The sequence below is a fragment of the Rhamphochromis sp. 'chilingali' genome (genome assembly GCF_963969265.1).
Source record: "Rhamphochromis sp. 'chilingali' genome assembly, chromosome: 3".
Taxonomy (NCBI): domain Eukaryota; kingdom Metazoa; phylum Chordata; class Actinopteri; order Cichliformes; family Cichlidae; genus Rhamphochromis; species Rhamphochromis sp. 'chilingali'.
The window spans coordinates 25,195,353-25,267,441 of record NC_137931.1 but is presented as its reverse complement, the minus strand read 5'-3'; the positions used below and the strand labels follow the sequence as shown (position 1 = coordinate 25,267,441).

Here is a 72,089-nt window from a genome sequence, read left to right as displayed (position 1 = left end):
CTGGAGATCGACAAGTTTACTGGTAGTATAACCTCTTATTTGTAAAATAAAAAAAACTGAAGTAAATTTGCTTTACAAAATGTGGAAAACAGAAATATAAGTTGATAAACTAAATTCCAACATATCATGCATTTATACTGAACAAAAATATAAACGCAACACTTTTGTTTTTGCTCCCATTCCCCATGGGATGGACGTAGAGACCTAAAATTCATTCCAGATACACAATATAACCATCCCTCCCAAACAGTGGTCACAAATCAGTCCAAATGTGTGGTAGTGGGCACATCTGCTATATTGAGATAATCCATCCCACCTCACAGGTGTGCCACATCAGGATGCTGATCTGACATCATGAGTAGTGCACAGGTGTACCTCAGACTGCCCACAACAAAAGGCCACCCTGGAATGTGCAGTTTTTTGCACTATTGGGGGTCTGGGGACCCAGAACCGGTCAGTATCTGGTGTGACCACCATTTGCCTCATGCAGTGCAACACATCGTCGCATGGAGTCTATCAGATTGTCAATTGTGGCCTGTGGAATGTTGGTCCACTCCACTTCAATGGCTGTGCGAGGTTGTTGGATATTCGTGGGAACTGGTACACGCTGTCGTATACGCCGGTCAAGCACATCCCGAACATGCTCAATGGGTGACATGTCCGGTGAGTATGCTGGCCATGCAAGAACTGGGACATTCTCAGCTGCCATCTGCCCTGAACAATGTGAACCATGATTCATCCGTGAAGCGCACACCTCTCCAACGTGCCAGACGCCATCGAATGTGAGCATTTGCCCACACAAGTCTGTTACGGCGACGAGCTGGAGTCAGGTCAAGACCCCGATGAGGACGACGGGCATGCAGTTGAGCGTCCCTGAGACTGTTTCTGACAGTTTGTGCAGAAATTGTTTGGTTGTGCAAACCAATTGTTCCAGCAGCTGTCTGGGTGGCTGGTCTCAGACGATCTTGGAGGTGAACCTGCTGGATGTGGAGGTCCTGGGCTGGTGTGGTTACACGAGGTCTGCGGTTGTGAGGCCGGTTGGATGTGCTGCCATATTCTCTGAAACGCCTGTGGAGACGGCTTATGGTTGAGAAATGAACATTCAATGCACGGGCGACAGATCTGGTTGACATTCCTGCTGTCAGCATGCCAATTGCACGCTCCCTCATTGCTTGTGGCATCTGTGGCATTTTGCTGTGAGACAAAACTGCACATTCCAGGGTGGCCTTTTGTTGTGGGCAGTCTGAGGTACACCTGTGCACTACTCATGATGTCAGATCAGCATCCTGATGTGGCACACCTGTGAGGTGGGATGGATTATCTCAATATAGCAGATGTGCCCACTACCACACATTTGGACTGATTTGTGACCACTGTTTGGGAGGGATGGTTATATTGTGTATCTGGAATGAATTTTAGGTCTCTACGTCCATCCCATGGGGAATGGGAGCAAAAACAAAAGTGTTGCGTTTATATTTTTGTTCAGTGTATGTATATATTTATTATATTTTTCTATTGTATTTATTCTATTGTATATTTAACTAGATACATTTGAAATGATTGGAAGTAATTTCCTCACCATTTAGATTCTCCATGTGCCATTTCCCTTTAGTATTTTCTGGGATAATCTCAAACTTAAAAGGAGGTCCATTAGGATATGCATCCTCATTGTTAGCATTCACAATAACAGAATTCTCAGTGGTGCACATAGTCTTGATGTCACTGGTCACGATAGGGCAGTGGTCATTAAAATTTTCCAACTGGATGGCTATGGTACCAGTAGCTGTTTTAGCAGGTGTTTCTGTGATGTAAAAACAGAAATAATAATATATAATTCATCACTTTTTTTTTCTTTTTTTTGGTTTTTCCTTTCTTCAGAGGGAGGCTAATGGCATTCATTCTGTACCTTTTGTAATGCAGAGTACTTTGGCAAAATATGTCCCATTGACCAGGTATGGAGACTCCCTGTCAGGTATCCTGTTGAGTTTGATCTCAGCTGTCTCTGGGTCAATAGTCAACCAGTTATCTGGGTCTGAGCCTTTGGCATACCTACATCAGAGATAGGCCACAAACCAGTTATTATTGTACTTAGGAAGAGAAGATAACATGTAATTCTTGTTTCATGTGTATGCACTGACCTGACATTCTCAGCCAGTTCTCCAGTATCTTGATCTATTGCAGGATTGCTAGCAACAACATCTGTAATGTTGAAGGAGGTGTCTTTCTTGGAGATGGCTATAGCTTTGACTTTGGGATCAAAATGTGGCCCCTCAGGCTGGTTCTTTACATTGATTTTGATGGGATAGATTTTATATTCTCCCCCCCATTGCCAAAATGATCCTCCAGAAAAAGGTGGGGCCTTGTTCCTTACAGTTAACCCCAATACAAAGTTCTTCACATTCTCATAATCCACAGGCTGTGAAATGGCAGACATAAAGAATAAAACTGAAATAGTGGATCGTGTAAATAAAAGTATGTCATGTATTATGAGTGTATATGTCCTCATGTAAGGGGCATCCTGCCAGCATTTAATAAATGCATCTCACAATAGACTGCATAACATAAATTTCTTTGAAATTTTGTCTGCTGTACCTTATCAAGCATTAAGATGCCCTTGTTGGTGTTGGGGTCTGTTTTAATGCTGAAATACCCGCCTTCATTGCCTCTGACAATATTAAAGACAGCTTTCCAGTTGTCTGTGGCCTTCAGATCTAGGTCCTCTGCTTGGATCCTCATCACCTCCACACCTTGTATGTTCCCCTCAATGCTTCCTTCATACTGCAGTGGAACACTTAAAAGTTATTTCAACATTTTTTATGACACTTAATGTGTTATTTCCTGAAATCATCTAAAAAGGCCTTTGGAAGCATATTCTAACACATTGAACACAAAGTATTCAATTCAATTCAATTTTATTTATATAGCGCCAAATCACAACATAAGTCGCCTCAAGGCGCTTCATAGATACAGAGAAAAACCCAACAATCATATGACCCCCTATGAGCAAGCACTTTGGCAACAGTGGGAAGGAAAAACTCCCTTTTAACAGGAAGAAGCTTCCAGCAGAACCAGGCTCAGGGAGGGGCGGCCATCTGCTGCGACCGGTTGGGGTGAGAGAAGGAAGACAGGATAAAAGACATGCTGTGGAAGAGAGACAGAGGTTAATAACAGATATGATTCAATGCAGAGAGGTCTGTTAATACATAGTGAGTGAGAAAGGTGACTAGAAAGGAAAAACTCAGTGCATCATGGGAATCCCCCGGCAGCCTATGTCTATTGCAGCATAACTAAGGGAGGATTCAGGGTCACCTGGTCCAGCCCTAACTATATGCTTTAGCAAAAAGGAAAGTTTCAAGCCTAATCTTAAAAGTAGAGATAGTGTCTGTCTCCCGAATCCAAACTGGAAGCTGGTTCCACAGAAGAGGGGCCTGAAAACTGAAGGCTCTCCCTCCCATTCTACTTTTAAATACTCTAGGAACAACAAGTAGGCCTGCAGAGCGAGAGCGAAGTGCTCTAATAGGGTGATATGGTACTACAAGGTCATTAAGATAAGATGGGGCCTGATTATTTAAGACCTTGTATGTGAGGAGCAGGATTTTGAATTCAATTCTGGATTTAACAGGAAGCCAATGAAGGGAAGCCAAAACAGGAGAAAGATGCTCTCTCTTTCTAGTCCCTGTCAGGACTCTTGCTGCAGCATCTTGGATTAGCTGAAGGCTTTTCAGGGAGTTTTTCGGACATCCTGATAATAATGAATTACAGTAGTCCAGCCTGGAAATAATAAATGCATGAACTAGTTTTTCAGCGTCACTCTGAGACAGGATATTTTTAACTTTAGAGATGTTGTGCCAATGGAAGAAAGCAGTCTTACATATTTGTTTAATATGTGCGTTGAAGGACATGTCCTGGTCAAAAATGACTCCAAGGTTCCTCACAGCATTACTGGAGGCCAAGGTAATGCCAGCCAGAGTAAGAATCTGGTTAGATACCATATTTCTAAGCTTTTCAGGGCAGAGTACAATAACCTCAGTTTTATCTGAATTAAGAAGCAGAAAGTTAGCGGCCATCCAGGTCTTTATGTCTTTAAGACATTCCTGCAGTTTAACTCATTGGTGTATATCATGTTAATATAGAGGACTGTGAGGAAGAGAAGTACCTGCTCTTTTTCAAGAGTGGGAAGGTTGTTGTTCACATCACGGATGTTTATAGTAACATTGCCTGTTCCAGTGTTTCCTTCTGGTAAACCTTTTAGGTCTTGGCCTCTTACAGTCAGAATGTACTGACCACATTTCTGAAATCAGAAGATTGTATGCTGTATATTACAAGACCATAAGAGCAACTGAAGAAATGTGTGGGCTGTCCAAAGTTAGACTCTCAGACAAATTTGTAAAAGGGACACATTGGGGTGAATTCACTGTTATGGTTGTGGTTTGCTGATCAAAAGGTTAAGCATTAACGTTACAGTCCCATATACTGCTGCAGTTAAGCTCATTGTCTATCATCAACAGAGTTGCATATTATTGCTGACCCTGCACATTAACTTGAGTGGCTTGTGATACTTAATTTAGTTTTAGTTAGCTAGTTACTTTTGCTCTAACACCTTGTTGAATGAAAGAGATGCATTACATTTTTTTAATCTAATCATACCTCTCTCTCCAGAAGAGGCTTTTTAACAAAGATGGAACCATCATCTCTGTTAATGTAAAACATATCGTCAGGTGGATTCTGATTAATGATGGTGTAGGAAATCACAGAACGTAAAGACCATGGTTCATCAGCATCAGTTGCTGTTACTTTCATCACAAAACTACCTGAAAAACAGCATGAAATGAAACAGTCATAAAACCTAAAACAAGCAAAAAGAATGGCATTAAATGGCATTGTTTGTTTTCTTGTGATGTAAAACAATGACTTACTTTCCACTAGAGCTTTAACTTGTAAAAGTTTAAGTCATCTGTAACACTATTTACTCAATATACTGGCAAAACTTTTAGAGGCTTTTATAGATTCTTACAAATATAAACTTAACTATATAAGAATTCAGACACATTTGTTAACTACAGACTGCATTTAACCTTACATGATAACTCAATGTTTTTTATGCTATCACCTTTAGCAGGTCATTGTAAAAATTTGATCACCCTGCAAATACAAAGCCACAATGCTTTGTAACGTTGGGTTGTGTTGTGTGGTTGAGAAGAGGCGGCAAAACACCTAGCAGGCTAGGCGGAAGGATACACACCCACACTGGTATCAGTAATCCACGGTGGTTCTTTAATACGCATTCTTCAGCAACCGTATAAAAGCCCGGCTGAACGGCTGCGGCTCAACAACAAAATGCCCAGCGTTCATACAACCCAAGCGTTGCAAACAAAACAAAAAAAAGGGTCTCAAAAAGAAAACATAAGTCCGTCCCTCGTTAAGCACGAGCGTGAAGGCACGTGTCCTCATAATCACAGAGAGAGAAAACGAGAGAGCAGTGGCACACACTGATGACACCATCAACCCTCGACTTGGGTGTCTTAAAGGGACACCACACCATAACGGCTGTTACATATTCCCCCCCGGTTAAACAAAGGCTGTCCCCAGCCGAACACAGCAAAGGTACAGTTCAAACTTAACCAGCCTCCATACATGGTCAGCAGGATAAGACGTCAAAACCAAAATAGGGGAATGTACAGTCCAAAATTGACAAACTGGCATACATGACAGTGTCCCACATGGTGAATGCCCATTCAAATAAATGTCAAAGAAAGAAAATAAGCTTAGGACAGCCAGGACAATGACAGAATGAAATTCCCTCTTATTGTTACATTGCGTTTCCACCGTTTTCCCAAAAATTACAACAGTAAGCATGAACATATCACCACAACATGAAAACAGTGCCAACATGAATCGTAGAAAACTCAAACAACGGTCCTGTGACAACAGCAGACCACATGAAACACATCAGAAAGCAAACAAGGTCACTTTATGTTAAATCTGTCAGTATGAAAAGGGTTGGTCCACCTATTGACCGACCAGTCAGCGGTGACCCTAGGAACTCGTCTTGGTCTGAGGTCATAAGAACCTCTAACAGCACACCCATCGGCAGCAGGAGGTGAACTGTTAACCTCTGTCTCCAGAGCAACGTCAGCAGTCTCTTGGAAAGAGTTCTGGTCCACGACAAGCGGGGCAGCGTCAGCACAGTCAAAGCCAGTCTCAGCAGGGGCGTTGCTAAAGACCGTGGGAGTTGCGTCAACCGCGTCACAGTCAATGCGGCCCGGGACTGAAAGAGCAGGAGGCAAACTGCTGTCCGGGACACTGAGATCCAAAGCTGCTGTAGCATTTAGCTTCGCACGCTGGCTAGACAAAGCCGAGTCCCAGGTATGGAATGGTTGCATGTTCGCAACATGAAAAACTCCCACTCTCTCCCCAGTGTCCACTGTGGTGAGAGAGTAATTCACATCCGACATCCTCTTGGAGATGCGGTAGGGACCCGTGTAAAGCGGGGCCAACTTAGCAGAAAAGTTGGACGATGCGTCTGATTTTGGGTGTGACTTTACCCTGACGAGGTCCCCAACTTCATAAGAAACCGTGCGACGTCTCAGATCATAGTAGCGCTTTTGCCTTTCATGACTCTCTCCGAGCACCACGCGAGCATGTTCATGAGCATCCCGAAGCGAAGCTCTCAGGTTATCTGAGTGGGGCGTTTCCGGGTCGCTCAGTCCCTCCCAGGAGGGTTGAGTGACAAGGTCCAAGGGCGTGTCCAACTCTCGCCCATACAGCATCATGGACGGGCTCAAGCCTGTGCTCTCATGAGGCGCAGTGCGCAGTGCAAAACAGATCTGGGGAAGATACTTGTCCCAAGAGGTGTGTTTATCCCCAACATAGGCTCGAATGGCCGTTTTCAAAGTGCGATTTACACGCTCAGTTGCATTCGTTTGAGGATGGTATGCAGTTGTTAGTCTGTGTTCAGTCCCAAGAGTCAACAAAACATGCTCAAAGAGGTCACTGACGAAAGGCGTTCCCCTATCAGAAATAAGGTGGGAGGGAGAACCATGTCGGGCAAAAATGTCAGTAATGAACTTGTTCGCAGCAACTTGAGCAGTGGCTTCTCTCACAGCACTCACCTCGACCCATTTTGAGAAATAGTCCACAAAAACAAGGATATAAGCATTCCCCCTTTGTGTGCGGGGCAGTGGGCCAACATAGTCCACCCCTGCGTACTCCAATGGTCTTTGTGGCTGGATAGGGACCATAAGGCCTCCTGTTTTTCTTTGACTCGGCTTAGTGGTTTGACACGAACAACATGAGACCACATACTTTTTCACGTCAGAGTTCATGTGTGGCCAGAAGAATCTGAGACGCAAGCGTGCCAGCGTTTTTGCAATGCCCAGGTGTCCAGCTGTGGGATGATCGTGGTAATATTTGAGCAGATAACCACGGAGGGCAGTAGGAGCAAACAGTTTAAGCTGCTTGAGTGGGTGGAGACCACACTTTGTCTTTGGGTCGAGGAAATAGAGGAGACTGTCATGGACAACGTACTGTTCCAGATCTTGATTATTCTCCCCCGTTTGTTGGTCAGTTTCCAGTTGATTGAGCAACGGGCCTGTGACTGGGTCCTCAAGCTGCAGCTGACGAACATGCGGGCGGTCCGAAACAATCACAGAAGGTAGAGCACGAAGGTCCATGCTCCCAATCACGGCATAGGGAGGGAGAAGATCAATGGGGGCATCCACATCTGGTAGAGGATTACGGGAAAGGGCATCGGGCACCTTATTACGTTCTCCAGGTTTGTGGATGATGCTGAAGTCAAAGTCTTGAAGGCGCAGAGACCACCGAGCAAGCCTGCCAGAGGGATTCGGTCGAGACATCAACCACTTGAGGCTGCTGTGGTCGGTGTAAATGGTTACGTGCAAGCCTTCGACATAGGGTCGGAAATGTTCCAAGGCCCAGATCACGGCCAGACACTCCTTCTCTGGAGTTGAGTAGGGCTTTTCCGATTTGTGCATAGCCCGGCTAGCAAATGCTACAGCAACGTCTTTGTCATCCTCATCTTTTTGCATTAATGCTGCCCCAAGACCAGCATCGCATGCATCAGTGTGAATGAAGAATGGACGCGAAAAATCTGGGAACCTGAGGACCGGCGCTGAGGTTATTGAATGTTTCAGAAAGTCCACAGCTGCCTGGCACTTGTCATCCCAGTGAAACTGCACGTCCTTTTTAGTGAGGGCGAAGAGTGGCTCTGCATGGTGGGCATAGTCCTGCACAAAGCGGCGATAGTAGCCAGTCAGGCCAAGGAACTGTCGCACCTGCTTTGTTGTGGTCGGCACTCTGAAGTCAGTCACAGCTCTCACCTTGTCAGGGTCAGGATGAATGCCAGCCGGCGTAACCCGATAACCAAGGAAGGTGAGTTCTGAAAGGCAGAATTGGCATTTGCTCAGCTTTAAAGAGAGGCCAGCAGACTGAAGCCTACCAAGGACCTCTTTTAAGTCAAGCAGGTGTTGCTCAAAGGTCGGTGATGCGACAACAATGTCATCTAGATACACCGCGCAGGACTTATAAATCAGGCCAGCTAGAACATTGTTCATAAGCCGCTGAAAAGTCGCAGGGGCGTTACACAGGCCGAAAGGAAGGACTCTGAACTGAAACAGGCCACAGTGCGTGATAAAAGCAGTCTTTGGTTTAGCTTCTTCAGCAATGGGGACCTGCCAGTAACCTCGAGCAAGGTCTAGTGTTGTGAGAAATTTCCCTCTCGACAGAAAGTCAAGTGATTCATCCACCCGCGGGAGTGGGTAAGAATCCTTCACGGTCAGCTGATTCAGACCACGGAAGTCAACACAGAACCGTGGTTCGTGGGGGGGTTTGTTCACAATGACCACGGGGGCTGCCCATGGTCCTGATGCAGGTTCGATGATGTTATCCTGTAGCATTTTTTTCACTTGCTCTTCTATGATTTGCTTTTTAGCTGGTGAGGTGCGGTATGGTGGCAAGTTAACAGGCTTTGCATCCCCAGTTACGATGACATGTTCTGCCAGAGAAGTGCGACCAAGGTGGCCATCAAACAGGTCACCAAAACTATTTAACAACTCCAACAGTTCTTCCCGTTCCTCAGAATCCAAGTTAGCTTCTCCAGCCTTATCATGGAGCTGCGGGGTGTTCTGCAGGGTCATAGTTCCACACTCAAGATCAGCTTCCACAAAGCCATTTTCACAGAGTTCATCAAGACATGGGGGATTATCATCCATAATTACAGTTCTTGTTGGGACATGTATTGTCAGTGAAGTGCGAGTCATGAAGTCCATCCCAAGAACAAAGGGGGATGACAGGTCCTGCACTATCAGAAACCGCTGATAGACTCGCTTGCCCATAAATCCAATGGTCAGCCAGGTTATTCCTAATGGACTGCAGTTGGTGCCATTGGCCAGTCTTATTGGAGGAGAATCCCCCGAATTCTCTAATGACTGGTTTCGGTGTCTCTCAGATAATAGGTCTGCATTTACTGCTGAAAGAGATGCCCCTGTATCTAGTGTGGCATCCAGAGCCGCCCCATTAAAGTTCACTTTAACTCTGAGAGGGGTGTTCCACGATGCTTGCGAAGTTCCATCTTCAACGTGATTGAGCACTGGTGGCACACTTTGATTTGACAAAGACGATGAGGGCTGAGTTATTGGTTGGGGGGAGGGTTGCCCCTGTGAAACACTCTCCCCCCCCTGAAGTTTCCCGGCCTCCTGCCCGTTGCTCTCGTCTCCCTGACCCCGCCAGTTTCATCTGGATCCGCAGGCTGAGTTACTGGATGTTGGTCAGGAGACAGCGTTTGGGGAAGCTCCGGAGCCATCCTGGGAGAGTGTCGAGCTCCCTGAAAATCAGTGGAACAGTTAGGGCACGTACGAGAGGTAACACCAGGCATGGCACATTTGAAACAGCGGGGTCCTCCCTCAGTTCTGTTTTTCGGCTGAGCTCGGGAGGGCCGTGAAAGGTTAGTGCCAAGAACAGAATGCAGCTCGTGGGCACGCAGCACTAGATCAATTACTGACTTTACAGGCGTTCCGTACAGTGCTACTCTGTACTTCTCCACTGCGTGGTTACAGATGAGCTCAATTTGCTCCAGTTCAGATGGTGGGTTCCTCAGTCTCCTAAATTCACTGAGCATGTGGGCAACAAACGTTGGCAGAGGTTCTTCGGGGTGCTGGAAACAGTCCAGGATGCCTCTCAAAATCTGCTCCTGGTTGTCAGCAGGCAAGAAGACGGTTCTGAAAAGTTCACAAAACTTAGCCCATGTAGATACGTGAGGAATGAGCACATTAGACCACTTTCTTGGTTCCTTAGCTAGGAAGTGTGGCAGCTCTCTGAGGATTTGGGCGTCTGTTAGGTCTAAGGAGGTTTTATAAGCAGCAACAGACTGCAGCCATTCTTCTGGGTGAAGGCTGCCATCATTAGCGAACACCTTGGGCTCCAATTTGGCTTGGTGCAATGCCGCAGCAAGGACTCTGGTTGTATTAATTAGCTCCAGTGAATCTGAGTGGGATTGGGACAAGGCTCTGGCGGGCTGCGTGGGGCCAGGTGTTGAGATAGATTGTTGCGTTTCCCTGATTGGCAGGCCTGGCACATATGGGGTAGAGGAGGCCTGAGGAAAAGGGTGAGTAATCTGGGCAGCTGGCACTTTTGGGACTGGTCGTTTTTGTTGAGTCCACTGCTCCAGAATATTCCTCTGGAGGTCCAAAGAGTCATGAAGACACTGCTGAAGCATATCAACCTCTGCTTGCAGACTTTGCACTTTATGCCCAAGGTCAGCAGTACTATGTCTGGCAGTAAGTCGGTTGGGGTGTAACATAAAGTCTATATCATCACACATGTCATTCAAGTCAGGATGAGTAGCCATAATACACACTTATCAAAGACCCAAATCTATACAAGGTAGCAGTTAAGCAGAAATCAACTTCAGTTCTGGTCACACAAAAGTATATGAAACATGTGAATTCTGAAGTTTAGCTACACATGTCTTATCTGACTTTGAAACGTGGAGGTGGAAGGAGCAAACACCCTGGATCAAAAGCATTTAGGTGTAAAATAGATCCAAACTTACGAGTAACTGAGTATGAGCAACACCTTTTCAAGTCAGATGCACTTAAAACAGCATTTCAATAAGGACAGTTAAGCCAGTGAGAATCAATAGCAAATCAGTTTGAAATATAGACAGCGTTCTTTTTTTTTTTTAAATACACTCACTACATCAGTTCGGCGATTTTCCAGAGGACACCAGACTTGTCCAGTCCTGACGCGGTATAGAGGTTTGTCCCGTGGAAAAGTTCCCACTTGCAGAGACCGTACGAACGAAGCAAAGTCTGCAGCGTGAGCTCAGCTGGCGAGGAAGAAAAAAAAAATCCGGTGCGCTTTACTCCGCTTACATGTACGTCAGAAACTATGAAGAAACGGCATCCATCTCGCGTCCAAGTAGCGTGAATCCACGTTAATCCAAAAATGTCGCAGTAAAGGCGTTCGGCAGATGACGATAATACATCCCGAAAACAGCGCTGCGGCGGCTTCACTCGTTGCCGTAGAAACACACTTCCGTGATCCGGCGAATCGGACGTCCGCGTCGAGGCCAGCCTGGTCTGTCTCCGCGAAGTATGGCAGGCTACTACTAGCTCTACTTTGCCGCTATGTACCTTTCAGTGTATCAATCATCCGCTGCTCGAAGATACTGCATACTGAGGTCCAAGAGAAGATGTTCGGGCGCCATTTTGTAACGTTGGGTTGTGTTGTGTGGTTGAGAAGAGGCGGCAAAACACCTAGCAGGCTAGGCGGAAGGATACACACCCACACTGGTATCAGTAATCCACGGTGGTTCTTTAATACGCATTCTTCAGCAACCGTATAAAAGCCCGGCTGAACGGCTGCGGCTCAACAACAAAATGCCCAGCGTTCATACAACCCAAGCGCTGCAAACAAAACAAAAAAAAGGGTCTCGAAAAGAAAACATAAGTCCGTCCCTCGTTAAGCACGAGCGTGAAGGCACGTGTCCTCATAATCACAGATGTCGTGTCCAAATTCATGGGCTACATTCTCCCGAGGACCCGGCCTTCGCGGTCTACGTGGGCCGGGTCCTCAGAAGATCGGGTAGGCCGGAAGTAAACGGCCGTGAAATTGGACGGTCTAGCCTTCTGATTAGCGTCACCGCTGTCTCGGTGGAGTTTAATAAACTCAGCCGTCTGCTCCTTGCTGTCTAAAATATAACAGGACACTGGAGTAAACTCTCGGCCATCTCACACTTCTGTTTAATCAGTTTTCTGTTTGACGTTTAGTCAGCTGTGTAAAAACCAAGGAGGAACCCACCCGGGGGATTAATAAAGTTTTATTTTATCTAATCTAATAACTTTAATCTCAGCCAAACCGATTTACTCACGAACAAACAAAACACTGAAAAAAAGCCCAACAATAACATTTTTAGGTTGTCTAAGTGACTTATATATTACGTTTGTCACGGCCGGGCGGGTTACACACAGTAATTCGGCGTGCCCGTGTGGCGTGTTGGCTAGACCCAAGCGCGGCGAAGGCTAGCGGTGGGTTTGGAGCAGGCACGCAGTTATTCTAGTAACGATCAGTGCACGAAGCGTGGCTTCGGAACGGTCGTTACCGACAGAGAGCGAGCGGAGCCGGGAAGAGAAAAAGGATTGAAGGGATAATCACTCACGGTTGCTGAATCAGGCGGAGACTGATGTCGGCAGAGTTTCGGAGCTCCTGACACGAAGAGAATGATGTCTGGCGTCTCTCTTTTAACCCCGGCCCCGTGATCAGCTGATCACAGCTGATCACCGGCTGACAACGTTTAACCCGAGCAGCGAAAGTCCGCGGTGATCTGAAAATGATGTGCCGGGAGTTGTGCCATTCTCGGCCGCATCAGTAACCCTCGAGCTCCCGGCTAGCTATCGAGCTGGTGGGTAGCAGACGTCTCCGAAAACGTCGAAGCACTTTAGCAAAGATGCGATATCTTGATAAACCGAGCAGATATTTGATGTTTACACAGCTACTTTCTCGCCTGAAAATATGTTAAAAGTTTATTTTGTGACCCAGAAAGATTAATAAGAGTAATTTTAAAACTTAGTAGCGGCCGCCATTAGCCGGAAACTGGAGCTTGGCTGGGCCGCGCTATGAATTCTGGGATATGGTGGGCCACGAAGGACACACCCGACCCATCCTTCAAATTCGGAAAAAGGAGCACGCATTTGTCGGCTGCATTCGGAGGGGTCTACGAATTTGGACAGCCTTCGGCGCGTCGCTGTGACGTAATCGGTCTACAAATGCGGCCTCAGGAGAATGCAGCCCATGAATTTGGACACGACAAGAGAGAGAAAACGAGAGAGCAGTGGCACACACTGATGACACCATCAACCCTCGACTTGGGTGTCTTAAAGGGACACCACACCATAACGGCTGTTACAGCTTTCTTTAATTCATTAAGAAATCATGTAGTATTACATCTCCATACATTTATTTGGGATTTATATCACTGACCTTCGGGACTGAGCTCATCAACTTCACCAGGCTTTATTTGCCCAAACACTGGAGCATTGTCATTCTCATCTGCAATCCGGTAACGGTACCAATCCCTTTCTTCTGCAATTGTGCCATTAGCGAACTTAATTACAAGCGTTAGCTGAAACGTGGAAGAAAACAACTTAAACTATCTTGTCTTTCTCATCTATCCTATCATAACCTAAAACAAAAAAGTGTCTGTAGTAGGGGTTTCTACCACCAGCGAAACTGCAGTTTATATCCAGTGTTGGGTGTAATGCGCTACTAAGTAACGCGTTACTGTAATTAAATTACTTTTCCACTGAAAAAGTAGAGTAACTAATTACTGTTCATTTTAAGGTATTTTAATTACAGTTACTTACAATGTACTTGCGTTACATTGTAAAATAATTAAACTCGCTGAATATCATTATTTAATTTCAATAATTTATCTTCTAAACGTAGAAGTAAACTCTGCCGCTTTAACATTGCTGTAGTGCAGCTGCACGTCATTTCGCGCCAGTTTGCTGCATAGTCGTATTCTAAAGTGGAAGATGTCGGACTCGGCTGAAGCGTGTGGCTGTTTTATGAAATGGACATATTCCCGTCTCTTCACTTTTCTGAAACAAGCAGACAAGAACATTACAGTAATATGTAAGCTATGTCCTGGGGAGAAAAAACTATCGGCCGCTGTTAATAGCATGAGTAATCTACTGAAGCGCCTGACATGAGAGCATAGACGAACACTTCTGAGTGATCCTTGTTCATCATCCATGGATAACACCGCGGCAACTCCTGCTAAGCAGGCAAAACTTGATTTTACTTCAGCAGCACAGAAAGCGTCTGAAGGTGAGCTTAAAAAAATGATTGCAGGCTACATTGTGGAAGAGATGCTACCGCTGCGTACTGTAGAGTCACCGTCTTTAAAAAAATTATTTATTATTTAAAGAGTTTAGTTTCTATTGTTTGTCCACTCAAGGTTTATAGGGATTTTAAGAAGCATTTAGTTAAATTACTTATTTAATAATTAAGTTACTTCTCTGACACAGTAATTAGATAAGTATTTTAAATACAATATTGACTAAGTAATTAGTAATTAATTACTTTTTTAAAGTAACTTACCCAACACTGTTTATATCCATGTCTTTTCAGACTCATAGAACAAATGTAGTGTATGTAGACTTTGAAGGAGCTGCTTTGGTGAGCATCAAATATTAGTGAAACCAACTATGAGACTAAATGTGAGATATGGTCATATATGAGACACATGAGACAAGTTATGGAGTGGATCAATGGTCAGTTAAAAAATTGCAGAATATTGTGATGGCATAGTGAACTTTACCTTTTAACATTTCAATATAACTTGACCCTATCCTGTTTTTTTTTTTTATCGTGTCATCAGAATAAAAACAATGTATTGAATGTAATACATATTTAGGATTTCACACATTTAACACATGAAGGAAAAAGTGTTAAATCTTATGAATGCAATAACAAGGTACAATAGAAGAGAATCACTAACATAATAATAGGGGATGAATTCCCTGTCGAGAACTTGGGTCAAACGGATGTCTCCAGTATGAGGGTCGCTCACAAACACATTGAAGGGGTACTTGTCTGCCCCAACACCTGTCAGGGAGTATGTAACATTTTCATATTCTGAGTAAACCTGAAACACACAGAATAGCACATAGATAAATGCTTCAGGGTTGGTAGACCACCATCTATTTGTCCATCTAATGGCTATTAAACATTATTTGTTTTTGAAAATCAAAAAGTTAGTACAGTCAATCAGTTCATGGCAGCTAACTAGAAAAAAAAAGAAAAGAAAAAATGGCACACCACATTTTCCAATTATTATTGCAGTTTCACAAATCTCACCTATGGCCAGCTGAGCTCTGAAACCTGACACAAAGAAGGCACTTGTTGATACAAGGAACTGAAATGACCGTCCCCTATAGGGTATCTAGACTCTCTCTTAGATATAGAGCGAGGAGCTCGGTCATTTAGGAAGGGCGCAGAGAAGAAGAAGAACTTCAAAATGACTTTTTTCATATATAGTACAATATGGTAATTACTTACTACAATGAGCTGCTTAGTTAGTCAAAAAATTAAAGTTGGGAAACAGTAACTTACTTTGTCAATGTAGTCTAAATTAGTGTAATCTCTATTTTCCATCAGGATCTGAGGGAAAATGCACATTCTTCGCTTTTTAAGTGACCTGTCTTCAGAGTTGGCCATCAGCACAGCGACAGCCTGCAGCTGTAACAAAACAGATGTTTGTATGAAGAATTTCTTAACGGAATCTCAGCTACATACAGTTAACTGGTTTATTAATTATCTCTCATCATGGGAGAAATCTTTTTTTTTCTTTTCAGTTTTCTTATTCATTATTAGATGAATTCCTTTTAAATATGATGCCAGCAGCATTTTTCAAAAACGTCGTGACAGGAACATAATCACAATTCACTACCTTTAACGATCAGCAAGTGTTTTAATCAAAGACATTTGGTCAGGACAAGCAAGGCAAGCAGTGACTGCTTTATTTAAGTGTCACCTAAAATTTAATAACAGGTTAACAGTCATGTATGCTGACTGTAAGCAGAGCATGAAAAACTGGTTTTATTGATGATAGCTCAAAAGTCGGTTGCAGGTCTGCACATCAAAGATCAACATGAATGTTTGCATACAGCCTGTCCCCACTTCCTCTTTTGTAAGGAATTCATTCCTCACCTGCTTTTCTCCACATAATTTGAGACAGTCGGCCAATGTAATGGACATTCAAAGAAATAGAGCTGAATGTTGACGTCATGATGACTTCAAAGGGCAAGTTAGTGAAAAGCACTAAACACACAAAGTTAGTGTATTTTTAGTTAAATAATTTAGCTTCATGCTTGAATTTAAAACACTGCTTGAAAATTTGACTACAGCAGACCTTGAACAAACAGGTTCAGACATGCTGACCGCATTGTTCATTTATTCATTACCTGTAGTAGACATCCAGAAATATTAATATCTTCTATTCTATCCTAATCTATTAATTCTTTTTGTAATTAATACTATTTCAATTAAAACCTGACATAGTCCCACAATGTTAAAATACTGGCCTGAATTATTGTTTCAACCAGCTCGTGAACAATTTTATTTTTTCTCTAAAAGTTGCAGCGAGTGAGCTGTTGCAGCTTCAGTTACTGCAGTCTTTAAAGTACTAGTACACATTCTCACAGAAACAGAAAAACAGCTTTTGTTCTGAGGTGTTAGTTAGTCTTAACTACACTGTTAACTACACCACTCAGTTCAGTGGCCTGTGAAAACCAACATACAGCTGTTATATGTGGATTAGAAAAAAGTAGTTTAAATAATATTATTGTTATGGAGTGCAGATCGAGCAGGGTTTGACCCCTGAGAGTCAGGAGCAGAGCAGGCCATCGAAACATAGCAAGTGAAAACTCGACCTAACTCGGTTTACTCAATGACGGAATTTTACAACGGCTCCACAAAATTAAAGTGTTAACAAAGAGTCATTTGTTAACTAAATATTAATAAGTTAAAAGGAGGTTACAGCAACTATGTTAAAGAAGCTATGTATACAGCTATGAGTGCTAAAAAAAAAAAAAAAAAGAACCTCCACAAACGTGTTAAAACTCCACGCCAGTGTGCAGCAGCTCAGAAGAACATAAGAGGACTCACTACAAACAGCAGCAGCACAAACATCGGTGCAGAAACCCGAATCATGGCTGGAGGAAACAATCCGGATCAAAGAAACTGTAGCGTGACTTCTTGCATGGATGACTGAGCTGCTTGAAATGAGGATTAGTGCTAAACGAGGAGGAGACACACACACACACACACCCTTACAGGAGGGCACACTTAGTGAGATCCAGTAGCGTTTTTTTAAAGGGGCGACATGGGCGGTTGCCCAGGGCGGCATCGTGGTGGGGGCTGCATCATGGGCATCGGCAACAAAAAGTTGCTCGTACTCATGTGAGACATTTAAAATGACATTTAAAATGTCTCGCTTTTAATAAATAATTATATGAATCTTACAACCAGTTTTTATCTGATGTAAAATGTATAGACATCATACATATACCAACAAGACTGTACATCACTGTCACAACAGCGTTTGTTTTCATTCAAAGACTTTATGTTTTTTCCTGGGGGGCCGGTCTCTAGTCAAAATGGCCGGGCTGATTTTTTGTTTCTTTAAGCAAGTTCTGCATGACTGAGCCAAGTGTCCTCTTTTTTTGGAAATCAAAATATGGTCACCCTACTACAGGGAGTGCAGAATTATTAGGCAAGTTGTATTTTTGAGGAATAATTTTATTATTGAACAACAACCATGTTCTCAATGAACCCAAAAAACTCATTAATATCAAAGCTGAATGTTTTTGGAAGTAGTTTTTAGTTTGTTTTTAGTTTTAGCTATTTTAGGGGGATATCTGTGTGTGCAGGTGACTATTACTGTGCATAATTATTAGGCAACTGAACAAAAAACAAATATATACCCATTTCAATTATTTATTTTTACCAGTGAAACCAATATAACATCTCCACATTCACAAATATACATCTCTGACATTCAAAAGCAAAACAAAAACAAATCAGCGACCAATATAGCCACCTTTCTTTGCAAGGACACTCAAAAGCCTGCCATCCATGGATTCTGTCAGTGTTTTGATCTGTTCACCATCAACATTGCGTGCAGCAGCAACCACAGCCTCCCAGACACTGTTCAGAGAGGTGTACTGTTTTCCCTCCTTGTAAATCTCACATTTGATGATGGACCACAGGTTCTCAATGGGGTTCAGATCAGGTGAACAAGGTGGCCATGTCATTAGTTTTTCTTCTTTTATACCCTTTCTTGCCAGCCACGCTGTGGAGTACTTGGACGCGTGTGATGGAGCATTGTCCTGCATGAAAATCATGTTTTTCTTGAAGGATGCAGACTTCTTCCTGTACCACTGCTTGAAGAAGGTGTCTTCCAGAAACTGGCAGTAGGACTGGGAGTTGAGCTTGACTCCATCCTCAACCCGAAAATGCCCCACAAGCTCATCTTTGATGATACCAGCCCAAACCAGTACTCCATCTCCACCTTGCTGGCGTCTGAGTCGGACTGGAGCTCTCTGCCCTTTACCAATCCAGCCACGGGCCCATCCATCTGGCCCATCAAGACTCACTCTCATTTCATCAGTCCATAAACCTTAGAAAAACCAGTCTTGAGATATTTCTTGGCCCAGTCTTGACGTTTCAGCTTGTGTGTCTTGTTCAGTGGTGGTCGTCTTTCAGCCTTTCTTACCTTGGCCATGTCACTGAGTATTGCACACCTTGTGCTTTTGGGCACTCCAGTGATGTTGCAGCTCTGAAATATGGCCAAACTGGTGGCAAGTGGCATCTTGGCAGCTGCACGCTTGACTTTTCTCAGTTCATGGGCAGTTATTTTGCGCCTTGGTTTTTCCACACGCTTCTTGCGACCCTGTTGACTATTTTGAATGAAACGCTTGATTGGTCGATGATCACGCTTCAGAAGCTTTGCAATTTTGAGACTGCTATATCCCTCTGCAAGATATCTCACTATTTTTGACTTTTCTGAGCCTGTCAAGTCCTTCTTTTGACCCATTTTGCCAAAGGAAAGGAAGTTGCCTAATAATTATGCACACCTGATATAGGGTGTTGATGTCATTAGACCACACCCCTTCTCATTACAGAGATGCCCATCACCTAATATGCTTAATTGGTAGTAGGCTTTCGAGCCTATACAGCTTGGAGTAAGACAACATGCATGAAGAGGATGATGTGGACAAAATACTCATTTGCCTAATAATTCTGCACTCCCTGTATACGCGAAAAGTGAGCGCGAGAGCCCTCGGTGCGCCTGCTCACTGCTGAAGTCAAAGTAAACCTTATTGTCATCTCCGCTACATACAGTCCAGTATATAGACAGATGAAACGACGAGGCTCCAATTACAACAGTGCAAGTAAACAAACAATAAAAATAAGAAGAGTAAGAAAATAAATATATACTTTATGACTAGGGGTAAAGGGATCAATAACAATTTAAAATTTATAATTTTAAATTGGCTGCTTCCAAATAGAGCACATTTCATTCATTCATTTCATTCATTAATATTGTAAATCCAAGCCCATTATTAATTCATGATTTGAATCCTGGGTTATGTGAAATCCCAGAAATACACCTTAGACAAAGTGAATCTGTGAACTTTAGGTTATGTTGTGGTGATCCTCCGGTTGGGGGATGAGTGTTCATACTGTAGTGCAAAAAAACAAATGGAAGATGGACAAGAAAAGTTCAAAGCCATCAGGTGCTCAGTTTAGAAAAAAGAGAAAAGAAGAGGAGGAGAAAAGAGCAAAAGATACAGGTAAGCAGATGTCTCATAATGGAGGGTCATCCTGAAACAATCAGAATCAGAATACTTTATTAATCCCTAAGGAAATTATGTGGGTCACAGTTGCTCCAAGAAGAAATTGTAAAAATAACAGTAACAGACTAAACTCCAAACAATACAGTATGTTACAGATTTGACACATTTAAGAAATAGCACTAATGTATACAGATCACTCAGTTATGAATATCAAGGATTAACGGAGGTGATTATAAAGAAATATTGAGAAAATGGACAAGAATATTACAGAGTAGAAAAGAGCGTGTATAAAAAGGGTGTAACTATTACAGTGTGTTAGATGGAGTTGTACAGGGAGATGGCCACAGGCAGGAATGATTTCCTGTGTCGTTCAGTGGTGCTTTTTGGCAATCTCACTCTCGCCATCCCCACACCATTACTGGCCTTGTGGATCAGTTTATTTAGTCTGTTGGCATCTATGACCCTCAACCTGCTGCCCCAGCATGCAACAGCATAGAAGATAGCAGTGGACACAACAGATACAACAAGATAACATTCATTAATAGGGATAGTGAAAACTTCAGTTTATGTTTGTTAGAACGTTTGTTAAACAGTAGACACTGATGTAGCTTATTGAATCTTTTGGACTGTGTTCAGCACAATATTAATTAATCATTGTCAGTTGTTGATTTGTGCAGTTCTCATTGTGATGGCTGTTTGTTAGCCGTTTGCATACTATGAATACTCTCTCTCTTCATATATACATATGTGTGTGTGTGTGTGTGTGTGTGTGTGTGTGTGTGTGTGTGTGTGTGTGTGTGTGTGTGTGTGTGTGTGTTTGTTTCTCTTGTTAAATTCAGTATGGTTCAGTTCTTACAATAAAATATGTCAATGTACAATCCTTAATATGTTTTATGTGTGGGTGGGGGTGGGCTAGGACCGCTACAGGCTTGAAAATCTGTACATTTTGATCACATCGTCATCTGGCATTCCAAATAAACTGACAGGAGCGGAGAAATACCACGAATATCTCACTCTGATATCTTAAATATCTGCATTCTGCAATGCAGCAATAATGGCTACCATATGAAGCAAAAAAATAAAAAATAAAATAAGACCTGCCCCCCACCCCCCCTACCAACATTGAATAGCGCAATTGAGAGCAAATTGTGTGTCGCAAGTATTGGAGAAGCAGTTTGCGGCGCGAAGCATTAGCAAAGCAAACCTGACCCGAAGAGGCGAGACTGAGATGGTTTGTGCATGTGCAGATTTTAGAGGCTGGAAATGTGTGTTTAAGAGAAAAACATGGATTATAATCATAGTTAAAAACTCAAAAGGATAGAAAGACAACTTGTAGGTTGTGGGGACTTTTATGTTAAATAAGTTTAAAGAAATATTGAACATCTCAGTATTTTTTATATTACGTCTTTAATTACATTTTTTCAATTCAATTTCCATTAATTTTATTTATATAGAGCCAAATCACAACAGCAGTTGCCTCAAGGCGCTTTATATTGTAAGAGAAAGACCATATAATAATACAAAGAAGAACCCCAACAATCATATTCCCACTTTGTGGGAAGTGGGAAGGAAAAGCTCCCTTTTAGCAGAAAGAAACCTCCAGCAGATAATGGCACTTATCTGCCAACCGGTTTTTCATCACTGATACAGTGGTTATTTATATGTACTATTCCATGCCACTAACTGGCTCATAGTGCTCAGGAGCAATGCAAACCGCTGTAGAGGCAAGTGCTGCAGAATAAATCCTACTAATAAACAGCTCATGATGTCGCCAGTGGGTAAAGTGAGTTTCAATTATAATAGCTATGCTCATGAAGCCTAAACCATGTTTGTGACAGTATGTTAATCAGGTTTATGGACACTTTCAGTCTGTCTTTGGTTCAGTAATGGGCTTTGTTGTGTTGGTTCTTGAATGAAGACTCCTGCTCAAGCGAGCAACATATTTTTAACAACGCTCTTCGTGTTTTCCATGCCAAACCATTTTCTATTTTGTGGGCAAGTACTGCCACCTAGTGACGCATGCATATACAATCAATATAGATTACGCCACAGGCTTTATATGAATGGTTAATTTACAGTACATTGTATTTTATGATTCAAGTGATATGTTTGTAGAACTGGAAGAAATGCTGATTCACCACAGCCAAAGTGAATAAATGTTCTGATATTGTTGTAATAGTGGTTGTGTAGTTAAAGTATAACTGAAGAAGAGCTTACTGATCTGGGTGAGTCTGAGTAATTTTCCACAGCATCGGCTCTCCTCCCCTGGGTGGAGTCCTCCTCACTCCTCCCTGCTCCTCACCTGTGGCAAATACTCCAGCAGTATTTATGACCAGCGCTCAAAATGAACCTTCACCAGATTGTCTGCTTACAATAGTCAGTTCCCTGCCTCACATTTTTGTCTTGTGTTCCTCAGTGTGTTTTGCTTAACCCTCTCTTCCTTTTCTCTAGTCGGCACCTGGATAGATCTTCCAATTCTCGTTGTAGTCACACCTCAGGATTCTGGTCTGCTGCTGCTGCTGGTAAAACTCTGCCTGCCTCGTTGCGCACCCACACTCTGTACTCACCCAGATCTAGTTCACTTCCTTCTCCAGTTAATCTCCACCTGTGCCATGTAAAACCTCTTAGCTTTGAAATCTTGGATTCATTCACTACACCGCAGACCACTCTGATTATTATCTCCTTTGTTTCAGTGTTGCTGTCCGCTATAGCTTTCATCGCCCCATTCCTGACCCTGCTATTCCTGTGACCTGACTCAGCTTGTGTTCTGGCCTTTCTCATGTTACCTTGTCATTGCTCGCTGTTGCATTTACTTTTAGCTTAGCTTTCTTTGTCAAAGACTCTAATAAAATAAATTTCTGTTAAAAGGCACTCAGCCTCTGCTTTTTGTTCTGCGCGCAAGTCCGATCCTTTTTCACGGGCCATTGAGCCCTGACATAATTGGATAATAAGACTTTACAAAAAAAAGCATATTCATGATGATATTCATTGGTTTGATCACATTTTATTTATTTATTTATTTTTGCGCAGTAAATAGGAGTTTTATTTCATGGATTTGTTTTTCACCTTTTTCTTTAGTTACATCAGCTTTACCTACATGCACAGCTTTACTTAATGATTATCAACAAATACCAACAATCAGTCTTGATTTTTGCCTTGACATTAAAGCAGAGTGTGTTTGTTTGATAATCTGGATGAAACTCAGGCTGCACTAACAATAGTTTAGGAGTTAAAAGATTTGCTTTTATGAGATATTGACTATTGAGTAGTAGGCCAATTGCTGTCGTAGTCTAAGAATAAATCCATGAATAGTCATGGAAGTTAATATAAGAAAACAAAACCAGTGATGACCAGTATTGCAGGGGAATGCAATAGATGAAAGTAGAAGAAATTAACTGTGCTGAACATCATGTTGTGTATATATGAGAACTGTGAATACCAAGTTAATAAACTGAATAATGAGTCACATTGTGTGGCCGTTGTACTGAGGGCATCTGCTGGTTCTGATATACTGTTGTATAGCCTTGTTTTGTGTCTTCTTAAGTGTAGTTTATATTCCATTTGACCGTTTGTGTGAAGGGGACAACATGTTGGAAACTCACTAAACTTGATGCTGAGGGTGTCAGGGTGATACATGAAAGAAAACAGATCCCTTCAAAGTAAAATGGAAATAACCAAAGAAGACAGTTACAGAAAACTTAACATGATATGCAAGACAAGGAAACACAAAAGGACCAAGATCCAAACACACAAACAAGACACATGGAAGCACAAACAGAAACATGGTGAAGACAGTCACTACTACTACTCTTTTCAAACATAAACTTTAAACTAGAAACAATGAACCATGAACAACAGGAAACTAAATATTATCAGAATAATAAGAGAAATCAAAACAGGAATAAAAAATACAGAAATAAAGCACAATAAACATTAAAACATTGGAAGAGGAAAAACCTCAACAGAAACACAAACTTGAATATAATAGGTAAAAATTAAAAACAGGAATCAAGGGCTAAAACTGAAAAAGAGGAGTCAGCTCATTGTTGTTCTAAAGGATTTTCTTGCCTCCACTAACATCGTCAGCAGAAAATCCCCAGACTCATAGTCATATCGAAACAAGTCTTCTAAAGTCTTCTAAAAAAATCACAAACAGAGTCATGTTTTTAAAGATACCTTTAAAAACTGAAAAACTCAAACTGGATTTCAATTTTATATTAAACTGTAAAAAATTCAGCATCACAAGGTTAGCTTCAGATTACTGACCTGAGTTTAACAGTGTATAAGAAAATTGTCAGGCAGACTTATTCCAGCGTCAATTCCTCTTGTTGAGCCTCAGCTCGATTTTTAACCTTGACAGTATTCGTTGTGGGCAAATCTCTTGCAGCACGTCTACAGTGACAGGATATCAGCAGCAGAGGACCAACTGCAAAGAAAAAGGTTTTAGTCAAACTTAAGCCTTCAAAAATTTGGAGACGACTGCACTGATGCTTCAAACAAGACTTTGATTAACACTGACTCCATTAAGATTTTTAGAGTTAGAGTGAAATGACACCAGTGTTTATATTTTAGCTATTACTGAAAAATAATTATTTTATTATTATTTTTTATATTCTGGTCTCAGAATGGTTCTTTATAAATTTGAAAGGAATGCCAGGATTGCTTTTAATTACTTAAAAGCAAGCATGGACTCTCACGTTTACATTTAAATGTATAATCCAATCAGTGGATCTGAAATTTCAAAAACTCACTTAAAATTTTTGCTTCATCAAAATTATCCACTAAAGTTATCTTACTTACATAGCAGCACCAGCAATGGGCCCTGTACTAGTGTCCCAATCCCTCCAGATCCTAATCGTGCTCCTTTGATTGGCTGATTGTTTCCACATATGACTCCATCCTCACAGCTGCAAATTTGAACTGTCATTTTTTGTGGTTCTGGACAGAAATGTCCCTGCTGATCTTTTACCACTAATTCCACCATGTAGATACCAGGCCCCACGGACTCCTGAGCCCGCAAAATAGCTGCAGTGTCTGTCAGAAATCAAACAGAAATGTGGAACATGTACAGAATTATTAATGTGCACCACTCTTAAAGTACAGCTCAAAACATACAAGTAAAATGCTGATAAAAAAAACAAAACAAAAATGCAAATGGATTTTATCCTCGTGTATGTATAGTGCACAATACAAGTTCTCCCCCTCAGTGTTTGTCCCAGTACCTGTTAACCTTTCCTGCATGTTTCTAGCAAGTTTGTGATTTTGTTTAATTACTCAAGTGACTTTGGACTTTTCATCAGCCAGAATGAAGATCTGTTTTCAGTTTACTTTGCCTATTTTCATGTGTCTGCAACTGAGTGCAAATTTGAAATTTCTCTGATTTATGACAGATTCTGAACTTGCTCAAGTTTGACTAGCTTGCTGCTAGTTTAAAAACATGACCTATTACTCGGTAATAAAATGAATTCTGAAAGATGAAAACAAAGTTGACACAACTAGCTCAAGGTTCATTTTCTATGCTTTTTTTTTCGTATTTATTTATTAAATTGTATTTTTTAACTAGATATATTTTAAATGATTGGAAGTCATCTCCTCACCATTGAGATGCTCCACTTTCCATTGTCCTTTGGTGCCTTCTGGGATGATCTCAAATTTAAAAGGAGGTCCATTAGGATATGCATCCTCATCATTGGCATTCAGAATAACAGTATTCTCTCTGGTGCATATAATATAGGTATTACTGGTCAGGATGGGGCAGTGGTCATTCAAATCTTCAACCTGGATGGCTATGGTACCAGTGCTGTTTTACTAGGCATGTCTGTGATGTGAAAACAGAGATGTTAATATATTAGTCACCAGTTTAACTTCATTTCCACTGATCTTTCCTTTCTTCAGAGACAAGTTCCAGGACTTTCTATCATGACTATGTGCAGGCAGGCAAGAAGAAGGGACCCAAAATGCAGAACTCACGGAGGCAAACTTAACTCAAAATACTCAGCTTTATTGCTGGAAAGATACGGAACAAAAAACTAACTAAACTGGGAATACGGAACAAACTTAACAGGCAGGCAGGCTGGCAAGCAGAACACACAGTGAAAGTGAGGGTACGACGCAATAACGAGCAGGGGAAGACGCAGACACTAAATACCAGAGATGAACAGAGCTAAGAGGAAACAGCTGGGCGACACAGCTGACGCAGATTACACTGACGTGACAGGGAGAGGACAAAGCTGAACGCACTGACATAAGGTACAGACCTACAAAGTAAAACAGGAAGTACATGACAGACACAGAGATCCAGACGAGACACAGAACTTAACAGACGCAGACTCATGAGCAGACATAATAACATAATGGACAGACAGAGGGAACACAGAAAAGTGGGACCAGGGCAGACAGAACAGAAACCTAGCAGATGGCAAATCTTAATGGAAAACACAATTAGAATAAACAAGATCATAATAAAGAAACACAAAACACTGAGTCACCAGACTCAGGACCACGACACTTTCATTCTGTACCTTCTGTAATGCAGAGTACTTTGGCAAAATATGTCCCATTGATCAGGTATGGAGACTCCCTATCAGGTCTCTTGTTGAGTTTGATCTCAGCTGTCTTTGAGTCAATAGTCAGCCAGTTTTCAGGGTCTGAGACTTTGGCATACCTACATCAGAAAGAGCCCACAAGCCAGTTATCATTTTACATAGGAAGAGAAGATGACAATATAGTTCATGTTTCTTATCTAAGCACTGACCTGACATTCTCAGCTACTTTTCCAGTGTCTTCATCTATTGCAGGATAGCTACTAATAACCTCGGCATTGTTGTAGAAGGTTCCTCCCTCTGAGATGGGAATAGCTTTGACCTTGGGATCAAAACGTGGCCCCTCAAGCTGATTCTTTACACTGATTTTGATGGGATAGATTTTAATTTTTACTCTAGAACCAGGTCCTGCATCTCTTGACCCCCTGGCACCACTTGCTCCACTTCTAAAACTTCCATCAAACGGTGGGTTCTAGTTTTTTACAGCTAACTCTAGTTCACCGTTTTGCAGATTCTCACAATTCACAGCCTGTGACACGGCAGACAAGAAGAACATAAGTGAAATGCATATGAGGGACTAGAGGTTACGATCCCTGATAATGCATTATCAGGGAAAATCTTATTATGTTTGATATCTGTCCATAGTTAAATTATTAAAGTGGTTTATTAATTATTAAGTGGTTTGTAAACCGTGTGGAGCCACTCGCATCGGTAATACAAACAAACTTTTACGCTTTATGTTTTAGTCACTGAATCAGCTTCAGATTTAGTCTACTATATTCATGTGATATGTAGTTGACCAAAACTAAAATTATTTAGATGCCTAAATAGTAAAAAAAAAAAAAAGTTTTAGTCAAGACTAAAACTAAATCAAAATTTGCTGTCAAATTTAACATCTTCAGGATTCATGTTGTGTTACATGTGTAAGGAAAAAACGTGGATGTAAACTTGTCCACCTTTACTACCACCACTCTTTGTATCTTCACTCTTGCAACCTTCCCCTCTCATTCACACTCGCATTGTTATGTTTCTAAAAAACATGCTCATGAACATGTCGCATCACTTTTTCTTTAGCAAAAAAGCTGAACTGACACTGAAAAAACTTTGTGCCACTGGACTGCACTTGAAGTTGGTTAGTACCCTTAGCACTTTTATAAATTAAAGCTGCATAAATGTGAAATATACAAGTCTTCTAATAAGATGGTGTTCTTTACAATGATGTCAAGTATTTTAGTAACAATTTTGGTCTCTGAAAGCATAATCATCCAAGAATAATTGCCAGCTTTCAAACTAACCATCAAACTAATTTATTGCCAAAGCTGACAGCAAAAATTAGCAGTGAACCAGCGCCTAAGTCTTTATCAGGATTTCCTCAAACTCTGTTACTTCCTGATTAAAACCAATGATTATCTGAGCATGTCACAGCTTTCACAAACACTATACATCAGAAGCTGTCATTTCTGAAAGCCACATTTTCTAAATATCTTAGAAAACAATCAGAGCATTGTTACACTCACAGGCAAAGCAAAAGCACCAAATTGGGGTCCTATGATTGTTGGTGTTTATAAATAAAAGAGCATAAATCAAAGCTGAGACATAATTCATGTTTCTCTTTCACCATTTTTGGTGCAGGAAGCAGAGACACAACAAAACCTTAAGTTTTGTTGTTGCTGATGCACTAACAGTACATGATCAATTGTATTGGCTTGGCTTCTTTTGGTGCGTTCCTAAGGGCCATTGTTCCTTTCAACCTTTCTACTGGTTTCATTTTTTTTAAATACTGAGTTCTTACTACTTTCTTTTTATTTAGGTTCAAGCTGCTGCTTAGTTTATTGAGTTTGTATTTCTAGTTAGTTCCCTTACTCATTCGCATTATTCCTGCCCTGGACAACAGTTTGTTTTTCTGTTTTCATGTGTTTTGGTTTCTGTATTGAGTTTTTTTTTTTTTTTATTCCTTTAGTCTTAAAGGAGACTAATTTTTTAAGTGGTTTTTAATAAATATCACAGTATGTTTCACAATGACAAATTATAGAAGCTTAATCTTAACTTTAAGAGAGCCATAAAACATAAGAAGCTTGGTTTGCTTGTGCGACTGGCAGAGATGGGCAGTAACGCGGTAATCTGATTACTTTTTTCAAGTAACGAGTAAAGTAAGGGATTACTATTGCAAAAACGGTAATTAGATTACCGTTACTTTCCCGTAGGAACACTGCGTTACTGCGTTACTAAAACCGTGATTTTTTTCAAGAATGTCTCACGACAGTGACGTAAGCGAGTGCGCCGTTAGCAGTGTTGGGTAAGTTACTTTAAAATAGTAACTTAGTTACATTACTAGTTACTTCTCTCAAAAGTAACTCAGTTACTTCAAGTTACTCGTTACTTTCAAAGTAACTAGTTACTAGGGAAAGTAACTTTGGTTTTACTCAGAATTCTCTTGTTAATGTGTTGCTTCCATAACTTTGCCAGTCTTCTAGCTTGCTTACTTGCCACAAGTGCACTGTGCCACCTACCAATAGAAAGGAAAAGATAATGTGCATATTTCCACGAAAGAAATCCCACGCCTGGACCGTCATTGACTGCTGCCATGATTCTAGCCTACGTCACAGCGGCACGTGCGCCTTTTACATCCAACACAAAAACTGCAGTCGTGGTGCTTTCGATTGTACTCAGAACTCGAAATTCTGCCTTCTGAATAGGAAGATGTAGGTAACACCAGACTGCAGATGAGCTGCATACAGGGCTGGACTGGGACAAATAAATCGTCCCGGGCATTTTGACTAGAGACCGCCCACCATTATAGCAAAAATCATAAAGCCTTTGAATGAAAACAAACACTGTTGTGACAGTGATGTACACTGTCTTGATGGTATATATGCATCAATCTATCAATTGTTTGTTGTAAGATTCAGATAATTATTTTTTAAAAGCTAGACATTTTAAATGAGAATAAGAAAGAAAAGTATTTCTTTGTGCCCCCCATTCCCTGTTAATGCCCTACATGCCCCCCTGGCAACACTTTGCTAGATCCGCACCTGCACAGTTACCAGCTGTCAGCTACATAAAAAAGGATCCTGGTTTTATTTGTCTCTCAGAAACAGTTCATAACTTCCCTTCAACTCATTCATGTCACCTAAAAGGTAAACCTGTTTCTCCATCACAGCTCTGATGATCCAGTAAGGACATCTCCTGGTTTCATCTTCATGTTTCCCTCTCACCAGATAACCAAACGATATCATGACCAGCAGCTTTTTTTTACAGCTGTGGCTCCAGCAAACATCAGCTGATACTAGAAATTAATATTAAGTAAATTCTAACAACAGCTGATCAAGCTTAAACGTGCTGCTGTTGTTTAGCGCGACATCCGCTGGTTTCCTCTTTCGGCGCAAAGTGGGCGATAAACAAACAAGAGAGACGATCAGCTGATCATTGATCAGTTTCATGATTGAAGTAGAAACGGGAGAGGGAGGGGGGAGAATGAAAGAAGAGGCAGCTGTGCAGCAAAGACACAGAATAACTCCAGCTTGGTGTCTTTTTCATTGTAGCTGAATTACGGGACAAACTGTTCCTTTTCACCTCAATAAGAAACGCGTAATATTTTCTCTGAATACCAGACGGGACGGTTGGCAACTCTAATAACTTATGAACAAAATAAAGTTCAACATCATTAACTTCATAGCACCACCCAGCTGTATAGAAACCCCGTCATGCTAGCTAGCACGCAGTACGGAAAAAGTCAGAATAACGAAAATAAACTCCACCTAAACTTGGTTCATATCTGACCCAGAGAGACTGCAGGTCATAACTTCTTACCTGAAGTTCAGTTCACACTTGGACCGGCGGCCGCCTCGGGTCTCTTTTCCTTCTGCGTCCCCTTTCCTTCATCCACCTGCTGGCCTCCACCACTTGCTAATGTTACTGAATCTGTCGAAACTCCGCGATAGCCACCACACGAAGTAACGAGTAACGACCCTATCTAAATCCCAGTAACGAGTAACGCGTTCCTGGTTTTGGCATAATAACTAGTTACCGTGCTCGTTACCACAATAATAACGTAGTTACTGTAACGCGTTACTTAATAACGCGTTAGTCCCAACACTGGCCGTTAGTGACAACAGCTGTGTTGCAGATCAACAATGGATAACATATCGATTGTGGGAGAGAGTATGAGCATGCAGCGATTAAAGCGTGGAAGTACTGACCTTACTTTGAGTTTGATTCCATAAAAAGTGACAAAAACATTAGCGTCCATCGTGCATGGGAAGAAAACTTCTTTTTACAGCAAAAAAAACCTAAACTTCCAAGCAAGCACCGAGTGTGCTATGACGTAATGGGAAACTCACAGAGAAACTCGCGGATTCTTCAACTGACCGCGGCATACCTGCACCAGGGTAAACCTCCGCCTACCGCAGTCCTGCTTTACAGGTGAAAATAGAGCAACAGGACCGCTGAGTCTTTGACTTTATTTATTTTCTGCTGTGTTTTACTTGCATCTATTTGAAAGAGTGAGTGTAAACACAAAAAATATTTTATTTTATGTGCTGGAATGTGTAGAAAATAGGTTTAAATGTTAAACTAATTTATTCAAGTCAAGAGAATGTTGCATATAATTAAATTTTTGCTTGATGCATGAAGTTAAAAGATTAAAACTAATAAAACAAGTTTTAAAAAGAGACTTTTCCATTTGATTATAATTTGTATGATGGATTATGTAGAAAAAGTAGAATTGGGCTGAAAGCTCTATCGCTTTATCACCTATTCAGGTTGTAAATCGTGTTTTTAAAAAGTAACTAAGTAACTAAGTAATTAATTACTTTTGAAAAAGTAATCAGTAAAGTAACGGGATTACTTTTTTGGGGAAGTAATCAGTAATTAGTTACTGATTACTTTTTTCAAGTAACTTGACCAACACTGGCGACTGGAGACAAACAGGATGCAGTGGATTAAGCAAACTCAACATTTGGGTTCGAGGTAATACTGGGAAATACTGGGTAATACTTGCCTGAAGAGGATCCACCATGTTCAGTGAGGACTTTTGACCTCAACAGTCTTCCACTCCAGCTTATTAATTAACCAAACCCAGCCAACGTTTTAATTCGTTTGAAAGCCTGGCTCTTAGTAAATTAGAAAAGTCAACAAGCAGTTTTAGTTGTTATCTTTTGTCCTCTTGTCTCTTACTCAGTTTCTACTGTCTGATTTCTCAGACTTTTTATCTGCTCAGTTCTGGTAAAATAATTATTGTGATTTTAACATACATACAGATATAGAAAATGACAGCCTCAAAAATGCATTTAATCGATTATTTGACTCAGTAAATGTGAGGCTTCTCTCATTGTTTTTTATCACTCTCTGGATCTCTTCCTGACACATGACATAAAAACATTTTTCCCTGAAAATTGTCTTGGGTTTTACTTTTTCCATCTGAGGAGTTTCAGTCAAATTTAATTTTAGTGAAATTCACATTCCAATTGGCTTTTCTTGGTGTTGTTGCAATAGGATACTTGAAGTGAAGGGAAAAGACTTTGAAGTCTGTTTTACAGCTTTTTCTAGAATTTCTGATCTCACAGAGGTGTTTTGTTTTCTTCTAATATAGTATTCACCATCCTAGGCATAATTACAGCTAAATAAAGACAGTCACGAGAATAAATACTAATCGAGGCCACCTGTTTTCTTCCAAAAGGAGTATTAAAGTTTCGTTTATGTTTGAAGTGATTCTGGTGCTGCTAAAACTGCTAAACCACATGTTATTAAATAGCCCCATTTATCTTCTTTCTTCAGTCTGGGAGAAATTTAGCTGAAAAAGCCGATCAAGCCCATTAAAAAATAAATAAGTAATAAGTAAATAACAAAGTTCAGTTTGTAAAGACATAAAATTCTTTGTTGACTCACCACAAACAAAAGAAGCACAAAACCCATCATAGAAACCTCAGTCATGTCTGGAGAAAAGTCCTGGTCCAGATCAAATGAAGGTTATTGAGTCCCTGTAGCGTGTCTGCTAAATGAGGAGACACACACACACACAATCCACAGGTAATGTCTTTCTTCTAGTGAAATCAAACTAGTAGTGGGTCCTTTTCAGAGCAGCCAGCGTGACATGCTTGTTATCTGATCATTGCTGGTTTGAATCAGGAAATAAAAAAGTTTGATGAAGAGTGAGGCGTAAGTGCAGTACACTGTCGATTTTGATAGCAAATCAGTGTAGATCTGTGGTTTTATCGTTATCTTTTACTGCATGAAACATGTTCCCAATGCTAACGCTATATAATAATGAATAAATAAACAAGTTTAAAATTTGTTTTGAATTTTGTCTCACCCTTTTTTTACTACCAGATATCAGCCTTAAAAAAAACACCTCACTCCGAGTTCAACCCTGTCCTCACTCCTCATAACTCCTTGTCATGATATTACCTCTTTAAATGACGCAGATCGACTATCCGTACACTTTATCGTAACTCGCCAGCCACGTTGTTATGTACACCTGCTCAGATGCTTTTTACCATTTAACCTCTTTTGCAAACTTCACATTTTCATCCATTTTCTTTTCATCGAGTTTCAAAAGTATTTCAGTGCTGCTTAATAAATAATAATAAATGAAAAACAGTGCTTGTAAACAACAAATGTTCCCACTGAAACAAAAACAAAAGGAGGGAAACTGAGACTGTTTTGTCGCTTTATATAAAATTCTTTATTATCACAAAAATCCAAACTTAAAAAAAAAAATCAACATAAGCAAGAGATTAAATGAGATTATTGGATCAGAATGTAAAAGTAATGCATCTCTAAGAAACCTTTATATTAAAAGTGCAAATGTGCTCCAGGATGAGCAATAAATAATCTTATTTACACACACACACACACACACACACACAGGCTCAGGAGAGGAAAACAAAAACATTCACTGGGACGTCCAGCTGCTGACTCCAAAGCATGGGACAGAAAGTAAAACACAAGAACGTAAAGGAATACTCCAGGTAAACTCTTCAGTGCGGAAAGAGTTAGATTGACAGGAAATAAAGTGGAATCAAAGGGTTGGAAAACCTTTAAAACTTTTACAGAAACATTTGATAACTAGCAAAAAAAACACAAAATATGATAAAGAGATTAGTCAGTCAGTTGTGTTTTTTTCTTCTGTTTTTTAGGAAAAGAGAAAAAAAATACATCACTCAGAAGCTGCCTTCTGCTCCATCTATGAAGCATTACTCTCAGGTCCGTTTGAAGGTTTTTAGTGGTTTTAATTCATTTTAAAGTTGACCTTTTTCTATTACTTGAACCTCCAAACTTTTATTCTTCGACTCTGTTAGAGCAGCTTTGCATGATTCACAGTTCAAAATAATCCTTATTTATCAGATACTAGGGGTTGCTTTTCTCCCCTCCCAAACAGTTTTCACCACAGGTAGGTGGAGTTTCTTTGCTCACAGATGACCATATTAAGGATATCCACTCCGTATGACATCACACAGAGCCAAGAACAGAAAAATCTGAAAAAAGGTCCACTTTAAGAGTCTTTGAGGAGCCACCAAGTGGTCCCATACTCCATTAGAGGAGGTCTAACCCCAGTCATACAGACATTTAGACTAATTAGTGACACCCTGGCAACCACTGATCACTAGAGAACCATGAGTATTCCTTGACCAGTTGTCAAAAGGTTGATGGATATGAAAGCGATCACAAAGACGTATACAGTGTTGCACCAAAAATCTCTTTGCAATTGTTTGGCTGCAAGCAGCTTGCCACAGTCACCCATAGGTTAGCATTTTCCATGCAAACTACAGGCGACCACGGCAATATGCTAGCAACCTAAGACATCAGGATGAAGTTTTTAGTGCAGCACCTTCTTTGCAATTGATTTCTCCAAGTGGCTAGCAGGAACCTCCAGCAACCACTCACTCATTTTTCCCTAGCAACCAGAGATTACCAGGGGATCAACAATCAATCTTCAGACCTGTGTGACTGAGGCTGGACAAACATTCAGATGTGTTTTTTTCCTAACATGGATCATATCAAAATTTCTACTTTTTCTTTCCACTGCTGTTTGGAGTCAGCGCGGTGTCAGGGTTTTCAGGTGTGACAGGATAATTTACAGAAAAATAAAAACCTTTCCTAGCCATATTATAGTCTCTGACAGTTGAGTAATCCTTTAACAAATGCAAAGTTTTTGTGTGTTTTCTTGGCTGAACAATGTGCTTCCTTGAGGTTTCGAAGGATGTTTGATGTTGTATTACCCTCTGTGTGCCCAGGATTAATGAGCAGCCACAATCTTTTGCTTAGAACCTTCCAGAATAGAAGACTTCAGTCAAAATGAGTTTGTGGTAAGTTTGTACTGTTTATAAGAAGGAAGGATTCAGTTTCTCTGTTTGTGTCTGTTCTGATTAGTGTATTTGCTGATGATGCTGTGCATCACTGAGGGAATCTGCAGCTAATTAGCTTGTTCACACTCTGCTCTTCTTCTGATTACTGAGGCCATCTGAGAGTTTTTTTCATGGAATTATAGCACAGTGCAGGCTCCAGAGCGAGGTCCTCTGGAGCCAGACTGCTGCGGAGCTCGACCTTGGTGAGTCACAGCACTGATGGCAGCAGCCGGAGATGGAGGTTCTCCCTGGATAGCTTGGTCTCCGCTGGCAAGGCCCTGCACTGAGGTTTGATCTCTGTCATTTGTCTGCTTGGGCCTGGAGGACGAAAGTCGTCTAAAGAGCGAGAGCTGCGAGGGCAAAGATGAGATAATTAACTCTAATTACCTTTCTGTTTATCACATGTAAAGTAGGTTAAGGATTATGCAAAGACTAAAATTAAAAGAATTTGAATGTCTATATTATGATTGAAACTAAACTACGTTTTAGTGAAAAGACTAAAAATAAAACTAAATCAAAATTTGCTGTCAAAGTTAACACTGGTCAACATACTGAGGTTTTTAAAAATGGGATTCAGAACTCTAACCCGGCGTTTTCATACTACTTTCATCTGCACATCTGTTCAGCTGATAGTTTAAACATTTCACATTTGATTTTTTGTCTTTTCTTTCCTTGTGTGTTTACTTTCTTCTATAATTTTTAAAACTATACAGTGAGACACAGGTACAATTTACACTAATGTATGCTCTAAGGCTGATTAGACCTTAAGGTAATGCCATAAAACTTTTCAAGGACTAGAAAGATATATATGTTTTATGTTCCCAACCACTAAAAAATGATATTTGTGCAGTGTCTTCTAGGTTTCAATGGCAGGAGACAGTTTAATGACTGTCTCCTCACAACAACATGGTTTTGGACTGAACCTATGTGGAACCTTTGCTTTCCTGCCCTGTGTGGATTTTTTCTGGCTTTCTCACACAGTCCTTAGTGCTTTGAAAAGGTGTGTTTTTTACACAAAGGTTATACAGTGGGGCAAAAAAGTATTTAGTCAGCCACCGATTGTGCAAGTTCCCCCACTTAAAATGATGACAGAGGTCAGTAATTTGCACCAGAGGTACACTTCAACTGTGAGAGACAGAATGTGAAAAAAAAATCCATGAATCCACATGGTAGGATTTGTAAAGAATTTATTCGTAAATCAGGGTGGAAAATAAGTATTTGGTCACCTCAAACAAGGAAAATCTCTGGCTCTCACAGACCTGTAACGTCTTCTGTAAGAAGCTTTTCTGTCCCCCACTCGTTACCTGTATGAATGGCACGTGTTTGAACTCATCATCTGTATAAAAGACACCTGTCCACAGCCTCAAACAGTCAGACTCCAAACTCCGCCATGGCCAAGACCAAAGAGCTTTCGAAGGACACCAGGAAAAGTATTGTAGACCTGCACCAGACTGGGAAGAGTGAATCTACAATAGGCAAGCAGCTTGGTGTGAAAAAATCAACTGTGGGAGCAATCATCAGAAAATGGAAGACATACAAGACCACTGATAATCTCCCTCGATCTGGGGCTCCACGCAAGATCTCATCCCGTGGGGTCAAAATGATCATGAGAACGGTGAGCAAAGATCCCAGAACCACACGGGGGGACCTGGTGAATGACCTGCAGAGAGCTGGGACCAAAGTAACAAAGGTCACCATCAGTAACACACTACAACGGCAGGGAATCAAATCCCGCAGTGCCAGACGTGTTCCGCTGCTGAAGCCAGTGCATGTCCAGGCCCGTCTGAAGTTTGCCAGAGAGCACATGGATGATACAGCAGAGGATTGGGAGAATGTCATGTGGTCAGATGAAACCAAAGTAGAACTTTTTGGTATAAACTCAACTCGTCGTGTTTGGAGGAAGAAGAATACTGAGTTGCATCCCAAGAACACCATACCTACTGTGAAGCATGGGGGTGGAAACATCATGCTATGGGGCTGTTTTTCTGCCAAGGGGACAGGACGACTGATCCGTGTTAAGGACAGAATGAATGGGGCCATGTATCGTGAGATTTTGAGCCAAAACCTCCTTCCATCAGTGAGAACTTTGAAGATGAAACGAGGCTGGGTCTTCCAACATGACAATGATCCAAAACACACCGCCCGGGCAACAAAGGAGTGGCTCCGTAAGAAGCATTTGAAAGTCCTGGAGTGGCCTAGCCAGTCTCCAGACCTCAACCCCATAGAAAATCTGTGGCGGGAGTTGAAAGTCTGTGTTGTTCGGCGACAGCCCCAAAACATCACTGCTCTCGAGAAGATCTGCATGGAGGAATGAGCCAAAATACCAGCTACTGTGTGTGCAAACCTGGTAAAGACCTATAGTAAACGTTTGACCTCTGTTATTGCCAACAAAGGTTATGTTACAAAGTATTGAGTTGTATTTTTGTTACTGACCAAATACTTATTTTCCACCCTGGTTTACGAATAAATTCTTTACAAATCCTACCATGTGGATTCATGGATTTTTTTTTTCACATTCTGTCTCTCACAGTTGAAGTGTACCTCTGGTGCAAATTACTGACCTCTGTCATCATTTTAGGTGGGGGAACTTGCACAATCGGTGGCCGACTAAATACTTTTTTGCCCCACTATAACTGTCGCTTGAAATTCAAACAATGAATGTTAAAAACACATAAAAAAACAGCACCATAGAGGTAATCCCATAGTGAGGAGTGTTGTGCCCATACAGGCAAAATAAAGTTTATTTTCTGAGAGTGTTTTGAAGGCACAGTACAAAGAATATATCCAATGTTCACAGTTATTGTACCTTTTTGTTGGAGCCCGGCTGGTTTTTGGAGTTTCCATCTACCTCCCCATTGGCTGATGTGGTATATTCATGTGTCTTTTCTTCTTTGATATTGGGCTGCTCACTGATTTCAGCTGCTGGTAATACCAGACATTATTGTTATCTGTCTTGTCTTTTTAATTTCTTTTTAACCGTCTTTACTTAGATTTTTCATCAAACATGCAGCTGACTAAGGATAAAATCAGTCACCTCTTTGCTGTCCATCAGGCACATGCTCTTCTTTCACCTCTTTGGGCTTCAGGGAAGATCAGATTTCACATGTTAATCCATCTTAATCACAAATAACCAACAAAAACCAAAGATGCCCGATATTCAACTTAGTGCTACTTATTTACACAACTCTGGGTCTCTTCTACTGGTTTCTCTGTCGAGGACAACAGTGTGTCATTCTCCTCCTCGTCTTCCTCCAACTCGTCATCATCATCAACCTTATCATCTTCCTCCTCTCCTTCTTCTTCCTCTTGACCTTGTTCCTCGCCTTTGGTCCATGTCTCAGCAAACCCTTTTGTCAAGTCCTGCAAAAACAGGAGCATTAAGGACATGAAAAATATTTAGTCATAAGCAGTTTTAAGCCTCAGCCACATAGGCCTAGAGATTTGTCTGTGATTCTCTCACAACTTCTGGTTGCTACGGAAAAGTCAGTATGTGCTACCATGAAAACACCCTTGTCATTGTTTTAGCTGCTAGCAGATCACCTGCAGATTGCAAGGAAGACACTAAAGAAGACATTAATTGGTCACTCACCATCTATTTGATGAGTGGTAGTGAAACTGTCAAGTGTGTGACACAAACCAGAAATGCAGACCATTCACCTTCAAAGGAAAAAAGTTGTGCTTTACCATGGCAACGGTCTCGCTATCTGGTTTATGTAATACTTTTTTTTTTTTTTTACAGTTTTACTATTGCTTTGGGACTGGTTTGCAAGTGTTTGCACACAACTTGGCATCTTCCCTGGAAATTACTGGTGATCACCATAACTCACAAGTGACAAAAGCAATCACAAGGTTTTTGATCCAACACTGCCAGCAACCTCTAGATACCACTCACCACCTAGTAGTGGAATTCACCTTTTTTCAGGACCTGTGGCTACAAATCCAGTCTCTAGGTTTGTGTGACTGAGGCCTTGCTTGGTTAATATTAGCAGATTCCAATAACAACAAGACAAAGGCATGAGTTTATTTAAGTTGAAGAAAAAAAAACTGCTTTCGATTTGCAATGAATGGAAAGCATTTTTTTCAGTTCTTGTCCTTTCCTTTGTTCTTTAAAATAAAGAACAAGTAAAGGACATGAAAAATATGCACTTTCTAGTTTGATGCTAATGTTTTTACTATACAGAATAAAATATAAGCTCTGCCAGCTGAATTAACTGACAAGCAAGGAATGATTGGAAAAGACTATAGTGATGCTAGAATTAGACGTATTACTCTACACTAAAACAGCATCATCACTAGACGAAACAGGTCAAACCTTATCTTATCCCGAACACACCAGACACTGAAACAGAGGAACAGATTTTCCTCACATCATCATTTTCTGAAATATGCTAGTCTGGCACCTTACTGACAAAGTGAGTTTGTCAGTGTCCACTGTGATATTTTTGACAGTTGAGGCTGAAAAAGGCAGATTTTCTTATAATTCAGTTAAATATTTGCATCATAAAGTCAAATGTTTCCTCTTCATTAGCTCAGCTCTTGGTCTCAGCTACCTCCCAAAGAAAAAAAAAAAATCTTCCTCTTCGGGGCTTGCAAAATCGCTAGCCCGACGTCCCGGAGCTACAGATATCTCTGGTCGGGCGACCAAAATCTATCTCAGCCTCGCCTGTCGGGTTATCATATAGCCCGATGGGCTTTTGTGCCCTGCAGAGTCATGACAGTTGTTTTTCAATTTTTGTCTATTTAATGATATACTGCTTGAATCCCCCCAAAATTTGAAAAAAGAATAAAGTAGTGAGAGATTAAATAAAATAAATTAAATATTCGATGTGTATTCAAAGTACTTGAGTGACTTTCTTCTAAACTAATTTTATTTATTTATTATCTTTCAAAGAATATACTATAAAACTCCCACTGACCCTGCTAATCAGGTATTATCTGCATACGTGATTGTCCTTAACCTAACTTGCATGTAATGAACATGGTGTCCCACAAAGAACCTGTTTATAACCACTACTATTTCCACCGAAAATCTTATAAAATGTGTTTCAGTAGAAAGACGTCCTTCAAAAAAATTAATTAATTTTAAAAAATGTTTGAGTGTTATTTAAAATAGATTTTAAATAACACTCAAACACAATATACTTAATAGTATATCGTAGTATCAATTAAGGTTCACGATACCATCCTATTTATCAGCTGTGTCAGCTGGAGAGCTGTGTAGTGCCTTAAAAACAAGAGAAAGAGAAAGAAAAAAGCCACATGATTCGCTGTAGTCTTTTCCAGGCATTATATGGCATTATATGGCATTATATGGCCCTGACTTATCGAAGAATTAAGGAAGCGGAACCGGCTGTTCAAACCCCCACAAGGCTGCCCGCTGGGATTGGAACGATGGGAGAGGCGTGAGTTTCTCAAAATGGGCTCATTGAGTGCAGCACGGATAAGATCTTGGAGAGGCTACGGCTGCTGTGAATACTCAGGATAAGATCTCTGACTGCAGACTGGATACATCTCGGAAGGGCTAGCTTGGAATAACATCTCTGGGCGCAAATTGGATGACATCTCGGGGAGGCACACTGCCGCGAGTTCTCAGAATCGGCTCGTGGAGCACAAGAAATGACAACATCACAGAACGCAAGTATGACGAAGCTCGCGGCTCTCCAACAGGAGATTGAGAGACCAGTGTTGGACTGTAGAACTGCTTTGAAATTCATATGACCTGTTCGCACTAAAGTAAAAACCACCATCACTTCATGCGGATACCCCTTTGGTGCCAGCTGCGGTCTCAAGGCTGGAGCCGATCAAAAACACCCTGATAACGACTGTGTTTAGTCTGTTCCTTCCCATTCCATGCAAGACCACCTGGGTTGGCTGGAAGACTGTTTACTTAGCCTAGCAGGGCGAAGGACACTGTCTCAGCTGAACTGTGGACACGCACACACATACATATACACTGATATGCACACACTCATCCCCCCTCCCTTTCCAAACGCCTTCGACGCTTATTCCCTTCCGATGCTGACAGTGGATCAGGGAGGCCAGTGCACAGGCTGCAGGCCCGGATGTACTGTCTAAATCGGCTGTCTCTCACCCCTTTACCCACCCCTGTTGCTTGTCATGTGTTTCTTTGGTGTATTAAGAGTTTTTTCATGTGCTATGTGCAGAGGTGTTAGTCTGGGGGGAGTTATTTTTTTCTCCTTATCTTTCCTCATGTGGTGCATTTTCCATTGTTATACCTCTCTGACCTGTCTTCCCCATGTGATGTTTTGTGTAATGTATGTATGGTCGGAGGGTAAGATGGCGCCGCCATTGCGTGCAATAGGTCGGCAGCCTTATGAAATTTCCCCTTGTGGGACTAATAAAGGTATATCAAAATATAACAGGGCAAGACATACTGGATACAATAAATACAACAGTCTAATGGTTAACATTCATTGAATTTTGCCTTTTTTCCACTGAGATTGTTTTTTTGAGAGTTTTTTTTTTAATTTCTCAGAAGAAACTTACATTTACAAAAATGAAAGATTTTGGCATGCAATTACGTATGAGATGGAAGCAGAAGCAGATGTCAGCCTGGTCTAAATAACCAATACAATCTTGTTTAGTAGTGAATGTACACAAACAATTGTGACTATTAAGTATCATTAAGACCTACTTTAACAAATGTCCTATGTCATAATACATTAAAAAAAAAAACACATTGTAATGCAACACAAATATTTATTACAAATACAAATTAATAGAAATAGCAACATAAATAATTCCAGATAAAATATTTAAATTTGAGCAAGACAAAGATTAAGGCTGAAGGTTTGAAGAATATTTGGGTACTCTATTAGTCATAATACTGGAAATTCAGAGAGTTCTGGTTGCAAGAGCCATGCATAACTGAGCAGAAGCAGAAGCAAAAAGAAAAGGCTTCCAAGGAAATATAAGTAAACCAAAAAGCATTTAAATCAATACTTAAGACAAACATGAGTAAGCATTGCTGTAAACCAAAAGCAAAAGGCTGGATGGAAATACAAAAGCAGCCCAAAACAACACAACGTTATGAGAGAAAGGGTTCAGAAAGCTATAAAGAAACACATTCATAATATATGAAATCAAAAAGATGGTGTGGTTAACATGTAAGAGGGAAAGGCACAGTACATGCAAATGTTCCAGCTGTTTCAGAATGAAAACATAAAATTCAGATAAACACAAAGAAGCTTGTGTATTCCAGAGGTGGAAAAAGGACAAACATTCTGTACTTAAGTACTGATTTAACTTCTTTACTGAAGTAAAAGTGAAAAAGTACTGGCTATGAATGTATTCAAAGTAAGAAAGTAAAAAGTACCTCTTTGAAGGACGTTTCTACTAGCGATTTTTGTGCAAAGCTAACTGAAGCTTGTGCTGTATTAATGTAATAATAAAATATTAATAAATGAGAATGCAAACTTTAGTTTAAATCTTAATTGAAAATGAGAAAATAAGCAGAGAAAAAGAAGGAAACAAAAATAGCTCTATTTTCTTTTGCTTCCATTGTACAAAATGACTTTGCCTCTAAGCAGAAAATGAGTACACTCAGGGGTGAAAGTGGGATTCAGTAGGTAGTGAAACCCTAAAATAGGTTGCATTGGCTCTAGGGCTGCTCAATTAATCGAATTGTAATCACGATTACGATCTGGGCTTTCAACGATCATTAAAAATGACTGAGCCGATTATTAGCCCCTCCCTCGTGCTTTACTCTCGCGCTGCTCCGTGTGGCAAATCGAGCGCACGTCTCTGCATTTCGAACACGTGTCACAACAATTAAGAGCAGCGGTCCCCAACCTTTTTTGCGCCACGGGCCGGTTTATGCCCAGCAATATTTTCACAGACCGGCCTTTAAGGTGTCGCGGATAAATACAACAAAATAAAACTAGTACCGGTACCAAAAAAAAGAAGATTTATTCATAACACATGTGAAAAGACCAAGGAAAACCGAGTAAACGATAAAAACAATAACAAAATAACGCTGAAAACCGATAAAAACCCTGAAAACTATACATTTCACACCTGAGCCTCAACTCTCTCATACCAAACGACTCACGGACCGGTACCGGTCCGAGGCCCGGGGGTTGGGGACCGCTGATTAAGAGGACCCGAGGGAAGCTCGGAAAGCTAAGCAGAAGTTATTTGGAGAGGAGAGTGACTGCCGTTGGTTGAAAAGAGAGGTAAAAAAAACTTCAGTGGTGTGGAAACATTATGGGTTCGCGGAGTCAGAACTCATTTTTCATTAATTTTTTATATTGCAAACATTTGCACTGTTATCAGTATTTGCACACTATTTTATATTATTTTTTGACAATCTTTAAAGTCATTATTCAATACATTGTTATTGTTAAATAAATATCGTCAAATAATCGAGATCTTAATTTCAGTGAAAATAATCGTGATTATCATTTTTGCCATAATCGAGCAGCCCTAATTGGCTCAGTGTGGGGAAAAGAATCACAATTTCTATTGTGGGCTCCAGTATATTTTCTGAGTGTACAGGCTGTGATCAACTGATCTGGGCTACTGCTCTGAGGTTTACTGCTCTCTGTGGAGAACTGAATTCAACAAATGTAAGAAGATATTTTATGAGTTGCCCTGCTGTTCTCTGCTGTCAGCACTGTTTATGCTGTCTCTATACTAAACAATATAGAGGTGGAATTCAGTGAATGAATCTAAACTTCATCAACTTAACTTCAAATTCATAACATCACCTTACTGAACGCTAACCAGCTTATCCTGCACTAGATTATTTTAATGCAACCTTTAACTAACACAGATAATCTAGCTTAGTTTGCTTTGCAGCATGCTTCACAATATGAAAAAAAATTATCAAATACCACTGAGCAGTCCGTACTTATAAATATAACCTCCTGTCTTCCTTATCTATTTCCATCATTTAGTGAAGTTAGCTCTTTCTTTTCTCTCCCTGTGAAATACAGTGTCTGGACCTTTGGCTAACAACACACTGTGACAAACTGTAGACACAAACAGTTTGTGTTTGCTGATGTTTACTGGTAGAAATGCTGCATTTGAAATTACCCCTCCTTTATAGCACTACCTAGATGCAGAAATAATGCAACCACAACTCATGGACACCTGCACTCGTCCTGGTGTTGCTCCAAATAAACCACAGGCCCGAACTTAAACCCCTCACTATGGCGCATGCTCTGGTGATTACAAATTGGATTTCCTCTCATGTGTTATTGTTTAGCCTCAAATCGGTTTGATGTTTGAAGGCGCACAGTGACGTTCTGAAAATGTAAGGAATAGAAAGTACAGATATTTGTTTAAAAATGTAGGGAGTAAAGATAAAAAGTTATCTGAAAAAAAAACAACAACTTGATTCAAGTACAGATACCTGAAAATTCTACTTAAGTAGTTTTGGCAAACACAAAAGATAGATGATAAACACATGGAAATTTGTGTAGAACATGAAAGCTCAGATAGTCTCCAGGTGCAAAAAGAGAAAGAATAATATCTTACTAGGAAAAAATAAGGTCAATAAAAAATTAAATACTGAAAAACAAAAATAATTATGTGAAATCCACATCTGTTGTGCTTTTGCATTTAAGTACTGCCTGCAAGGCAATTTTAACCAAGACATTGAATCCTTATTTCACCAGCATTAGCATGGATACTTGATCTTTTAAGCTACCTGCCTTCTATTGTTCAGTCACATCCACACTGCTTGTCGTGCATTTCGAAAGGGTCAATATTACATGCTAATTCACTAATGTAAACTATGTGATATTGACTTTAAATGTCTAATGTTTCATACATCTACAAAGATCTATTACTGGACATTTTAAAAATATAACTGGCTTAACTGTCTGGCTAATCCACTTTGTCTTCCCTTCTCTTACATAAATGTATTTTAGTGATTTTCTTTGCAGATGACAAAACTTTATATAAAAATATACAATTTATTCTCCTGACATTGTTTTGGTTATGTTAATTAATTAACTGAGTAATCTCATACAAAACTGAATACAATGTAGTTTTAACTATTTATACAGAAAAAGTAATGTGACCTGTATCAAGCTTTTCTAGTATGGCCATTTTTATAACAATATATATTTTTTTTTTTACTTTTCAGACTTTGATCGTGTCCATTTCCTGTTATTCAATAAATCAATAACTCAATAATATTGATATAAGGGCCCTTATTATTTCAGATTGAGGTATTGAGGTAAAACATCATCCCAGAACTCCTCTGACTCACCTGCCGCCTGACCTTTGACCCCTAACCTTAGTTTGCTTCTAGTTGCTGATTTAGCACTTTGTCTTTTCACTTCAGCAGACCTTTTCTTTTTGACAACCTTCTCCTCTTCTTCTTCTTCATCTTCCTTCTCTTCCTCGTCTTCTTCTTCCTCACTCTGGTCCTCCTCATCTTCCGCTTCAGCCTCCTTTTCCTCACTTTCTTCCTCCTCTTCTCCTTCTTCTTCCTCCTCCTCATCCTCTGTCTCTTCCTCCTTTTCCTCACTTTCTTCCTCTTCTTTTTCTTCTGCCTCCTCTTCATCCTCTGTCTCTTCCTCCTTCTCCTCACTTTGTTCATCCTCTTCTTTTTCTTCTTCCTCCTCCTCATCCTCTGTCTCTTCCTCCTTTTCCTCACTTTGTTCCTCCGCCTCCTCTTCTTCCTCAATTTCACTGTTTTCCTCTTCACTACTCTCTTCTACTTCTTCAGCACTACTTTTTTCTTCCTCCTCTTTTTCATCTTCTCCTTCTTCGGTCTCCCTCTCTTCCTCACTTTCTTCTCTCTCTGAAGACCTCACAGACTCACTTTCAACCTCATCTTCTTCACCCTCACTCTCCAAACTCCCTTCTTCTTCCTCGTCCCCTTCTTCCAAGTCACTTTCAGTATCTCCACGTTTGCTCTCTGTTTCGTGACTTGACCCTTCCTCACTTTCCTCTTCCTCCGACTCCTCTTCTTCTACATCACCTCCGTTTCTGTCTTTCTCTTCAGTCTCTGTTTTGCTTTCACTTTCTGTTACTCCACTCTTTCCTCCTCCTCTTCTTCATCTTCTACCACAACATTGCTCTCATCCTCCTCCTCATCTACATCGCTGTCTGACTTCTCTCCAGAGTGAAGAGTGTCACTCTCTTTTTCATCCTCAGTGTTCTCTGCCACTTTCTTAATAATGTGACTAACATCCTCCTCTTCCTCGCTTACTTTTGCATCTGTCTGCCCTTCTTCCTCTTCACCCTCTTCGTCATTATCCTCCTCTTCCTCTTTGATTGCGGCAGAGTCCATCTGCTGTTCACTTTGATCTGAGATTGTCCTCATTTCAGGACTTTCAGGTGCGGGTATGATGTTGATGCTGACAGCAGATCTGTGGCTAAAATTGGCAGCGTAAGATTCAGATTCCTCACTCAGTGATTTAGTCACACCCTCTTTAAGTACAGCACAACTGTTCTCAGAAAGGGATGTGGAGCTTAATCGTCTTCCAGCTTGGATCAAAGCTGCTCCTGCAGCGAGCGAAGCAGCTCCAACAAGCAGGCTGAGATCTGTTGACTTTTCCTGAACCTCTGACCCTTTTTTGATTTGAGCTTCTTTCATGTTTTTTTCATTCTTGTTTTTCTTAGACAAATCTGTTTTCTTCTCTTTAGATTTGGGGATTTTTTTCACCTCAGAAACCTGCTGAGAGCCCACTATGCTCTCTTCATCCAAAGTGTCACTCAGGTGAAAGCTTGCTGAGTCTGTATGACTGAGTTTACCTGGTGAACTGATTCCTGTGGGTTTGCTTTTAACCCTCACAGGCTTAGACTTCACTTTCTCAACTTTAGCAGATTTAGAGTTGAAATCTAAACTTTTCTTCATAGTTTCTGGACTTTGTTTTGAGTCTGCTGCCAGCTTCCTGTGAACCCCTATCACCTGGCTTTTACTGTGAACTTGCATTTGTTGCTCTTTGGATGCTGCCTTATTTATGTCCCTGATGCTTGTAGGTTTGTTTTTACTGGGCCTCTCCTGCAACTCCTCTACAGCCAAGATCAGATTCACCTTGTTCTGGTTGCTTTTCTGATGTCTCTGGGGGCTCTGCGGGCCCTGAGTACGAGTGCTACGACTCCTCAGGAGTTCAGTGGGTAACGCCCGGAGGGGAGAGGCAGCCTCACTCTTACAAGACAGCGAAGTGGAAGAGAAACTGCTCTGCTTTGAGAGCTTTCTCTGCTTTCTTTGACTCTGTTCTTTTATAGCCTTACCATTCTTACCCTTCCTCTATCCTCGGTGCAAGAAAGCAAGAAAAGGATGGAAAAAAGAGGCATGCATTAGAGAGGAAGAGACATGCAGAAACATCAAAGGACATAGCACACAAAGTAAGAGTTTGAGTTACCTTTTGAACTGGAGACAGCGTGAGGGTTTTATCACTGGGGTCTATCTTCATCACATGAGTCTGTCAGGAAGGAGCAGAGATGAAATCAGCAGCAAAATGTTATATTTGTCTTTTTTTCTGAGCAACATTTAAGATGATGTCATTGATCTCTTACCATGTTGAGGAAGTCTCTGGTTTCTCCAAGACCTCTCACGCTGTCAGTGTCTGTCAGACTTTCCACAACACTGTCTGTCTCCCCACCTGCCAGCTCTGAAAACAGGACAGCATTATCTTCAGCAGCAGCTTTCCAGATACAGGTAATATCACATAGTGACAAAGATGAACAAATACGTAAGATGTTTTTAAAAAAAAAATCAAGATTTTGAGAATCTGACCTCTTTATTTACAGATTTCAAATCTGCAGAAAACCCTGAGATCAAGAGAAACTCATTTAACTTTCAGGGAAAGGGCATGAACAACATGAACACCAATTGTCAAATGTCAAAAATACAGAGCTCACATTCTCATTTTTCCCAACTTCATCTTAGTGCTTCTAGGTCTTAGAAACATATACCGTACAGGTGTCTGTTTTCATAAAAATGAATAAGGGATCTTGAGGAAGCCAAAGGGATAGGATTTATCAGAGATGTGACTCAAGGAGACAAAAAAAAAAGACAACAACCTCCCCAAAGTCTAACAAAAATGCAAATAATATTGTCCAAAACTTTGATGTAACAGAAAGAGGATGAGGCAATGGCGGTGCAGATGAAGTAGGTACCCTGGTGGGTCGACTCCTCGTTCCTGTGCTGGTAAGTGCCATTGAGCACCTTTCCGTGGATCACCTCAGGCGGAGCCAGTCGTGGTGGTATGGTCTGGCTGGAGGCTGTCAGTGGCGGGAGGAGGTTACCTGGTGTCATGGCAGGCAGCGTGCGGAACATGGTGCCAAACTGGTCTGGAGATCGCTCCTGAATCAGAGGGTTTAGCCAATGAGCGATATTAACCCATGAACTTCTTTAGAAACGAACTGTTATCTGCAGATAAACTATAAAAAGTGTCACGTTCATTGTCCTCATACCCACCCTCTCCCTCCTGCGAACCCGGGCTGAGAGGCTCCTCTGCAGCGTAGATGAGTCAACTGTGTTACCCAGCAGTTCCACGTATGGTTTCTCCAGGAAATTTTCCGTCACATCGTCATCCTCCAGCGTGACCTCACCGGTTCCCCGGGCCCTCGGCCGAGCCAGCACCACCATGTGACATCCGCCGCACATCGCCTGGACACGTCAGCAACCAAATTAAAGTATTTGCATGCATGAAAGTCACCCAGAAATGCACAAAAATAGAAAATATATATGATTATAAATAAATAAATGTTTTTAAAATATAAAATGAATTTTATATTTTTATATATGTATGTATTTAGGATTTTTGTAATTAAAAAAATAATAACACATTTTAAAAATTGACACAAAACTGACACAAATATACATAATTTTTTAAATTATGTATTTAAAGAGTATAAAAGGTAAAAAAAAAAAGACAAATGGAATGGTTATTATATTGCACTTTCTACTCTGAGCACTCAAAGTGCTTTACAAAAAAATAAAAAAATTTTAAAAGGTAAAACTCATTTAAAATTTTATATATTTTATGTTATATATGCAATTATGAATAAAAATTGAAAAACGAACATAATTTTTTTTTAATGTAAAAAGTGAAGACAAAAAATTAAAAAGATATAAGAAATGCGACAATAAAATTACATTGTCTTTAAACTTATGAAGTATCTCCAAGCCTAATTAAATAATTCCTATACATTATTTTAAGTTCTACTGCATGAACAAATGTAAACCTGTCTGTATGAAACACTTACTCCCTGAACATTATACTTCAGGAATCGCAGGCACAGCGTTGGTTTAAACTGGTTAGTGAAGTTTTCTTCCCCCAGACCAAGTTTTCCATGTCTGCCATCTCCAAACGTGTATAGCAACCCGTCTTCTAAAAAAAAAAAAAGATTAAAATTTCTGACATCAGATCCGTGAAGAACCTCTTCTGTTCAACTCTGTTGTCAATGAGAAGCTCGGCATTAATGAACCGAGCTGAGATTTACCTGTAATGACAGCGGTGTGGTTTTCTCCACAGGCCACCTGACAGGCTCGTCCCTTCTTGAAGTGCTCAACCAAACGCGGCACCCGGGACTCAAAGATGAATGTCCCATGGCCGAGCTGTCCGAACTGACCGAGGCCGAACGTGTACACACTTCCCTCTGAAAGAAACCAACACAATCAGAGGCGTTTGCAGCATGCTGCAGTATTTTATTCCCCTGTTTGAGAGCATTCTGTAACTTTTTAGTAAGATTGAAGGAAGGGGGAAACCAACTGAGAATATTATTCTCAGTTAGTTATTTAAAGGAAATAAATAAATAACATGTCTTATTTGCTGTCATCAGACATTTACCTGCGAGTGCCACTGTATGTCCACCCCCACAGGCCACCTGCGTCACTGGCTCCTTGATGCTCTTCACCAGCTGAGGCACTCGGTGCCCTGGAAGCTGGTGGGTGCCCAAACCCAGTTTTCCGCTGTCCCGCTCGCCAAATGTGTACAGAGCGCCATCCACTTGGAAAACAAAAATAGGAAATACTCAGAGCTATCCACTGGTTTTAGGTCCAGAACGAATAGGGGAAACAAAATTCTGGTTAAACTTAAAAAAACTTTTTAAAAAAGTGTCACTTGATTTTAAAATATGTTAAATTCTATAATAATATTTATATGCAAAAATCAAAACACCTAAATTTAAATGAACAATGGAGTTTTGATTTTTTAAATTATAAAATAATATGGTGAATGAAAATCTATGGAAATAAGATACTTTTGCCAATTAACTTGCATTAAAAAAAAACTTTTATTGTTCTGATTTTTACATTAGTATAAATACACACGTGTGAGAATTATTCTTTTATATTTTAGCCACTGTCACCCATGTTCCTTATGCTATCTGTAACCATGTGCGATTTGCAGGCTCACTGCAAAGTGATGAATGGTTATTTGGGACCTATCTCTACTCACCTGTCACTAAAGCTGAATGGTAGTACCCGCAGGAGACCCAGCTGATTGGTCGGCCTACACTGACTTCCTGGGGTGATGACACCTGACTCTCCTTACCCAAACCAATCTGACCCTCTGTGTTATCACCCCACATAAAGAGTTTACCACTCGCTGGAAAAGAAATAAATAAAGAGATTACGTTTATTTTGGGAACACATTTATCTGTTAACGACACTTTGTTCTCTCTTCTACACTTCAGTTTTAAACTTGCAACATTTTCTAAAACATAAGGAATCTTTTTACTTCAATTTTGTTAACCAAATTTTTCATTTGATAACAGAATAACTATAATTTAATTACAAATGAATTTCATGAAATTATCTTTTTTTTTTTTTTTTAGATGCTGCAGAAAATACAGAATATACAGATGAAATACAAATTTAAACAAAATACAAAAAATATAAAAACATGAATGTTTAAAAAAATAATTTTAAATCAATAATGTTTTTAGATTTTTTTTACTTTAAATCTAATTTATGAGCAAAGTCTAAAAAATAAAATCGAACATCCAGTAGTACAATATGTATGATATATGTATATATTTAATTTTAATTTCATTTAATCTTCAATATATATTTATATAATTAAATTCCAAGGTAAAAAAAACATACATTAAAAATTTTAATGTTTTTAATCTCATTACACTAACAAAAAATAGCAAAAATATAATTTACAATTAAATAAAGTAAGATAAAATACATATACAATGAATAAAACAATACAAAAACTGCATATCTTAGTGTAGATGTAGGCACAATTATGAAATATACATCAAAAATGATCAAAAACCTTAAAATGAAAATTAACTAACATTTAATTTGCATTTATTATATGACTTCCCTTAATGTTTACTGGCAGTTAAGCTCTGATTAGCTGTGATCAGAGCTAACAGCTGAATTACAGTGTTGTGTGGATCTTACCGGTGAGAGCTGCTGAGGTGTTCGAACCCGCAGCAAGCATCTTGATTGGTCCTTGTGAATCAAAAAAATCAAGTCTCTTGAAGGAAGTCCTCTCATCACAGTCTCCAAGCCCCAGCTGACCCTCGCTGTTCCCACCTGAGGCATACACCTTCCCTTGGGCTACAGACACACATCAACACAAGCGTGTTTAATATTCATCAGCACTTGAAAGAAAACAGCTGTGAACACTAAACACTGACCTGTGCAGATAAGCGTGTGGTTTCTCCCGCAAGCCACCAGTTGAACTTTCTCAGACTTCAGGGCTGAAACATCACAAAGAAATTTAAAACTATGGGAACGGTAATCTGGAGAGCGCAGCTTACCTCATCATCTTTTGATAACTTTAGAAAAGATTCATGAAGAAAAACAAAGTGTTCTCAGTACAATTCAATGCAAAATACAATAATTCCAAACTGTTATAAAATTTATTAAAGACTTGTGGTCATTTTTAATATTATATAGAACTTTTCCAACATAGACATTGCATAAATTTTGAGGCCCAGCTCCCTCCATCTACTAATGACCAAAAAACTAAAATCACCAGAAAATAGAATTAATCAGACTTGAGTTTAATTTCTAGGATTATTTATTACATTTAGATTTTCTGTATTGAACAACTATTTCCAGTAAGAATGATCCTTTCTTTTTAAAGTAATTTTCAGATTAAATTCACACTTAAACAAACCTCATACAGGACACATCCTTTTCTCTGTATCTGAGGAGTGGCACTTACTGTTTCTCAGCTAATGTCCCTCCAGATTTAAGCAGATTATTAGCCCTCTAGACTGAGATTATATTTACAACAAAGTCACACTTTATTTGAAGGCTTTGTCTCCTCCTCTTCAGGGACTCCCTCCTCACTGCCTGTTTAAACTGGCTGAAAGCAGCTTTCAGTGGCACTACTCATCCTCTATAACTTTTTTTTTAGAACTGAAACAGTGAGAAGGTGCCATAAAGACCAACCTTTGACACAGGTGGGTTTGTTGACAGTCACTTTGGAGCCAAGGCCGAGCTGGCCCCAGTTGTTGCTACCAAACAGGAAGAGCTTCCCATTTTCTGTGAAGACACAGAGAAAATCTCCTGAAAGGGACTCTGTGATGTTTCAGCAGGATTCATTTTAAAGTGACACGGGGCTGGATTCAGTTACAGTCACAAAACAAAATAATAAAAAAAGATAAGAGAAAAAAGCTGAAAATCTAATTTGGATAATAAAGAAAGCTTTTCCTCAAATTAAGTAATTGTACGTAATTGTAAAAATCCCCTCCAAAAGATAACCATGAAATTAAACTAAAATTTAAATTGAAGAAATGTATTGAAATTTTGACTTACTTGACTGATACAATATATATTTTTTGTAAACATGTAGATACAAACAAAAGTAAAGAGTAAAAATACTTTTGTATTTTAAAAATGACAGTAGGTTAATATTGTAAAGCACAACATTAAAAAATAATCCAAATCTTAAAATGGAGGTTAATGTATTTATCTTTTTTTTTTTTTTAATAAATCTAATTTTTGTACATCTAAACAAAACCGAGAAAACATATCAGTTCTGATATGTTAGAGCAGACATATTTTAAGAGGACAGCGCAAGTGAAACTAAATCAAAACAGTATTTCCAGCTTTCACGTTTGTCAGCAGTGTACAAACACGTAAATGAGTATTACCTGGAACATAGGAGGGGCTCTCACCTGTTATTAAGGCGGTGTGCTCATCGCCGCACGCTATTCTGAGTGGGATGTCATTTTTAAGCCAAAATTTACTTGGAATGTTGTCAGCGAACTTGCTCTTTCCAAAAGTGAAAACTGCCCCCGATTCTGTAAGAAGAGACCAAAAAAACCAATCACCAACTTGGATTAATTTTCAAGTTTAACCACACCAAATGTGATGTTTCAGCCCTTTATATAAAAGATGGATGGATGGAGCCACCTTGATGTCAGTCTAGTGTTAGTGAAACCTCAAGCTGAGTAATTTTTTTTTTCCATCCAGACGTAATTTGCTGTGGAACGATCTGACTGTGACACCAAAGGACACAGCGTGCTCATATGATTTCAACTTGTCAGTCAAAATTAAGGTCCTAACTTGCTTCATCCTCCTTTCTGATTCTGATAATGACCATAATTTACCAAATTAAGTAAGCATTGGAGCTCAGAGAATTCATCAGAAAAGTGTTTACTGAGGTAAGAAATCAAGGGAGGAGCAGGTTCATTTTCTCATAGACTCCTTTATAAGGAAGCTTTGATTTATAACTACAAGCATTACCGCCTAGATGGCCATTAAAAAGAAAGGAGGTTTGATGCACTCTACGTCTTGACTTCAATTTTCAGATCCTGAACATGTCCACACGTGTCCACGTGTGGACAGTCTATAGAGGCTTGTGTCCTCCACTAAAAAACAGAAACTGCTTTTGCTATGCATAATTCAAATTTTGAGGTTAGTATTTGAAAATTTTTAATTAATGACTCAAAATTGTGTTTTTCATACCTGACTCGAAATTTCAAGTTATTAAGCTAACATTTTGAGACAATCTTCTCATTTCAGTTCTCTTCTCATAGTAACTTACAGTATATATTTTTGTTTACGTGGTTTATGGCTATGTGCATACTTGTTGCTTGCATCTTGGATATTTTAAAGTTTTGCATAATCCCAACAAATAAACCAAAACTAAGACACTAAACTAACTCAAAATGTTTATTTAGTAGTTTTTACCATTTAACTAGCATCATTTTGGTTACATTTTTTTCACATTAATTAAAAATTAGCCAAAGAGTCAAGTTAACACAATGTGAAGTCTTCAAATGTCTTGTCTTCTCAAACAAGAAGTCTACGCCAAAATATGTATTCAGGAATAACATATTTTTCCACTTGGAAAAGATCTAGTCTGCATAAAAAAGAAGAGGAGGAAAACGTTCAAATTTGAGTGCTGCAGATCTGAATACTTGGCATTATTTGTTACTGAAAAAAAATGACATAAACGTTTTTAAAGGGTTACAGATTTTGTAAAAATGTTCTTTGGATGGGGTCATTTATTACTTACTTACTTTATTCCTTCATCAAAGAAAACAGAGTAAAAGAAACACAATAATACAAAAAGGGGGGAGAAAACAAAATGTATTTTGTATCAAAATATAAAAAATTATGCATTGTTTGCTATTGCTTTATTGCTTTAGTGTTATTATAGACACGGATATGCATAAGAAGCACTTTCATGAAATTAAAACAATCTATGTCAGTGCGCCCCAGGGCAGCTGTGGCTACAATGTAGCTTGCCATCGCCAGTGTGTGAATGTGTGTGTGAATGGGTGAATGACTGAATGTAGTATGAAGCGCTTTGGGGTCCTTAGGGACTAGAAAAGCGCTATACAAATGCAGGCCATTTACCATTTACCATAGTAAGACCGTTTTTATTTTTACCTCTCCTTTTACTGTTTGAGCGTAAATGCAACTGACTACAAAAAAAAAACACCTTTGACATGTGGTAGAGTTGAACATTGGCATCGACAATAAAATATGAAAATATCAGGACAGGGGAAAAAAGATACTTGATAATTAATCACTATCAAAGTGATTCAAAGTGAGGAATGATGAGGAAAAAATTCATAAAAACTATTTGACCTTAATAGCTAAAGCACTCGTGTAGAGTAAAACAGAATAACGGGAGGAGAAATGCAATATCATGAGGTTAACTTTCCGTTAGCCTGAAGCTAGCCGAAGGTGAACATTACAGTTAAAGAATATTTTACAATACAAACGGTTCTCTGAGAGCCAGAAGAGGCGACAATGACTGATATTTACCCGGAATGTCATCTTCAGCTTCGCCTGCCATCTCTGCGGTACTTTAATCCGCTTTGATCCGCGCCTGTGGGCGTGTTGGTACCCTTCTGTTATTTTCGACTCGAACAACCCGGAAGTAAACAAAACTTCTCCTAGGCTACGAAGGAACACACGTGACTCTTAAAGAAACAGAGCCATTTCATGTGTCTCATTATTTATAGCAGGGGTCTCAAATAGGGTTGCCAACTCCCTGAAAAATAAATAAGGGACACCTCGTGGCCAGGACCGGGCGACCCAGTTGTCTTCACCCTTCCCAGTGTGGTGAATTTTCTAGCTCTTTTTTTGTGTGTGAAATTATTTTTTTAACCATTTGACTTGAAGTTGATTTAAGTAGATGCATATTCTATTCTTTGTGATATCAACACATGTGAAACAAATGATCATTTAGCTATTTATTTTTAGCTCAAAATGACAACATTAACACAGTAAAACAGGTCTCTTTCTTAAACAGAAGCCTGTCATGCTTAACTTTTGAGAATATAAGTAAATCTTTCTTTAAAAGAACTCTGTCCTGCTTAACTTAAAATAATAGAAAACAATAGAAAGAAAAATATTCTTGTAACAGTGCCAAGCTGGTCAAGAAGGCTCACCAGCGCCTCTTCTTCTTGAGGACTCTGAGGAAGAACCACCTGTCCTCAGACATCCTGGTGAACCTCTATCGCTGCACCATCGAGAGCATCCTGACCAACTGTATAACAGTCTGGTACGGGAACTGCTCTGCCTCGGACCGGAAGGCGTTGCAGAGGGTCGTGAAAACTGCCCAGCGCATCGCCGGAGCACCACTTCCTGCCATAAAAGACATCTACAGGAAGCGGTGTCTGAAAAGGGCTGGGAAAATCATCAAAGACCCCAGTCACCCATCACATGGACTCTTCACCCTCCTGCCCTCTGGGAGGCGCCACAGGAGCCTCCGGACTAAGACCACCAGGTACCGGAACAGCTTCTTCCCCACAGCTGTCAGACTCCTGAACTCTGCCTCCTGACATCTGACCCACGTTAAACTCATGGACTGAACTTACACACACCCACAATGGACAACTGTACCCTCAAACACACAATAATAACATGGACTGAACCACCACTCACAACCACTAGCACTTTATATAGCCTCTGTAGAAACTATCTACACCCTCACTTATCTTAACTGCACTACTGTATAGCTCTGTGTAAATAATCATTCTGTACATTCGATAATCTTTAATCCTACAACTGTTTACAACTTGCATAGTTCCCATTTCTGTATAGCTGTATATCTCAGATTTCTGTAAAGTTATTTATTTCATATTCTGTATAGTTTTTCATATTTATATCCTGTTCATAGCCTGTACATACTTATAGTTATAGAATATTCACAACATACTTCATACCGTGTACATTATAACATACCATAATAGACCCATTTCTGTAATATACTCACATATCTATATTATTACTAATATATATTGTAATATATCTATATCACTAAAGCACTTCTGGATGGATGCAAACTGCATTTCGTTGCCCTGTACCTGTGCATGTGCAATGACAATAAAGTTGAATTCTATTCTATTCTATTTAGTGCATTTAGTACAATTGGCTTCAGTTGAGGTATTATTTCAGCTTTTCTAATGCTAATCAGCTGCTCCTGTTTGTAAACCCACTTGTTCCCATGATTACGCATCATAACTCATCATCATTATTCACCTATGTATTACTTTTATGTATTAGTCATCTATTTGTTGTAATCATCTATCCTTGCAGTTGTTTATTACACAAAATAAATTATATTATCACACTTCTGGCCACATAGCGCTGATATTCACTGCACATGCCCATATTAACTTTTTCCAGCCAGGTGTTTTCCTTTTCCCATTCTTCCCTTTCTCTGAGGGAAACAAACATTGCTGCTCTAATGCTGGGCTTACACTGTGCGGTTTTAGGCCCATTTTGAGCCGATTTTTGAGTGATCGGACCGATTTTGGCCTTCATCGTGCGTCATGTAGTATACGTTGGGTAACGAGAAGTGATTAACACCTCACGACCAGTTCCCGATCATCAATCGCTCGTGAGGGTGTCACCGCAGCTGCTCGCGCGCAAACACGTAAACGTCGGTGAAAAAGACGGAGCAGCACGGCAGTGCAGCGTGTGATCTGGACACAAGCGATGGAGGCACAACTTGTAGAACTTTGGAAAGCTCATCCGAGCCTTTTCGATGTGGCCTCACAAAATTATCACGACCACAACAACCGTGAAAATAGTTGGATTTACACTGCTGCTTAATCACAGCTGCCTGATCAATGTTTTTCATTAGCAATTTAGCAAAGTTGATGGTGGTGGTGTGTCTGTGTGAGTGAAAGACAGAGAGAGAGAGCGACAGATTTTCTGTTATAACCTTCATTTTATGGCGGGGGTAACTACTTTGGCACAACAGCGGCACAGTGTGAGCACTCAGGTCGCATCAGAGCATCGGGCGGTACAGTGTGAGAGTACATCGTGACCTATGAACTTCTAACCCCTGTGAGTCAATCGTGCAGTTTGAGCAGGAGCTGAATAACGTGACTGAAAAAATCACACAGTGTCTGCCCAGCTTTAGGTGTACTGTCGTCCGAGACTTGCACCGCAGTGTCGGCGTTTGTTTCCCTGTTGGCCATGCTTCTTGTTGTGGTCACCTGTTGTCTTCCGGTATTTTCTCCGAAAGCGACCTTTCCTCGACCAATGAGATGAGCGGTAATCTGAATTGTCATACTCGAATTGTCATAAGTGTGCTGTCAGCTCATTGGTCACAAAGCAGGAGAGGGGCTGGGAATTATGTTTTCAAACAAGGCGTTAATTCCATAAACATTTATAGACTACTTTTGGTTCTCACTGTATTACGGGACAAAGTGCGTCCCTTATTAGCTCAATACAGGACGTGTACTTTTGTTTCGAAATACGGGACGATTCCGTATTTTAAGGGACGGTTGGCAACCCTAGTCTCAAACTTACATGAGCAAGTAGTAAAGCAAGTAGCAAGTAGTAAAAAACTACGGTGGCCCCTATAGACAAAGCATGTACAAACTCCAAAACACTTACAAACTCTATAACACTTACAAAATTCAAAACATATGCAAAAACCAAAACACAACGGAAGTGCTCCAGGACGCTAGGGGCAGTATTGAGCTCGATTTGCAAAATAAACGGCAAGTTTGTTGCAAACTCATGGGCTGTATGGGACGGTCTAGGTTCCGTCGTGCTGCCCAGGTTGCCTAGTAACCATTGATACTAACCGCTGGAAACGTGTCATGCAACTTTGTTTGACAGAAATGAAGGAGAAGATATTTTGTTCATTTGTTTGTTTGTTTCTTGATTTGATAAGTATCTGAGGCTGAGACCACAGGACTGTAAAACATGATTTTTGGCCTTCATTTCTGTACTGAACGGTCATTTTAAGATTAGCTAGTAAATAACAATTAGCTAATTTTGTTCATGAGACTAAGGTAATATCATTTTGGTAATGTAAATATAATATGGCCAATATTATAGTTACAACTGCCTACAACTGCAAAGCTCTCCAGAGAGTAGTGCGGTGCTCTGAACGGATAATTGGAGGTGAGCTTCCCTCCCTCCAAGACATCTACAGGAAGCGGTGCCTGAGGAAAGCGGGGAGGATCATCAAGGACTCCAGTCACCCCAGCCATAAACTGTTCAGACTACTTCCATCAGGAAGGAGGTTCTGCAGCATCCGGTCCCGTACCAGCAGACTGAGAGACAGCTTCTTCCACCAGGCCATCAGACTGCTGAACACGTCATAGACACCTCACCTTCACTACTGGAACTTCAACATTATGCACTCCATACTGTACAGTAATGCCACTGTTTTGCACATGTCTCAACTCTGTATATTTTTATATATTTATTTATTGTTTACTCTATTTAATTTGTAAAATATGTGTACACACACACACACACACACACGTAGAAAAATATTTAGTATACACATTCAGAAATGCATATACTATTATATATTGTACATATTGTAACGATGGTTAAGTGTTACTGGACAGTGACATGTTGGTTTTCTCTGCACACTGTTGTTGTTCCTTTAAGATTCATGTTTGGTTGGGCTGCAGGAAGTAGTGAGGGTGGTGTACAGGAAGGGGTGGGGGGACCTGGTTGTTCTGTGTGTGTGCCAGGCTGAAGAGAGGTGTAGTTCGAGAGCGCTTCCCCCTGAGTTAACAACCCGCTGGCTTATGTGCCGAATAAACGGACAAACTGAGACCCCAACCGTCTGGTTCTTGTGAACGTTACATTGGTGTCAGAAGTGAAGAAAGAAAAAAGAACCCCAGAACGCCCGAGACCCTGTTGCCGGCGACGCTTGCCGTTACGTGACGAGGATGTTGCCAGGCAGGATTAAGAAGGAGACGGAGGAGAGGGAGGTTCGTCCGCGCTCGCCCGCCCATGGAGTGAGGGAAACGGCACTGCGGCTGTCTGCCGAGGCTGGATTTTCTCCAGGTTTGACTAGGCTCGGGAACTGTTCGCACAGCGGCCGCGATTCCGGCGGGAAGGAGTCGACCTCGCTTGGCGCGCCGTCACGTGATGTAAACAAACATGGCGGCGCCCAGCAAGCTGCAGCGAATATAAAAACGCCTAAGTTCAGCGGCAAGACGCCATGGGAAGTGTTTATCGCACAGTTCGAGCTGTTAGCTGTTGCAGCTGGCTGGTCTGAGGAACATAAAGCTCTCCAATTGGCTTTGTGCCTGTGTGAGGATGCAGCTGCATGCCTGCTGCTGCTGACCGAGGAGCAGAGGGGAGATTATAATGCTCTGGTCGGAGCACTTCAGAGCTGCTGGGGATGTGGACAAGTCGGACACCTCATCAGGCAGTGCCCCAAGCTTGCAGCGGTTCAGGGAAACGCCCACGGGCCCGTGTAGGCGGGAGTACACGGGCCTGGGAGAACGACATCCCCACACCACCGCCACCTCCACCCGGTGCGGCCATCACTGTGGGCTGGACCCAGGTTGGCGGCTTTTGCCATGTTTCAGTGACGATTGCGGGGGTGTCCTGTACGGCCCTGCTGGACACGGGATCCAATGCAACGCTGGTCCGACCCGATATTGTCCCAACCGGAGCTGCTGTACAACCGACTAACGTGCAACTTAAGACTGTGACCGGTGATCTGGCCCCAATGAGAGGGAAGGGAGTGTTCCAGTTCAAGGTGGGGGACCTCGGTGTGTCTTATGCTGCCTGGGTGGCTGACGTGCAGGACGCCTGCATCCTTGGGCTGGATTTTTTACGAGCCATTGGTGGTGTACTGGACTTAGGCAAAGGCCTCCTCGTACTCCCTGATGGGAAGAAGGTGCCGCTTATTCCTCCCCCGGTCTGCACAGCATCTGCCGCGGCGTCCACCTCCACCGCAGAGACCCCTGCAGACCCGCCAGCAGAACAGCGAGCGGAGGAGGAGGAGGAGGAGAGGCTCTCAGCAGTGAGGAGTATCTGGTCAAAGAACTGTGAGGGGCTGACTCCACAGCAGCAAGAGAGTCTATGGCAGGTACTAAAAGAGTTTAGTGACATTTTTGCCCTGAAAGAAAGTGATGTTGGCTTGACACACTTGGTAGAGCCCAGCCTATTAAAGTGCGCCCCCGCCGCCTGCCCCTGGCTCATCAGGAGGCTGCAGACAGGGAGCTGTGTGAAATGATGAAGGCGGGCATCATAGAACCATCTGATAGCCCGTGGGCCTCCGCGGTGGTGATGGTGCCTAAGAAAAAAAGTCCTAGGATGCGTTTCTGTGTGGACTACAGACCACTCAACAAAGTGACGAAGAAAGACTCTTACCCCCTTCCCAGGATTGATGAGTCCCTCGACTTAGTAGCCGGGTCCTCCTGGTTTTCCACCCTGGACCTGCGGAGTGGCTACTGGCAGGTGCCACTGTCCCCGGAATCCAGACCGAAGACAGCCTTCTGCACTAACAGGGGACTATGGCAGTTCAAAGTCCTGAGTTTTGGCCTTTGCAACGCTCCTGCGACTTTCGAGAGGCTCGTGGACAGTGTGCTGGCTGGCGTCCCACGGCAACGGTGTCTGGTTTACCTGGATGATCTTCTAGTGCACGGGAGCTCCTTTGATGCTGCCCTGGATGCCCTGAGACAAGTGTTGGAGAGGGTGGCAGCTGCAGGCCTGAAGCTGCATCCCGACAAGTGCCACTTCATGAGGAGGGAGGTGGAGTTTCTGGGCCACAAGCTGGGTCGTGAGGGCATCAGCACTTTGGAGGAAAAAATTCACACCATTACCGAGTGGCCCACACCAGCAGACCAGAAACAGCTCAAAAGCTTCCTAGGACTGGCGTCTTATTACAGGAGGTTTGTGAAGGGCTTTTCCTCCATAGCCGCACCACTCTTCCACCTGCTGCAGAAGGACCGTGACTTCATCTGGACCCAGGACTGTCAGCAGGCGTTCGACACCCTCCGCAGATCGCTGACAGAGTCCCCAGTCCTTGCCCCCCCTGACCCCGCCCTGCCTTTTGTCCTGGACACTGACGCAAGTAATGTGGGGCTGGGAGCGGTGTTGTCGCAGGTTGGACCGGAAGGGGAGAAGGTGGTGGCGTACTTCAGCCGGGTCCTGAACAGGAGCGAGCGGCGCTACTGTGTCACACGACGAGAGCTGTTGGCTGTGGTGGCGGGGGTGAGACACTTTAAATACTACCTGTGCGGCACAGCATTTGTTGTCAGAACTGATCATGCTGCCCTTCAGTGGCTGATGTCTTTCAGGGAGCCAGAGGGACAGGTGGCTCGCTGGCTGGAGGAGCTCCAAGCCTTCAATTTCACCGTGGAGCACAGAGCAGGGACGCACCATTCTAACGCAGACGCCCTCTCTCGCCGCCCATGTGCTGCAGCTGGCTGCCGTTACTGTGAGAAGCGAGAGGAAATAGAGCGGGAACTCACGACAATAGACGGAGCAGCACAGCTCGCCTGCAGGGTTCTTCTGGTGGTGGATGCAGCGGAGTGGAGGGCACGGCAGGAACAAGACACAGACCTGCTGCCGGTCCTGCAGTGGCTGGAGAAGGGGGAGCAACCCCTTTGGGATGAGGTCACTGGGTTTTCCATCTGTACCAGGGGGCTGTGGGCCAAGTTTGCAGCTCTCAGGCTGAAGGAGGGGGTGTTGGAGCGTGCCTGGAAGGATCCTGCCACGGGGGAGGAGAGGTGGCAGGTTGTGGTGCCAAGGTCGCTGAGGTCAGCTGTGCTGGGAGCCTGCCATGGGAGCACTGGCTCTGGCCACTTTGGGGTCTCCAAGACTCTTCGCCGCCTCCGCCAGGGCTATTACTGGGGTCAACAGCGGAGGGATGTGGAGGACTTTTGCCGCAGCTGTGATGCATGTTCCTCACACAAAGGGCCACAAGACCAGTCCCGGGCTCAGCTTCAGCAGCAACCAGCAGGAGCTCCAATGGAGCGAGTAGCTGTGGACGTCATGGGCCCATTTCCTCGCACAGACAGAGGAAACCGCTATGTTCTTGTGGCCATGGACTATTTTACCAAGTGGCCGGAAGCATACGCCATCCCAGATCAGGAGGCTGAGACTGTCGCTGATGTATTAGTGGAGGGGATGTTCAGCCACTTTGGGACAGCAGAGACCCTCCACAGTGACCAGGGGCGTAACTTTGAGTCCAAGGTATTTGCTGCCATGTGTGAACGCCTTGGGATTAAGAAGACCCGCACCACCCCACTTCACCCCCAAAGCGATGGGCTGGTGGAAAGGTTTAACAGGACGCTGGCCCAGCAGCTAGCCATCCTTACCTCAGAACACCAACGGGACTGGGATTACCATCTTCCCCTTACCCTCATGGCCTACAGGTCGGCAGTGCAGGACTCCACCCAATGTACGCCTGCCCTGCTCATGTTAGGGAGAGAGCTGAGAACTCCTGCAGAGTTGGCTTTTGGGAAACCCCCGGACGCGCCAGAGGCACCACCGGGCCGGGACTACGCAAGGAAGCTGCAGGACCGGCTGGATTCTGCACATTCCTACGCCCGAGAGCAGCTGGCGAAGGCAGGCCTGCGCCAAAAGAGGAATTACGACATCACCACTAAAGGGAGGCACTTCCGTGCTGGGGAGCTGGTGTGGGTCTACAGCCCAAAGAGGAAGAAGGGACGGTGTCCTAAACTGGATAGCAGCTGGGTGGGGCCTTGCAGCGTCCTAGAGCGAGTGGGGGAGGTTGTTTACAGGGTGCAGTTGCCTCCTAGGGGGAGGATAGTAGCGCTGCACAGAGACCGGATGGCCCCCTACAGAGGACAGTCCCTCCCCTCCTTTCCAGAGGGACGTGTACAGAGCGTCCATGACCCTGCTCAGAGGGGCCCCCGACCGGGGCTGCGTTCCCCCCCCTCGGACTCTTCACCCCAAAGCCCCGAAGCTCCGCGTCCTCCTCAGGGGCTCAGGAGGTCAAGGAGGGAACGTAGGCTACCGCCCCGCCTCAGAGTCTGTGTCGTTCCCTCGGGGACGAGGAACTTATTGCTGGGGGGGCAGTGTAACGATGGTTAAGTGTTACTGGACAGTGACATGTTGGTTTTCTCTGCACACTGTTGTTGTTCCTTTAAGATTCATGTTTGGTTGGGCTGCAGGAAGTAGTGAGGGTGGTGTACAGGAAGGGGTGGGGGGACCTGGTTGTTCTGTGTGTGTGCCAGGCTGAAGAGAGGTGTAGTTCGAGAGCGCTTCCCCCTGAGTTAACAACCCGCTGGCTTATGTGCCGAATAAACGGACAAACTGAGACCCCAACCGTCTGGTTCTTGTGAACGTTACAATATATTTATTAGTTTAAGATGTGGCCATTCATGTATTTTGCTTGTTTACATTATTGTATTTTGCACAACTCTGTTGCTTGTGAAGCTCGCACACAAGAATTTCACTCACATGTACTGTACCAATGTACCTGCACATGTGATGTGACAATAAAAGTGATTTGATTTGATTTGATTTGATTTATATTAATCATTATTAGCTATTACAGCAGTGAACATGAACTGTGTCAAATACTGAGCTTCAGTACAGATTCAAGTCGCAGTTATTTATATGTCTTATCACCTTAAATCTTCACTCAAAGACAAGTATCTTTGACAGTGCATATATAGTAGGGGTGCAACGATATTCGTATCGATATTGAACCGTTCGATACAGTGCTTTCGGTTTGGTACGCATATGTATCGAACAATACAACATTTGTAATTTATTTTATCAACTTTCCTTCTGACGATGCTGTCTGTGTTGAGCGCTCAGTGAATCTGCGTTCGACTACTCTGCCTAGGCTGCACTGTCGAGCGCAGATCCACTGAGCGCTCAACACAGACAGCATCGTCAGAAGGAAGAGCGCAGGGCAAGCTAGCGAGACAGAAGTTAAGCTCTCCTTGCAACAGGCAAATTGAACCTCATTCAGATCTGGCGTTTGGAATTATTTTGGTTTTCATGTGACGTATGACCCTGAAGGTAAGCGAGTCATGGACTAAAGTAAAACAGTATGTTGGATGTGCCATGCAATGCTCAATTACATGGGTGGGAACTAGTGTGTTAGCGCAGTTAGCTCGTTAACGTGTTGGCCGTCTAGCCCCATGCACGGAGCGATCGGCGGTAGCTCGTTAACGGAGATTTGCCGTGTTGTAGCGTTAACGTCATTTCAACGAGATTAACCTGAAAGCACTAGTGGGAACACAACGAATATGACTGCACATTTACGCCGACATCATCCTAGTGCAAAGACAAAAACAACAAGCATGCTACTAACTTTAGCCGAGTCATTTAGACAGCTGTTAGCACATGATTCTCCTTATGCTGCTGAGAATATAGCCCAGAAGAAGCGGATAGTATAGCTTTTATTTTGGAAAGAGACATTTCTCTGTAATAAACTCTCTTTTCCAAAGATGAGTGATTCCTCAATCAGATACAGGGCTTGCAATATCGCTAGCCCGACGTCCTGGGGCTAGCGATTTTTTCAGTCGGGCTACCAAAATCTATCTCTTCCCTGCCCGTCGGGCTATTGTAGGAAGGAAAAATATATGTCAATGCTTTTGCATTCTTTCGGAAATGTAGCTGGGTAATTATGTCATTGGCATCGGTGAGCCACTGTCAATATGTGACATATTGAAATCGTGTTTGAATTTGCGCTTGTTTTTTTGCTTTCACTTTGCAATCGTGCGAACTGTGTATAGAGAGCGACAGCACTGATCTGTGAGTGATGATAATTTGTGCACCAATTCCTCTGACATCGTCTTATTAATCGTTAGCTTACTATGCAAACATGACAAGTGAAATCTCCCGCAGCAAGCTTAAACATGTGAGAGGTTGATCGCGCAGAGAATCGCTGAGCTTATGTGAGTGCGTGTGTAAAAGCAGCAGGATATATATTTCAGTTCTGCTGAGCCAAATAAGACAGGTCAGGGTGAAGAAGTGACAGCCAAAGAAAAGCTTACCACAAAACGGAGAAGTTATGACAAATCAGACTATAAGGCAAAAAGAAAGTGCAGCTTTATGGTTTCATGGACAAAATCATTTCTGTGGCTGCAATATGACGAGCTAAATAACCAGGGCTGCACATAAGTGGTCCGCAGGTGCGCATTCGCTGTCAAAATAAAAAATGCGCACAAGGGTTAAGGTTAAATTTAAAAACTGTACTTTTGAGTTAAAATATATATTTATCATTTTAATAAATGACAAATTAAAAAGGCATGAACATTTTTTTTGTATCGAAAAAATATCGAACCGTGACACCAAAGTATCGAACCGAACCGTGAATTTTGTGTATCGTTGCACCCCTAATATATAGGTGTATCATATATAAGAGACAAATGTTGTTCCTTCAGTATGTTGGCATAACTAAATTTGGCTCATTGCTTACATATATGTATAAAAAGAAAATGTACGAGCTGTAAAAACTGTTTCTGATAGAATGAATAATAGACCGATATATTAAATATTCCTTTATTGGGTGAGAAAATCATACTATGTCATAACTGCTTTAAGTCATACAGAATAGATATCAGAGCCTTAAACTGGCTGACTTCTGCTAAAACATACAAATACAAATTTTTAGGTCCATTCTGCTGCTGATACATACTTTAGGTTTCTGAATGTTAAACTTGTTGCTGCCTTTCATAGTGTGTAACTTGAAGGCCCTGAGTACTTTCTCCCACACTGAAAACACCGGAATGATGGAATGATAAAATTGTTTGAACATTACCTAATAAGACTGATTCAGGACAGACAATTAGTTATGTGAAACTTTTCTAGCAGTCCTTCACAAACAGGGAACAGTCCGTCTATTCTCTCCATCTGTCAGCTGCTGCTGGCTCTTCCTCCTCCTCCTCCTCACACACTGCTGAGTTTGTCCTGGTGGATCATCAGGGGTGCAAAGCCTCACAGATGATGTGCAGCAGTGGGTCCCTCAGTCTGTCCTCACTCTGCACACTTGCAGTTGTCACACATGGAAATCAAATGTGTGATAAGCTGCAGGATTCAAACACAAGTGTAACTTATAAATACATGTTCATACTTTTGTTACACAATCAGAGAGAAAGAAAAAGAGAGAGAAAGAGTGCAGGACAGACAGACAGGTGACAGTCTCAGGTGTTTACACTGCTACAAAACAGCACAAGAGAAGGAGGATTTAGTGTTTGTGTTATTACGAGTGCTAAACAAGAAGAGTTCCCAGATGGTACAGTGGACACATGTGTGACTGCTGTGATTAAAGCATCTTTCATTCAGCTTAATGAGTGAACTGTCAACTCGTTCAAACACATGTTAAAGTCCGTTTTGCTCGACACCACCGAACAGAGGCAGCAATAAAACATAGCTAACATTAACAGTGCAGTGAATCCTGCTTGTGCCGTGATATTCAGGACTGCAAACCGAGCAGCATCACTGACTTACAGCTTGTTGTGTTTGTGGATATATGACTGACTTTAATTATCCACGAAATCATCACATTCTCTGTAAGATTAAGGTTTTAAAAGCAAGTAAAAGCTGAACGTACAAACATCACTAATGGCAAATAACTTTGCCGACATGTGGCCAACAGTAATGTTTTAATGTTCCTCATTATTAAACATTTGCACATAAATGAGTGACATAATATTCAGTACTTAATTTACTCTTCGGCCGCTCTGCTTCTGCCGTCTGCGGCAGAATTATCCACGCTATGAATTGTGGGATATATGGGACCACGAAGTCTACACTGCCACAGCCATAAAATTCAGGGAAATGAAGGACGCATTTGAGGGCCACATTTCGAGCAGCCTTTGAATTGGGACAGCCTTCGGCGCGCCACTGTGACGTAATCGGCCTTAAAATGCAACCTTTAAGGCTGCAGTCCCTGAATTGGGATACAGCCTTTAATTATCCATAAAATCAGCACATTCTTTGTAAGATTAAGACCGACTATTGAACGGCGTATATTTTGAAGTAAAGGCTTTAAAACCTTTACTTTAAAAATGTACAAACATCGCTAATGTCACATAACTTTGCCGATATGTGGCCAACAGTAATGTTTTAATGTTCTTCATTATTAAACATTTGCGCATAAAAAAGTGACATAATATTCAGTACTTACTTATGAAAGTTTACTCTCCGGCCGCTCGGCTTTCGCCATTTTTTTTGGAAAAATTATCCCAACAACCGCCGCACTATGAAGTCTGAGATATGTTGGACCATGAAGGCTACACCGACCCATCCTTGAAATTCAGGGAAATGAAAGACGCATTTGAGGGCCGCATTTAGAGCAGCCTTTGAATTGGGACAGCCTTCATCGCGTCGCTGTGAAGTAATCGGTCTTGAAATGCAGCCTTTAAGACTGCAGACCCTGGGTGTGTCCTTCAAAAGAGACTCTACGAGTTCTCAAACGAGGCTCGAAAGGCCAGGTTAGGGAAGCCATGAATTTGGCCTGATCAGTGAGAGATCGGGCCACGTAAGCTTTATGACCGTCATTGGCAGATGATGCTCTGGCTCAATAGGTGGATCCACTGTGCATGTGGCAGGTAGGACTACGTTTTTAAGAGCGTGATACATGGGAGAAATGCTGTGGCATGCACTTGTTTCAAGCAACAATCAATTATTTCAAGCAACAATCAAGCAATATCCACCAGCCACGTGAGCAATCCAACACCAGCAGTTCACTCAAACAGACTCCAACGAACGTTCGTGAAAATTGGGAGCTTCTGCCTGACCACGTGGCCTAACGGACAAGGCGTCTGACTTCGGATCAGAAGATTGAGGGTTCAAGTCCCTTCGTGGTTTGTTGTGAGTCCTTGAGGAGCAGGCATGCGTTCCCAGTTGGATTGCAGCAGGCCAACCTCGGATCCTTTATGTCATCCAAAATTGCTACACTTTTGTCAATTTCATGTCCTTCAACAGAGACTCTACGAGTTCTCAAACGAGGCTCGAATGGCCAGGTTGCGGACTGAAGCCATGAACTTGGCCTTATCAGTGCCAGGCCCCAGTGGTCTTGGCTTAGAAGCAACCATAGAAAGTCAATAACATGCCATGACCTCAAGCGACATGGGTGAAAAAATCACGACTTGGAAGCAGGCTGTTGGTGGAACTACACCTGCATAGGTGGCTTCTGATCAGTAGGAGCTTCCAAGAGTTGGCTTTCATTGGTACTGCTTGAAGTAATTTCTTGTAAACACACATTTCTCTTGTGTTGTTAACAGTTCTTCCACCCTCTTTTTTGGTATATTAGTCAACAGAATGGTTTTGTAGGCCGGTTAGCTCAGCTGGTCAGAGCGTGGTGCTAATAACGCCAAGGTCATGGGTTCAATCCCCATACTGGCCATTCCAACAGCCATCCAACGTACTGTCTCATGATAGACTGTGGATTTTTTTGGGTGGGATCCAAGAAAAAACCTCTGCCAACTTCCAGGTGAGTGATGTACGCAACTACAAATGACAGCAAACCACAAAATTCACTGACACATGACACGCTAATGAATACATTACATGCTTAGCTACAATCTCCAAATCACTTTTCCAGCTACTTTCTGGATAAATCACTCATTTCCAAAGTCTGACACAGCATACTGCATCAAAAACTGCTGCTTTATATCCTCACCTAACGACCCTAACTTTAGAAGACGCACACCATGTATTGTTTTGTGGCAAATTTCTTCTTAAACCATTTTTTGTAAGTCAACAGAAGACTTTTTTTTCCCACTATGTTGAAGTAATTTCTTGTAAACACACATTTCTCTTGTGTTCTTAACAGTTCTTCCACCCTCTCTTTTTTGGTATATTAGTCAACAAAAGGATGGGTTCACACACATTTTTTGGGCCGGTTAGCTCAGCTGGTCAGAGCGTGGTGCTAATAACGCCAAGGTCATGGGTTCAATCCCCATACTGGCCATTTAACAGCCATCCAACGTGCTGTCTCATGATAGACTGTAGATTTTATTGGGTGGGATCCAACAAAAAACCTCTGCCAACTTCCATGTGACAGATCGGGCCACGTAAGCTTTATGACCTTCATTGGCAGATAATACTCTGGCTTAGTGGGTGGATCCACTGTGCATGTGGCAGGTAGGACTACATTTTTAAGAGCGTGATACATGGGAGAAATGCTGTGGCATGCACTTATTTCAAGCAACAATCAATTATTTCAAGCAACAATCAAGCAATATCCACCAGCCACGTGAGCAACCCATCACCAGCAGTTGATTCAACCAGACTCCAACGAACGTTCGTGAAAAGAGGTAACTTCTGCCAGACCACGTGGCCTAACGGACAAGGCGTCTGACTTCGGATCAGAAGATTGAGGGTTCAAGTCCCTTCGTGGTTTGTTGTGAGTCCTTGAGGAGCAGGCATGCGTTCCCAGTTGGATTGCAGCAGGCCAACCTCGGATCCTTTATGTCATCCAAAATTGCTACACTTTTGTCAATTTCATGTCCTTCAACAGAGACTCTACGAGTTCTCAAACGAGGCTCGAATGGCCAGGTTGCGGACTGAAGCCATGAACTTGGCCTTATCAGTGCCAGGCCCCAGTGGTCTTGGCTTAGAAGCAACCATAGAAAGTCAATAACATGCCATGACCTCAAGCGACATGGGTGAAAAAATCACGACTTGGAAGCAGGCTGTTGGTGGAACTACACCTGCATAGGTGGCTTCTGATCAGTAGGAGCTTCCAAGAGTTGGCTTTCATTGGTACTGCTTGAAGTAATTTCTTGTAAACACACATTTCTCTTGTGTTGTTAACAGTTCTTCCACCCTCTTTTTTGGTATATCAGTCAACAGAATGCTTTTGTAGGCCGGTTAGCTCAGCTGGTCAGAGCGTGGTGCTAATAACGCCAAGGTCATGGGTTCAATCCCCATACTGGCCATTCCAACAGCCATCCAACGTACTGTCTCATGATAGACTGTGGATTTTTTTGGGTGGGATCCAAGAAAAAACCTCTGCCAACTTCCAGGTGAGTGATGTACGCAACTACAAATGACAGCAAACCACAAAATTCACTGACACATGACACGCTAATGAATACATTACATGCTTAGCTACAATCTCCAAATCACTTTTCCAGCTACTTTCTGGATAAATCACTCATTTCCAAAGTCTGACACAGCATACTGCATCAAAAACTGCTGCTTTATATCCTCACCTAACGACCCTAACTTTAGAAGACGCACACCATGTATTGTTTTGTGGCAAATTTCTTCTTAAAGCATTTTTTGTAAGTCAACAGAGGACTTTTTTTTCCCACTATGTTGAAGTAATTTCTTGTAAACACACATTTCTCTTGTGTTCTTAACAGTTCTTCCACCCTCTCTTTTTTGGTATATTAGTCAACAAAAGGATGGGTTCACACACATTTTTTGGGCCGTTTAGCTCAGCTGGTCAGAGCGTGGTGCTAATAACGCCAAGGTCATGGGTTCAATCCCCATACTGGCCATTCAACAGCCATCCAACGTGCTGTCTCATGATAGACTGTGGATTTTATTGGGTGGGATCCAACAAAAAACCTCTGCCAACTTCCAGGTGACAGATCGGGCCACGTAAGCTTTATGACCTTCATTGGCAGATAATACTCTGGCTTAGTGGGTGGATCCACTGTGCATGTGGCAGGTAGGACTACATTTTTAAGAGCGTGATACATGGGAGAAATGCTGTGGCATGCACTTATTTCAAGCAACAATCAATTATTTCAAGCAACAATCAAGCAATATCCACCAGCCACGTGAGCAACCCAACACCAGCAGTTGATTCAACCAGACTCCAACGAACGTTCGTGAAAAGAGGGAGCTTCTGCCAGACCACGTGGCCTAACGGACAAGGCGTCTGACTTCGGATCAGAAGATTGAGGGTTCAAGTCCCTTCGTGGTTTGTTGTGAGTCCTTGAGGAGCAGGCATGCGTTCCCAGTTGGATTGCAGCAGGCCAACCGCGGATCCTTTATGTCATCCAAAATTGCTACACTTTTGTCAATTTCATGTCCTTCAACAGAGACTCTACGAGTTCTCAAACGAGGCTCGAATGGCCAGGTTGCGGACTGAAGCCATGAACTTGGCCTTATCAGTGCCAGGCCCCAGTGGTCTTGGCTTAGAAGCAACCATAGAAAGTCAATAACATGCCATGACCTCAAGCGACATGGGTGAAAAAATCACGACTTGGAAGCAGGCTGTTGGTGGAACTACACCTGCATAGGTGGCTTCTGATCAGTAGGAGCTTCCAAGAGTTGGCTTTCATTGGTACTGCTTGAAGTAATTTCTTGTAAACACACATTTCTCTTGTGTTGTTAACAGTTCTTCCACCCTCTTTTTTGGTATATTAGTCAACAGAATGGTTTTGTAGGCCGGTTAGCTCAGCTGGTCAGAGCGTGGTGCTAATAACGCCAAGGTCATGGGTTCAATCCCCATACTGGCCATTCCAACAGCCATCCAACGTACTGTCTCATGATAGACTGTGGATTTTTTTGGGTGGGATCCAAGAAAAAACCTCTGCCAACTTCCAGGTGAGTGATGTACGCAACTACAAATGACAGCAAACCACAAAATTCACTGACACATGACACGCTAATGAATACATTACATGCTTAGCTACAATCTCCAAATCACTTTTCCAGCTACTTTCTGGATAAATCACTCATTTCCAAAGTCTGACACAGCATACTGCATCAAAAACTGCTGCTTTATATC

General features: G+C 41.7%; 2 protein-coding genes and 1 long non-coding RNA gene across 6 annotated transcripts in view; all 3 read right to left on the bottom strand.

The window, feature by feature from the left end:
* The window catches only part of LOC308394070 (desmoglein-2.1-like), a 14,514-nt gene extending 8,359 nt beyond the window's left edge, over window positions 1-6,155 (bottom strand). Inside the window, exons 1-7 of the mRNA XM_080878224.1 lie at window positions 5,243-6,155; window positions 4,648-4,811; window positions 4,157-4,291; window positions 2,593-2,778; window positions 2,139-2,416; window positions 1,907-2,049; window positions 1,580-1,801 (exon numbers count right to left, since the gene is read on the bottom strand). Coding sequence (XP_080734350.1) covers window positions 1,580-1,801; window positions 1,907-2,049; window positions 2,139-2,416; window positions 2,593-2,778; window positions 4,157-4,291; window positions 4,648-4,811; window positions 5,243-5,285 — 1,171 coding nt within the window. The 5' untranslated portion in view covers window positions 5,286-6,155. The remainder of the gene's footprint in view (window positions 1-1,579; window positions 1,802-1,906; window positions 2,050-2,138; window positions 2,417-2,592; window positions 2,779-4,156; window positions 4,292-4,647; window positions 4,812-5,242) is intronic.
* Window positions 6,156-22,390: 16,235 nt separating this feature from the next.
* Window positions 22,391-32,413, bottom strand: LOC308393959. 4 transcript variants are annotated; one of them, XR_013971063.1, is made up of 5 exons: window positions 32,309-32,413; window positions 26,402-32,213; window positions 25,478-25,698; window positions 24,681-24,914; window positions 22,391-24,306 (listed from the first exon to the last, which is right to left on the bottom strand). It is a non-coding gene; the product is annotated as an uncharacterized lncRNA (long non-coding RNA). The 4 variants fall into 4 exon arrangements; XR_013971064.1 differs by having other exon boundaries at window positions 26,402-26,544; XR_013971066.1 differs by having other exon boundaries at window positions 26,402-26,544; window positions 26,635-32,407.
* An 11,636-nt stretch (window positions 32,414-44,049) lies between these two features.
* On the bottom strand, window positions 44,050-55,009 carry rpgrb (retinitis pigmentosa GTPase regulator b). The gene is given in 15 exon segments (XM_080878680.1): window positions 44,050-45,787; window positions 45,790-46,999; window positions 47,115-47,174; window positions 47,269-47,363; window positions 47,872-48,058; window positions 48,173-48,364; window positions 48,964-49,088; window positions 49,201-49,356; window positions 49,548-49,706; window positions 50,157-50,306; window positions 51,116-51,274; window positions 51,355-51,417; window positions 52,118-52,210; window positions 52,846-52,971; window positions 54,950-55,009. Coding segments are annotated over 15 exon segments (3,642 nt in total). The 5' UTR covers window positions 54,981-55,009; the 3' UTR covers window positions 44,050-44,951.
* Window positions 55,010-72,089: the final 17,080 nt, after the last annotated feature.